This window comes from Triticum aestivum, chromosome 7A (assembly GCF_018294505.1).
Source record: "Triticum aestivum cultivar Chinese Spring chromosome 7A, IWGSC CS RefSeq v2.1, whole genome shotgun sequence".
NCBI lineage: Eukaryota > Viridiplantae > Streptophyta > Magnoliopsida > Poales > Poaceae > Triticum > Triticum aestivum.
In genome coordinates, this window is record NC_057812.1 from 684,855,889 (window position 1) to 684,927,977 (window position 72,089).

Below are 72,089 nucleotides of genomic sequence, written 5' to 3' on the forward strand. Positions count from 1 at the left end.
GCTACCTCTTGAGCACTGCGTTGGTTTTCCCCGAAGAGGAAGGGATGATGCAGCAAAGTAGCGTAAGTATTTCCCTCAGTTTTTGAGAACCAAGGTATCAATCCAGTAGGAGGCCATGCGCGAGTCCCTCGTACGTGCACAAAACAAATAAATCCTCGCAACCAACGCGAATAGGGGTTGTAAATCCCTACACGGCCACTTACGAGAGTGAGATCTGATAGATATGATAAGATAATATTTTTGGTATTTTGGTGATAAAGATGCAAAGTAAAATAAAGGCAAAGTAAAAAAGCAAAGGAAATAACTAAGTAGTAGGAGATCAATATGATAAAGATAGACCCGGGGGCCATAGGTTTCACTAGTGGCTTCTCTCGAGAGCATAAGTATTCTACAGTGGGTGAACGAATTACTGTTGAGCAATTGACAGAATTGAGCATAGTTATGAGAATATCTAGGTATGATCATGTATATAGGCATCACGTCCGAGACAAGTAGACTGACTCCTGCATGCATCTACTACTATTACTCCACTCATCGACCACTATCTAGCATGCATCTAGAATATTAAGTTAAAAATAGAGTAATGCCTTAAGCAAGATGACATGATGTAGAGGGATAGACTCAGGCAATATGAAGAAAAACCCATCTTGTTATCCTCGATGGCAACAATACAATACGTGCCTTGCTGCCCCTACTGTCACTGGGAAAGGACACCGCAAGATTGAACCCAAAGCTAAGCACTTCTCCCATTGCAAGAAAAATCAATCTAGTAGGCCAAACCAAACTGATAATTCGAAGAGACTTGCAAAGATAACAAATCATACATAAAAGAATTCAGAGAAGATTCAAATATTGTTCATAGATAGACTTGATCATAAACCCACAATTCATCGGTCTCAACAAACACACCGCAAAAAGAAGATTAGATCGAATGGTTCTCCACAAGAGAGGGGGAGAACATTGTATTGAGATCCAAAAAGAGAGAAGAAGCCATCTAGCTACTAACTATGGACCCGTAGGTCTGAGGTAAACTACTCACACTTCATCGGAGAGGCTATGGTGTTGATGTAGAAGCCCTCTGTGATCGATTCCCCCTCCGGTGGAGCTCCGGAACAGGCCCCAAGATGGGATCTTATGGATATAGAAAGTTGCGGCGGTGGAATTAGGTTTTTGGCTTCGTATCTGATCGTTTGGGGGTACGTAGGTATATATAGGAGGAAGGAGTACGTCGGTGGAGCAACAGGGGGCCCACGAGGGTGGAGGGTGCGCCTGGTGAGGGTGGGCGCGCCCCCTACCTCGTGGCCTCCTCTTTTGTGTCTTGACGTAGGGTCCAAGTCTCTTGGGTCTTGTTTGTTGAGAAAATCATGTTCCCGAAGGTTTCATTCCGTTTGGACTCTGTTTGATATTCCTTTTCTTCGAAACCCTAAAACAGGCCAAAAAACAGCAATTCTGGGCTGGGCCTCCGGTTAATAGGTTAGTCCCAAAAATAATATAAAAGTGGAAAATAAAGCCCAATAATGTCCAAAACAGTAGATAATATAGCATGGAGCAATCAAAAATTATAGATACGTTGGAGACGTATCAAGCATCCCCAAGCTTAATTCCTGCTCGTCCTCGAGTAGGTAAATGATAAAAACAGAATTTTTGATGCGGAGTGCTACTTGGCATAATTTTAATGTAATTCTTCTTAATTGTGGTATGAATATTCAGATCCGAAAGATTCAAGACAAAAGTTCATATTGACATAAAATAATAATACTTCAAGCATACTAACAAAGCAATCATGTCTTCTCAAAATAACATGGCGAAAGAAAGTTATCCCTACAAAATCATATAGTCTAGCTATGCTCCATCTTCACCACACAAAATATTTAAATCATGCACAACCCTGATGACAAGCCAAGCAATTGTTTCATACTTTTGACTTTCTCAAACTTTTTTAATTTTCACGCAATACATGAGCGCGAGCCATGGACATAGCACTATAGGTGGAATAGAATGGTGGTTGTGGAGAAGACAAAATGGGAGAAGATGGTCTCACATCAACTAGGCGTATCAACGGGCTATGGAGATGCCCATCAATAGATATCAATGTGAGTGAGTAGGGATTGCCATGCAACGGATGCACTAGAGCTATAAGTATATGAAAGCTCAAAAAGAAACTAAGTGGGTGTGCATCCAACTTGCTTGATCATGAAGACCTAGGGCATTTTGAGGAAGCCCATCACTGGAATATACAAGCCAAGTTCTATAATGGAATCCCACTAGTATATGAAAGTGATAACATGAGAGACTCTCTACTATGAATATCATGGTGCTATTTTGAAGCACAAGTGTGGTAAAAGGATAGTAACATTGTCCCTTCTCTCTTTTTCCCTTTTTTTTTATTTGAGCCTTTCTTTCTTTTATGGCCTCTTTTCTTTCTCCTTTTTTTATTTTTCGTCCGGAGTCTCATCCCGACTTGTGGGGGAATCATAATCTCCATAATCCTTTCCTCACTGGGACAATGCTCTAATAATGACGATCATCACACTTTTATTTTTCTTACAACTCAACCATTACAACTCGATACTTAGAACAAAATATGACTCTATATGAATGCCTCCGGCGGTGTACCGGGATATGCAATGATGCATGAGTGACATGTATGAAAAATTATGAATGGTGGCTTTGCCACAAATACGATATCTGTTGGAAATATGCCCTAGAGGCAATAATAAAATGGTTATTATTATATTTCTTTGTTCATGTAATTGTCTATTATTCATGCTATAATTGTGTTATCCGGAAATCGTAATACATGTGTCAATGCATAGACCACAATAAGTCCCTAGTGAGCCTCTAGTTGACTAGCTCGTTGATCAAAAGATAGTCATGGTTTCCTGACTATGGACATTGGATGTTATTGATAATGGGATCACATCATTAGGAGAATGATGTGATGGACAAGACCCAATCCTAAGCACAGCTCAACGATCGTGTAGTTCGTTTGCTGTAGCTTTTCCGAATGTCAAGTATCATTCCTTAAACCATGAGATTGTGCAACTCCCGGATACCGTAGGAGTGCTTTGGGTGTGCCAAATGTCACAACGTAACTGGGTGACTATAAAGGTACACTACAGGTATCTCCGAAAGTGTCTGTTGGGTTGGCACGAATCGAGATTGGGATTTGTCACTCCGCATGACGGAGAGGTATCTCTGGGCCCACTCGGTAATGCATCATCATAATGAGCTCAATGCGATCAAGTGGTTGATCACAGGATCATGCATTACGGTACGAGTAAAGTGACTTGCCGGTAACAAGATTGAACGAGGTATTGAGATACCGACGATCGAGTCTCGGGCAAGTAACATACAGATTGACAAAGGGAATTGTATATGGATTGATTGAATCCTCGACATCGTGGTTCATCCGATGAGATCATCGTGGAGCATGTGGGAGCCAACATGGGTATACAGATCCCGCTATTGGTTATTGACCGGAGAGGTGTCTCGGTCATGTCTGCATGTCTCCCGAACCCGTAGGGTCTACACACTTAACGTTCGGTGACGCTAGGGTTGTTGACATATTAGCATACAGTAACCCGAAAGTTGTTCGGAGTCCCAGATGAGATCCCGGACGTCACGAGGAGTTCCGGAATGGTCCGGAGGTAAAGATTTATATATAGTAAGTCAAGTTTCGGCCATCGGGAAAGTTTCGGGGGTAATCGGTATTGTATCGGGACCACCGGAAGGGTCCTGGGGGTCCACCGGGTGGGGCCACCTATCCCGGAGGGCCCTATGGGCTGAAGTGGGAGGGGAACCAGCCCCTAGTGGGCTGGTGCGCCCCCCCCCCCCTTGGGCCTCCTCCTGCGCCTAGGGTTGGAAACCCTAGGGGTGGGGGGCGCCACCCTTGCCTTGGGGGGCAAGGCACCCCTTGGCCGCCCCCCCCCCCTCCCTAGGAGATTGGATCTCCTAGGGCCGCCGCCCCCCTAGGGCCCCTATATATAGTGGGGGAGGGAGGGCAGCCGCACCCAAGCCCCTGTCCTCTCCCTCTCCCTCCCGTGACACTCCTCCGTCTCCCTGCGCTTGGCGAAGCCCTGCCGAGATCACCGTTGCTTCCACCACCACGCCGTCGTGCTGCTGGATCTTCATCAACCTCTCCTTCCCCCTTGCTAGATCAAGAAGGAGGAGACATCTTCCCAATCGTACGTGTGTTGAACGCGGAGGTGCTGTCCGTTCGGCACTTGGTCATCGGTGATTTGGATCACGACGAGTACGACTCCATCAACCCCGTTCTCTTAAACGCTTCCGCGCGCGGTCTACAAGGGTATGTAGATGCACTCCTCTCTCCCTCGTTGCTAGATGACTCCATAGATTGATCTTGGTGATGCGTACAAAATTTTAAAATTCTGCTACGTTCCCCAACAGTGGCATCATGAGCTAGGTCTATGCGTAGTTACTATGCACGAGTAGAACACAAAGCAGTTGTGGGCGTCGATATTGTCAATTATCTTGCCGTTACTAGTCTTATCTTGATTCGGCGACATTGTGGGATGAAGCGGCCCAGACCGACCTTACACGTACGCTTACATGAGACTGGTTCCACCGACTAACATGCACTAGTTGCATAAGGTGGTTGGCGGGTGTCTGTCTCTCCCACTTTAGTCGGATCGGATTCGATGAATAGGGTCCTTATGAAGGGTAAATAGAAATTGGCAATTCACGTTGTGGTTTTGGCGTAGGTAAGAAACGTTCTTGCTAGAAACCTATAGCAGCCACGTAAAAACTTGCAACAACAATTAGAGGACGTCTAACTTGTTTTTGCAGCAAGTGTTTTGTGATGTGATATGGCCAAAGGATGTGATGAATGATATATGTGATGTATGAGATGATCATGTTCTTGCAATAGGAATCATGACTTGCATGTCGATGAGTATGACAACCGGCAGGAGCCATAGGAGTTGTCTTTATTTATTTATGACATGCGTGTCAACATAAACGTCATGTAATTACTTTACTTTATTGCTAAAGCATTAGCCATAGTAGTAGAAGTAATAGATGACGAGACAACTTCAAGAAGACACGATGATGGAGATCATGGTGTCATGCCGGCGACAACGATGATCATGAAGCCCCGAAGATGGAGATCAAAAGGAGCAAATGATATTGGCCATATCATGTCACTATTTGATTGCATGTGATGTTTATCATGTTTTACATCTTATTTGCTTAGAACGACGGTAGCTTAAATAAGATGATCCCTCGTAATAATTTCAAGAAAGTGTTCCCCCTAACTGTGCACCGTTGCGAAGGTTCGTTGTTTCAAAGCACCACGTGATGATCGGGTGTGATAGATTCTAACGTTCGAATACAACGGGTGTAAGCCAGATTTACACACGCAATACACTTAGGTTGACTTGACGAGCCTAGCATGTACAGACATGGCCTCAACACAGAAGACCGAAAGGTCAAGCATGAGTCGTATAGAAGATACGATCAACATGAAGATGTTCACCGATGTTGGCTAGTCCGTCTCACGTGATGATCGGACACGGCCTAGTTAACTCGGATCATGTTTCACTTAGATGACTAGAGGGATGTCTATCTGAGTGGGAGTTCATTGAGTAATTTGATTAGATGAACTTAATTATCATGAACTTAGTCTAAAATCTTTACAATATGTTTGTAGATCAAATGGCCCATGTTGTCCTCAACTTCAACGCGTTCCTGGAGAAAACCAAGCTGAAAGATGATGGCAGCAACTATACGGACTGGGTCCGGAACCTGAGGATCATGCTCATAGCTGCCAAGAAAGATTATGTCCTAGAAGCACCGCTAGGTAATGCACCTGTCCTAGAGAACCAAGACATTATGAACGCTTGGCAATCACGTGTCGATGATTACTCCCTCATTCAGTGCGGCATGCTTTACAGCTTAGAACCAGGGCTCCAAAAGCGTTTTGAGAGACACGGAGCATATGAGATGTTTGAAGAGCTGAAAATGGTTTTCCAAGCTCATGCCCGGGTCGAGAGATATAAAGTCTCCGACAAGTTCTTCAGTTGTAAGATGAAGGAAAATAGTTCTGTCAGTGAGCACATACTCAAAATGTCTGGGTTGCATAACCGCTTGACTCATCTGGGAGTTAATCTCCCGGATGACGCGGTCATTGACAGAATCCTTCAGTCGCTTCCACCGAGCTACAAGAGCTTTGTGATGAACTTCAATATGCAGGGGATGGAAAAGACCATTCCTGAGGTATATTCAATGCTGAAATCAGCAGAGGTGGAAATCAAAAAGGAACATCAAGTGTTGATGGTGAATAAAACCACTAAGTTCAAGAAAGGCAAGGGTAAGAAAAACTTCAAGAAGGACGGCAAGGGAGTTGCCGCGCCCGGTAAGCAAGCTGCCGGGAAGAAGCCAAAGAATGGACCCAAGCCCGAGACTGAGTGTTTTTATTGCAAGGGAAGTGGTCACTGGAAGCGGAACTGCCCAAATACTTAGCGGACAAGAAGGCCGGCAACACTAAAGGTATATGCGATATACATGTAATTGATGTGTACCTTACCAGTACTCGTAGTAGCTCCTGGGTATTTGATACCGGTGCGGTTGCTCACATTTGTAACTCAAAGCAGGAGCTGCGGAATAAGTGGAGACTGGCGAAGGACGAGGTGACGATGCGCGTCGGGAATGGTTCCAAGGTCGATGTGATCACCGTCGGCACACTACCTCTACATTTACCTACGGGATTAGTTTTAAACCTCAATAATTGTTATTTAGTGCCAGCTTTGAGCATGAACATTGTATCAAGATCTCGTTTAATTTGAGATGGCTACTCATTTAAATCCGAGAATAATGGTTGTTCTATTTATATGAGAGATATGTTTTATGGTCATGCTCCGATTGTGAATGGTTTATTCTTAATGAATCTTGAGCATAATGCTACACATATTCATAGTGTGAACACCAAAAGATGTAAGGTTGATAATCATAGTCCCACATACTTGTGGCACTGCCGCCTTGGTCACATAGGTGTCAAACGCATGAAGAAGCTCCATGCAGATGGGCTTTTGGAGTCTCTTGATTACGAATCATTTGACACGTGTGAACCATGCCTCATGGGTAAAATGACCAAGACTCCTTTCTCAGGAACAATGGAGCGAGCAACCAACTTATTGGAAATCATACATACTGATGTGTGCGGTCCAATGAGTGTTGAGGCTCGCGGTGGCTATCGTTATGTTCTCACCCTCACTGATGACTTGAGTAGATATGGGTATGTCTACTTAATGAAACACAAGTCTAAGACCTTTGAAAAGTTCAAGGAATTTCAGAGTGAGGTTGAGAATCAACGTGACAGGAAAATCAAGTTCTTGCAATCAGATCATGGGGGAGAATACTTGAGTCACGAATTTGGCACACACTTAAGAAAATGTGGAATAGTTTCACAACTCACGCCGCCTGGAACACCTCAGCGTAATGGTGTGTCCGAACATCGTAATCGCACTCTATTGGATATGGTGCGATCTATGATGTCTCTTACCGATCTACCGCTATCATTTTGGGGCTATGCTTTAGAGACTGCCGCATTCACTTTAAATAGGGCTCCGTCGAAATCCGTTGAGACGACACCGTATGAATTATGGTTTGGGAAGAAACCTAAGTTGTCGTTTCTAAAAGTTTGGGGATGCGATGCTTATGTCAAGAAACTTCAACCTGAAAAGCTCGAACCCAAATCGGAAAAATGCGTCTTCATAGGATACCCTAAAGAAACTATTGGGTATACCTTCTACCTCAGATCCGAAGGCAAGATCTTTGTTGCCAAGAATGGGTCCTTTCTAGAGAAAGAGTTTCTCTCGAAAGAAATAAGTGGGAGGAAAGTAGAACTTGATGAAGTATTACCTCTTGAACCGGTAAGTGACATAGCTCAAGAAAATGTTCCTGAGGTGCCAGCACCGACTAGAGAGGAAGTTGATGATGATGATCATGAAACTTCAGATCAAGTTGCTACTGAACTTCGTAGGTCCACGAGGACACGTTCCGCACCAGAGTGGTACGGCAACCCTGTCTTGGAAATCATGTTGTTAGACAACGGTGAACCTTCGAACTATGAAGAAGCGATGGCGGGCCCGGATTCCGACAAATGGCTGGAAGCCATGAAATCCGAGATAGGATCCATGTATGAAAACGAAGTATGGACTTTGACTGACTTGCCCGTTGAACGGCGAGCCATAGAAAATAAATGGATCTTTAAGAAGAAGACAGACGCGGATGATAATGTGACCATCTATAAAGCTCGGCTTGTCGCTAAGGGTTATCGACAAGTTCAAGGGGTTGACTACGATGAGACTTTCTCACCCGTAGCGAAGCTGAAGTCCGTCTGAATCATGTTAGCAATTGCTGCATTCTATGATTATGAGATATGGCAAATGGACGTCAAAACGGCATTCCTTAATGGTTTTAAGGAAGAATTGTATATGATGCAGCCGGAAGGTTTTGTCGATCCTAAGAATGCTGACAAGGTGTGCAAGCTCCAACGCTCAATTTATGGGCTGGTGCAAGCATCTCGGAGTTGGAACATTCGTTTTGATGAGATGATCAAAGCGTTTGGGTTTATGCAGACTTATGGAGAAGCCTGCATTTACAAGAAAGTGAGTGGGAGCTCTGTAGCATTTCTCATATTGTATGTGAATGACATACTGTTGATGGGAAATGATATAGAATTCTTGGAAAGCGTAAAGGCCTACTTGAACAAGTGTTTTTCAATGAAGGACCTTGGAGAAGCTGCTTATATATTAGGCATCAAGATCTATAGAGATAGATCGAGACGCCTCATTGGTCTTTCACAGAGTACGTACCTTGACAAGATATTGAAGAAGTTCAAAATGGATCAGTCAAAGAAGGGGTTCTTGCCTGTATTGCAAGGTACGAGATTGAGCATGGCTCAATGCCCGACCACGGCAGAAGATAGAGAAAAGATGAGTGTCGTCCCCTATGCCTCGGCCATAGGGTCTATCATGTATGCTATGCTGTGTACCAGACCTGATGTAAACCTTGTCGTAAGTTTGGTATGAAGGTACCAAAGTAATCCCGGCATGGAACACTGGACAGCGGTCAAGAATATCCTGAAATACCTGAAAAGGACTAAGGATATGTTTCTCGTTTATGGAGGTGACGAAGAGCTCGTCATAAAGGGTTACGTCGATGCTAGCTTCGACACAGATCTGAATGACTCTAAGTCACAAACCGGATACGTGTATATTTTGAATGGTGGAGCAGTAAGCTGGTGTAGTTGCAAGCAAAGCGTTGTGGCGGGATCTACATGTGAAGCGGAGTACATGGCAGCCTCGGAGGCAGCGCAAGAAGCAGTCTGGGTGAAGGAGTTCATTACCGACCTAGGAGTCATACCCAATGGGTCGGACCCGATGACTCTCTTCTGTGACAACACTGGAGCTATTGCCCTTGCCAAGGAGCCCATGTTTCACAGGAAGACCAGGCATATCAAGCGTCGCTTCAACTCTATTCGTGAAAGTGTTCAAAATGGAGACATAGAGATTTGTAAAGTACATACGGACCTGAATGTGGCAGATCCGTTGACTAAACCTCTCCCTAGAACAAAACATGATCAACACCAGAACTGCCTGGGTGTTCGATTCATCACAATGTAACTAGACTATTGACTCTAGTGCAAGTGGGAGACTGTTGGAAATATGCCCTAGAGGCAATAATAAAATGGTTATTATTATATTTCTTTGTTCATGATAATTGTCTATTATTCATGCTATAATTGTGTTATCCGGAAATCGTAATACATGTGTGAATGCATAGACCACAACAAGTCCCTAGTGAGCCTCTAGTTGACTAGCTCGTTGATCAAAAGATAGTCATGGTTTCCTAACTATGGACATTGGATGTCATTGATAACGGGATCACATCATTAGGAGAATGATGTGATGGACAAGACCCAATCCTAAGCACAGCTCAAAGATCGTGTCGTTCGTTTGCTGTAGCTTTTCCGAATGTCAAGTATCATTCCTTAGACCATGAGATTGTGCAACTCCCGGATACCGTAGGAGTGCTTTGGGTGTGCCAAACGTCACAACGTAATTGGGTGACTATAAAGGTACACTACATGTATCTCCGAAAGTGTCTGTTGGGTTGGCACGAATCGAGACTGGGATTTGTCACTCCGCATGACGAAGAGGTGTCTCTGGGCCCACTCAGTAATGCATCATCATAATGAGCTCAATGTGATCAAGTGGTTGATCACGGGATCATGCATTACGGTACGAGTAAATTGACTTGCCGGTAACAAGATTGAACAAGGTATTGGGATACCGACGATCGAGTCTCGGGCAAGTAACATACCAATTGACAAAGAGAATTGTATACTGATTGATTGAATCCTCGACATCGTGGTTCATCCAATGAGATCATCGTGGAGCATGTGGGAGCCAACATGGGTATCCAGATCCCGCTGTTGGTTATTGACCGGAGAGGCGTCTCGGTCATGTCTGCATGTCTCCCGAACCCGTAGGGTCTACACACTTAAGGTTCGGTGACGCTAGGGTTGTTGGGATATTAGCATACGGTAACCCGAAAGTTGTTCGGAGTCCCGGATGAGATCGCGGACGTCACTAGGAGTTCCGGAATGGTCCGTAGGTAAAGATTTATATATAGGAAGTCAAGTTTCGGCCATCGGGAAAGTTTCAGGGGTAATCGGTATTGTACCGGGACCACCGGAAGGGTCCCGGGGGTCCACCGGGTGGGGCCACCTATCCCGGAGGGCCCCATGGGCTGAAGTGGGAGGGGAACCAGCCCCTAGTGGGCTGGTGTGCCCCCCCTTGGGCCTCCCCCTACGCCTAGGGTTGGAAACCCTAGGGGTGGGGGGCGCCACCCTTGCCTTGGGGGCAAGGCACCCCTTGGCCGCCGCCCCCCTAGGAGATTGGATCTCCTAGGGCCGGCGCCCCCCCTAGGGCCCCTATATATAGTGGGGGGAGGGAGGGAAGCCGCACCCAAGCCCCTGGCCTCTCCCTCTCCCTCCCGTGACACTCCTTCGTCTCCCTACGCTTGGCGAAGCCCTGCCGAGATCACCGTTGCTTCCACCACCACGCCGTCGTGCTGCTGGATCTTCATCAACCTCTCCTTCCCCCTTGCTGGATCAAGAAGGAGGAGACGTCTTCCCAACCATACGTGTGTTGAACGTGGAGGTGCTGTCCGTTCGACACTTGGTCATCGGTGATTTGGATCACGACGAGTACGACTCCATCAACCCCGTTCTCTTGAACGCTTTCGCGCGCGATCTACAAGGGTATGTAGATGCACTCCTCTCTCCCTATTTGCTAGATGACTCCATAGATTGATCTTGGTGATGCGTAGAAAATTTTAAAATTCTACTATGTTCCCCAACAATATCAACTACATGATCATGCTAAGCAATATGACAACGATGAAGCGGAACGATGGAAAGTTGCATGGCAATATATCTCGGAATGGCTATGGAAATGCCATAATAGGTAGGTATGGTGGCTGTTTTGAGGAAGGTATATGGTGGGTGTATGATACCGGCTAAAGGTGCGCGGTATTAGAGAGGCTAGCAATGGTGGAAGGGTGAGAGTGCGTATAATCCATGGACTCAACATTAGTCATAAAGAACTCATACTTACTGCAAAAATCTAAAAGTTATCAAAGCAAAGTATTACGCGCATGCTCCTAGGAGATAGATTGGTAGGAAAAGACCATCGCTCGTCCCCGATCGCCACTCATAAGGAAGACAATAAAAAATAAATCATGCTCCGACTTCATCACATAACGGTTCACCATACGTGCATGCTACGGGAATCACAAACTTTAACACAAGTATTTCTAAAATTCACAACTACTCAACTAGTACAACTTTAATATCACCATCTTTATATCTCAAAACAATTATCAAGCATCAAACTTCTCATAGTATTCAACACACTCATAAGAAAGTTTTATTATTAATCTTGTATAGCAAGCATATTAAGACTTTAAGAAAATTACCATGCTAGTTAAGACTCTCAAAATAATCTAAGTGAAGCATGAGAGATCAATAGTTTCTATAAAACAAATCCACCACCGTGCTCTAAAAGATATAAGTGAAGTACTAGAGCAAAACTACATAACTCAAAAGATATAAGCAAAGCACATAGAGTATTCTAACAAATTCCAAATCATGTATGGCTCTCTCAAAAGGTGTGTACAGCAAGGATGATTGTGGTAAAGTAAAGACTCAAATAATACAAGACGCTCCAAGCAAAACACATATCATGTGGTGAATAAAAATATAGCTCCAAGTAAAGTTACCGATAGAAGTAGACGAAAGAGGGGATGCCTTACGGGGCATCCCCAAGCTTTGGCTTTTAGGTGTCCTTAGATTATCTTGGGGGTGCCATTGGCATCCCCAAGCTTAGGCTCTTGCCACTCCTTGTTCCATAATCCATCAAATCTTTACCCCAAACTTGAAAACTTCACAACACAAAACTTAAAGTAGAAAATCTCGTGAGCTCCGTTAGCGAAAGAAAATAAAAGACCACTTCAAGGTACTGTAATGAACTCATTATTTATTTATATTGGTGTTATACCTACTGTATTACAACTTCTCTATGGTTTATAAACTATTTTACTAGCCATAGATTCATCAAAATAAGCAAACAACACACGAAAAACAGAATCTGTCAAAAACAGAACAGTCTATAGTAATCTGTAGCTAGCGCAAGATTTGGAACCCCAAAAATTCTAAAATATATTTATGGACGTGAGGAATTTATCTATTAATCATCTGCAAAAAGAATTAACTAAATATCACTTTCCAAATAAAAATGACAGCAGTTCTCGTGAGCGCTAAAGTTTCTATTTTTTACAGCAAGTGTAACAAGACTTTCCCCAAGTCTTCCCAACGGTTCTACGTGGCACAAACACTAATTAAACACAAAAAACACAACCAAAACAGAGGCTAGATAAATTATTTATTACTAAACAGGAGCAAAAATTAAGGAATAAAAATAAAATTGGGTTGCCTCCCAACAAGCGCTATCGTTTAACGCCCCTAGCTAGGCATAACAAGCAAGAATAAATCTAGGTATTGCCATCTTTGGTAGGCAATCCATAAGTGGATCTCATAATAGATTCATAAGGTAATTTAATTTTCTTTCTAGGAAAGTGTTCCATGCCTTTACTTAATGGAAATTGGAATCTAATATTTCCTTCCTTCATATCAATAATTGCACCAATCGTTCTAAGGAAAGGTCTACCAAGAATAATAGGACATGAAGGATTGCAATCTATGTCAAGAACAATAAAATCTACGGGCACATAATTCCTATTTGCAACAATAAGACATCATTAATTCTTCCCATAGGTTTCTTAGTAGTGGAATCCGCAAGGTGCAAGTTTAGAGAGCAATCATCAAAATCACGGAAACCTAACAAATCACACAAAGTTTTTGGAATCGTGGAAACACTAGCACCCAAGTCACATAAAGCATAGCATTTATGATCTTTAATTTTAATTTTAATAGTTGGTTCCCACTCATCATAAAGTTTTCTAGGGATAGAAACTTCCAATTCAAGTTTTTATTCATAAGATTGCATCAAGGCATCAACGATATGTTTAGTAAACGCTTTATTTTGACTGTAAGCATGAGGAGAATTTAGCACGGATTGCAACAAGGAAATACAATCAATCAAAGAGCAATTTTCATAGTTAAATTCCTTGAAATCCATAATAGTGGGTTTAGCAACATCTAGGGTTTTAATTTCTTCAGTCCCACTTTTATCAATTTTAGCATCAAGATCAACAAATTCCGAATTCTTGGAACGCCTTCTAGGTAAAGGTGGATCATATTCAGTCCCATCATTATCAAGATTCATATTGCAAAACAAAGATTTAATAGGGGACACATCAATAAATTCTAGATCTTAATCTTTATTTTCATAGCAATCCGGTTTAGCGGCCATCTTATTAACTAAGGTAGCCTGCCTATCCAAAATTTCAGCAGTTAATTTCTCAAGATGAGCAATTTGGGATCTTAAACCATCGAATTCGTTAGACATATCATCAAGCTCTTTATTCATAAAACTCATAAAACGTTTCTGTTCTTTAAGCTCGTTTCTGAAGAAATTATTATGTTCGAATTGCAAGACCATGAAACTCCTGACATTGCTTTCGATCTCTTCTAACCTTTTAAGGTGAAGGTCACCAAATTTAGGTAGAGCCATCATGACAAGCAAGCAAACTAACACACAAGCAAACAAAAAGCTAGCGGGCAAAAGGAGGCAAATAGAGAAAGAGAGGGAGGATAGAGAGAGAGAGGGCGAATAAAACGGCAAGGGTGAAGTGGGGGAGAGGAAAATGAGAGGAAATGGCAAATAATGTAATGCGGGAGATAAGGGTATGTTATGTGTACTTGGTATATTGACTTTTGCGTAGACCTCCCCGGCAACGGCGCCAGAAATCCTTCTTGCTACCTCTTGAGCATAGTGTTGGTTTTCCCCGAAGAGGAAGGGATGATGCAGCAAAGTAGCGTAAGTATTTCCCTCAGTTTTTTAGAACCAAGGTATCAATCTAGTAGGAGGCTAAGCACGAGTCCCTCGTACCTGCACAAAACAAATAAATCCTCGCAACCAACGCGAATATGGGTTGTCAATCCCTACACCGCCACTTACGAGAGTGATATCTGATAGATATGATAAGATAATATTTTTGGTATTTTTGTGATAAAGATGCAAAGTAAAATAAAGGCAAAGTAAAAATCAAAGGAAATAACTAAGTAGTAGGAGATCAATATGATAAAGATATATCCGGGGGTCATAAGTTTCACTAGCGGCTTCTCTCGAGAGCATAAGTATTCTACGGTGGGTGAACGAATTACTGTTGAGCAATTGACAGAATTGAGCATAGTTATGAGAATATCTAGGTATGATCATGTACATAGGCATCACGTCCGAGACAAGTAGACCGACTCCTGCCTGAATCTACTACTATTACTCCACTCATCAACCGCTATCCAGCATGCATCTAGAGTATTAAGTTAAAAACAGAGTAATGCCTTAAGCAAGATGGCATGATGTAGAGGGATAGACTCATGCAATATGAAGAAAACCCCATCTTGTTATCCTCGATGACAACAATACAATACATGCCTTGCTGCCCATACTGTCACTGGGAAAGGACACTGCAAGATTGAACCCAAAGCTAAGCACTTCTCCCATTGCAAGAAAGATCAATCTAGTAGGCCAAACCAAACTAATAATTCGAAGAGACTTGCAAAGATAACCAATCATAGATAAAAGAATTCAGAGAAGATTCAAATAGTGTTCATAGATAGACTTGATCATAAACCCACAGTTCATCGGTCTCAACAAACACACCGCAAAAAGAAGATTACATCGAATGGTTCTCCACAAGAGGGGGAGAACATTGTATTGAGATCCAAAAAGAGAGAAGAAGCCATCTAGCTACTAACTGTGGACCCGTAGGTCTGAGGTAAACTACTCACACTTCATCGAAGAGGCTATGGTGTTGATGTAGAAGCCCTCCGTGATCGATGCCCCCTCCGGCGGAGCTCCGGAACAGGCCCCAAGATGGGATCTCGTGGATACAGAAAGTTGCGGCGGTGGAATTAGGTTTTTGGCTCCGTATCTGATCGTTTGGGGGTACGTAGGTATATATAGGAGGAAGGAGTACGTCGCTGGAGCAACAGGGGCCCACGAGGGTGGAGGGCGCGCCTGGCGAGGGTGGGCGCGCCCCCCTACCTCGTGGCCTCCTTTTTTGTGCCTTGACGTAGGGTCCAAGTCTCTTGGGTCTTGTTTGTTGAGAAAATCACGTTCCCAAAGGTTTCATTCCGTTTGGACTCGTTTGATATTCCTTTTCTTCGAAACCCTAAAACAGGCAAAAAAACAGCAATTCTGGGCTGGGCCTCCAGTTAATAGGTTAGTCCCAAAAATAATATAAAAGTGGAAAATAAAGCCCAATAATGTCCAAAACAGTAGATAGTATAGCATGGAGCAATCAAAAATTATAGATACGTTGGAGACGTATCATATCTCTATTGGCAAGTTTAATTGTGACATCAATATCTTCTATCTCAGCAGGTGCAATATCATGCATAATTTCTTTGTATAAGGAATAAGGTATTGCGCTAGCACTAGCACCCATATCACATAATCCATGATAACAATGATCTCCTATTTTAACAGAAATAACAGGCATGCCTACCACAGATCTAGGTTTATCTTTAGCACAAGGTTTAGCAATTCTAGCAGTTTCATCACATAAATAAATAACATGCCCATCAATATTATCAGACAAGATCTTTAACAATAGCAACATTATGTTCAACTTTAACTTGCTCAGGAGGTGTATATGTTTTAATATTGCTTTTACGAACTACAATTGAAGCTTTAGCATGATCCTTTATCCTAATAGGGAAAGGTGGTTTCTCAACATAAGCAGTAGGAACAATAGGATCATTATAAGTGACAATCTTTTCTTCAACTTTAATAGGTGCGGCTACTTTTACTTCTATGGGAGGATGATATTTAAACCACTTCTCCTTGGGGAGATCAACATAAGTAGCAAAAGATTCATAGAAAGAAGCTACTATCTCAGAGTCAAGTCCATATTTAGTGCTAAATTTACGAAAAATATCGGTATCCATAAAATACTTAACACAATCAAAACTAGGTGGCATACCTGACTCCTTACCTTTGTCGAGGTCCCAATCTTCAGAGTTGCGTTTAATTCTTTCCAATAAATCCCATTTGAATTCAATAGTCTTCATCATAAAAGAGCCAGCACAAGAAATATCAAGCATGGTGCGATTGTTATCAGAAAGCCAAGCATACAAATTTTGAATAATCATTTCTCTTGAGAGCTCATGATTGGGGCATGAATATAACATTGATTTAAGCCTCCCCCAAGCTTGAGCGATGCTTTCTCCTTCGCGAGGCCAAAAATTATATATGTAATTGCGATCACGATGAACAAGATGCATATGATAAAACTTCTGATGAAATTCCAATTTCAATCGTTTGTAATTCCAAGACCCCATATCATCATATAGTCTATACCATGTCGATGCGTCTCCCTTCAAAGATAAAGGGAAGACCTTCTTAACAACATATCCGGGCACACCTGTAAAGCTTAAATAATCCACAAACTTCATCCACATATATTAGATGCTCATCAGGATGTTTTGTTCCATCTCCTAAAAAAGGATTAGCTAGCAGTTTTTCTATCATACCCAAAGGAATTTCAAAGCGGTCATTTTCATTTTCATTTTCAGTAGGTTCAGTAGGTTGAGGAGCAATTCTTTGCTCTACTGGTCGGGGTGAAGATACCCCGAACAAGCCCCTCAGAGGATTACTTTCCATAGTAACAAGAGACAGTAAATTTCAGCACACTATATAAATTTTTCCTTACCAAATTCCACCTACCAAAGGCGCTTCACTCCTCGGCAACGGCGCCAGAAAAGAGTCTTGATGACCCACAAGTATAGGGGATCTATCGTAGTCCTTTCGATGAGTAAGAGTGTCGAACCCAACGAGGAGCAGAAGGAAATGATAAGCGGTTTCCAACAAGGTATTCTCTGCAAGTACTGAAATAAGTGGTAACAGATAGTTTTGTGATAGGATAGTTTGTAACGAGCAACAAGTAATAAAAGTAAGTAAAGTGCAGCAAGATGGCCCAATCCTTTTTGTAGCAAAGGACAAGGCTGGACAAACTCTTATATAGAGAAAAGCACTCCCGAGGACACATAGGAATATCGTCAAGCTAGTTTTCATCACGCTCATATGATTCACGTTCGGTACTTTGATAATTTGGTATGTGGGTGGACCGGTGCTTGGGTACTGCCCTTACTTGGACAAGCATCCCACTTATGATTAACCTCTATTGCAAGCATCCGCAACTACAACAAAAGTATTAAGGTAAACCTAACCATATCATGAAACATATGGATCCAAATCAGCCCCTTATGAAGCAACGCATAAACTAGGGTTTAAGCTTTTGTCACTCTAGTAACCCATCATCTACTTATTACTTTCCAATGCCTTCCTCTATGCCCAAATAATGGTGAAGTGTCATGTAGTCGACGTTCACATAACACCACTAGAGGAGAGACAACATACATCTCATCAAAATATCGAACGAATACCAAATTCACATGACTACTAATAGCAAAACTTCTCCCATGTCCTCAGGAACAAACGTAACTACTCACAAAGCATAGACATGTTCATAATCAGAGGGGTATTAATATGCATATAGGATCTGAACATATGATCTTTGACCAATTAAACCAACTATATCAACTACAAGGAGTAATTAACAGTACTAGCAACCTTCTAGCACCAATCTCGGACTTGGAGACAAGAATTGAATACAAAAGATGAACTAGGGTTTTGAGAGGAGATGGTGCTGATGAAGATGTTGATGGAGATTGCCCTCTCCTGATGAGAGGAGCGTTGGTGATGACGATGGCGATGATTTCCCCCTCTGGGAGGGAAGTTTCCCCGGCAGAACAGCTCCGCCAGAGCCCTAGATTGGTTCCGCCAAGGTTCCGCCTCGTGGCAGCGGAGTTTCGTCTGATAAGATGTCTTTTTAATTTTTTTTCCATCGAAAGACTTCATATAGCAGAAGATGGTCACCGGAGGGCCACCAGGGGGCCCACGAGGTAGGGGGGCGCTCCCGGGGGGTAGGGCGCGCCCCCCACCCTCGTGGGCAGGGGGTGCCCCCCTGGTGAAGTTCTTGCTCTCAGTATTTTTTATATATTTGGAAAACATCTTCCGTGAAGTTTCAAGACTTTTGGAGCTGTGCAGAATAGGTCTCTAATATTTGCTCCTTTTCCAGCCCAGAATCCCAGCTGCCGGCATTCTCCCTTTTTATGTAAACCTTGTAAAATAAGAGAGAATATGCATAAGTATTGTGACATAATGTGTAATAACAGCCCATAATGCAATAAATATCGATATAAAAACATGATGCAAAATGGACGTATCATCCGCCGAGCTTTTCGATCTCCATTGTACCCTTATCATTGCTACGTAGGTATATTTGCGCCGCGAGACTCCTCCCCTAAGACCAAGATGATGACGCAATGGAAGACCAACGCGTCCCGAGGCTGCGGGAAGAGCTCTATCCAAGCAACCCATGACGCCGAGCGAAAGCGGATGAGGGGTGACACCACCAGGGAGCCGCCGCCTAAGAAGAAGGACATCAAGACTACCGGGAAGTGCTTCCCTTCAGTCACCTCGGAAGCGGAGGTCAGTAAGCTGAAGGGGAAGGGGTAATTTTTAGCGAACTTGGTATACCAAATGCCCGTGAAGGGAGAGGTCGCTACGGCGCCGACTGCCGACGAGCGTGTGCTCCACCAAGACTTTTTTGGTCGTGGGCTTGGTTTCCCGTGCACAACTTTGTGTGGGACTATTACTTTTCTTATGTTGTCAGCTTCATCACTTTACACCGACTAGAATCCTTCATATCGCCAATTTCATTACATTCTGCGTGTGCTACCTCGGGATGGCTCCCCACTTTGAGTTGTTCCGCCATTTCTTCTGCATCCGGGTGTAGACAATGGCGAGGCCATCAGCGACTTCGGAGGGGTCAACCTTCAGTTGCGCGCCTTCTTCTACATTCTTCCCCGTGTCATTCCGCAAGTCTATGTGGACATGGCACAAGAACTAGCATACGCCTCCAGCCTCAACAGTAGCTTGGCAACCTTCGTTTCAGGAGCTTTGAGGCGACTTTGCTCTGAGGATTCTCTCGACGCCCTTTCCAAGGACGCCCAACTGCTTGTTGATGTCACAACGCTCATGAGGAACACCGACTTTGAAGGGATCCATATCCTGAGGACCTTGGTACAACGCCGCTTCCTTGGATCTTCGTTCTAGCGCCGAATCACACAAGTTGTTTGTTCCTTCAAGCGGTCGACGTGGCGATGAAAGTGACTATTTTCGTTGTGGGGATTTTGTCCTTCATCGATGTACCATCATTTCCTCGTGCAACGGTATGAGACTCGTAAGGCGGTGTGTAAGAGGTGTTTGCCTGGAGGCTTGTGAGATGGCATTGGCGGTGTCCCTCGTGATGATGGCATAGGCGGATCATCATTCTTCGCGGAATCAGGCGCCAATCTCGGCAACGACTTATTCTCCTGGGAGTCCCTTCTAGCCAAGCACGACGACTTCCTGTCCGCGTGGATGGCTGGCTCGGAAGACAAAGCATATGAGCGATGGTGGCGCAGCGCACCAGCAAGTTTCGGATGTCGAGGTCATGAGGCTGTGTATATCTATGGTCGCAAAAAAATAAAGAGAATAAGCCGTGCGTTTTTTTAGCAATATACGAAGTCCTGAGCTGTTTAAAGCAAAGCAAAATGTCGATGGCGGCAATTGAACTCAAAATTCCCGCCATGGAGAAAGCCCAGTTGACAAAAACACATGCGCGCGTGGGGCGAAACCAGGCTCCTCCCCGCCCACCTTTCCACCACGTCATCGATCCGTGCCGAGACGCATCTGGGTCGTCCATCGCGCACAGCGGCGAACGGCTGAGATCAAACCCAATCACTTGACGCCCACCGATCCGTGGCACGCACCGCTCCACCAATCAGAGCCCACCTTCCTCCTCCTATACATCCTCCGCGCCCTCGCCGCCGATTCCTCACCAGCCCTCCCACCTTCCCAGCCAAAACATCACCGCACATCTCCCCGGCGAAGCAGCAGTAACCAGCGGCATCCATGGCCCCCAAGGCGGAGAAGAAGCCGGTGGCGGAGAAGGCCGAGAAGACGACGGCGGCGAAGAAGACCAAGGCCGAGAAGCGGCCGCCGGCGTCCAAGGAGGGCGGCGAGAAGAAGGGGAAGAAGAAGGCCAAGAAGAGCGTGGAGACGTACAAGATCTACATCTTCAAGGTGCTGAAGCAGGTGCACCCGGACATCGGCATCTCCTCCAAGGCCATGTCCATCATGAACTCCTTCATCAACGACATCTTCGAGAAGCTGGCCGGCGAGTCGGCCAAGCTCGCCCGCTACAACAAGAAGCCCACCATCACGTCCAGGGAAATCCAGACCTCTGTCCGCCTCGTCCTCCCCGGCGAGCTCGCCAAGCACGCCGTCTCCGAGGGAACCAAGGCCGTCACTAAGTTCACCTCCGCTTAGATAGTCTGCTCCTGTCTTCTTGGTCGATCGATGGTAACTGTTTCATTATCTTGTGAAATAGTGATGGTGCTTCTTTGATCTGTCTCGTGGCTCTGTACCATTTTCAGTTCTAGTCCCTGTTGCTTCATTTGACAGAGTTCTTGCTATGACCCTGTTTGTGTGAGTTTATCTTGGAGAGATGTTTCTGATTGCAAATTTTGCTCCGAATTGTAGTAAATATTTGCATACAATGACACTCAACTTGCAGAGACGTTTCTCTGTTTCGTTTATGAAATTCAGTTTTCAACTGTCTGTCTATGAGTCTTGTGGCCGCGAGGCGGGGAGGCTGACTAAATTAACACGTCCCCGAGGGCACCAAGGCCGTCACCAAGTTCACCTCCGCTTAGATGGCCTGTTCCCTATCGTCCTGGTGGATTGTTGTTGCTCTGTAGGTAGCTGTTGGTACCATGTCATCTTGTACCTTGTGTGGGAACACACAACACACTGTTTCATGGTCTGGAGAGACAGTAACAGTGTTGATTTATTCAGTCTCATGATTCAGCACCCTGTTTCAGTCAACTGACGAGTGTCGATTTCTTCAGACATAAATCTAGGTTCACCTCCTCCTAATTAGGCTATGCTGTGCCCTGTCTTCTCAGAATGTAGTTAGATGTTCAGAATGCAATCATGACATGAGTGATTCGGCAGATTTGGATTCCTTTCCTATATATCCACTTGTTGGTACTTCATCATCCTGTAATTTGTGGGGAGAAAATGTTTGAGGATCTGGAGGAAATAGTAACGGTGTTGCTTTGATCTGTTTCATGCCTTTCTTATCATGCTCAATCTTTACCTCTGATTATCTCTGTTGATTTCAGTAAATCATCAGGAGGGAACAAGCGATTCTTTAGTAAAAGTGCATACCACTGTAGCTACTGTGGTGACAATCTGTGCCATAGTTCATATGTTCAGGAAATCCACGACGAACAGTTCAATTGTCCACACGAATCAGGAGGGAAAAAGGTCGTTTCAATCGGGCCTTAGCTACATTCCCGGTATCATTTTGCTGTTGTTGCAGCACAAAGTGGATTTTTTTTCAAAACTATGATATATTTTATAGCATTTTTAGAAACTATAGCATGATGATTTTCATAAAAATCAAAAGTAGTAGCCCATCAGCCATCTCTTGGTCGAAATAGGACTTTTCGGCCACAGTTAGGTTGAAGTAGACTTTTCGGACATCTCTTGGCCGAAATAGGACTTTTCGGCCACACTTAGGCCGAAGTAGACTTTTCGGCCATCTCTTGGCCGAAGTGGTGGGGTCCTGGCCGAAAAGGCACTTTTCGGTCAAGTGTAGGCCGAAATAGACTTTTTAGTCAAGCCTAGGCCGAAAAGTACTTTTTGGTCTCATGTAGGCCGAAGTTGCATGGCTCATACATTAGGCTGAAATGTATTTTCTCGCCACCCGTTTCTCGCCAACCCCTTCCCGCCATATATTCCCACCACCCGTTTCCCGCCAACCCCTTCTCGCCATATGTTCCCGCCATATGTTCCCGCCACCCGTTTCCCGCCAACCCCTTCGCGCCTTATTTTCCCGCCAACCCTTTCCCGCCATTTTCTCCTCTGTATCTATAAACCCCCCTTCTGGTGGAGGTGAATAAGTATTCCAGTGTAGTGTAGTCGAGATGTCCCATTATCCATTCGATCGTAGTTTTCATCCTGAGATGAGCAGCACTTTGCTGAGTCTAGCTACCGATTTCAGGATGGACAATAGGATAGTTCCATGGGACGAACTCACCGTTAGTGACACCATAATGAATGAGTTGGCTCACGAATTACGTAAGTCTGGGTGGCCTGAAAGGACCTATGAGGAGGTACGTAAAGAACTTCTTAGATTGCATGAAAGGTGGAAGAAGGTGGTGGAGCCGAAGAGTGAAACTTTCAGAAGGACTACAGAAAAGCATCCATTTTTATGGACTGAGGAGAGCCAGGACGACGATGATATCTTCATGCCGCCGCTTTCGGGTTCTACAACGTCGAAGGGCAAGAGTTCTGCATCGTCCAAAGGCAAGAGTTCTGCATCCTCGAAGGGCAAGAGTTCTGCATCGACGGAGGGCAAGAGGACCGCATCGTCGAAGGGCAAGAGGGCTGCATCAACGGAGGATGACGATGATGACTTCATGTAGTATGTAAGATGTATTCCTGTTGTACCGTTTCATTCATATGTATTTGCATTATTAGTTTGTATTGTATTATTGTAGGGCATTATGTTCTATCTGAATTTCATTTTGTAGTATGTAAGATGTATTGCACAAGTTCAGTCGCACCGTTTAATTCAGATGTACTTGTATCTTAATTATCGGTTGTAGTCTATTTGGAAATGTAACTGGAATAAGAATGTGAATTAATAGTAATATGTCTCTCGCATACATAAAACAATATATGTCTCCTGATCAGATAGAAGCAAGTGCGATAGTAACACATACATCAAGCATGTCTCATACATAAATACTGACACACAACTGCGAATAGTCTAAAACTAATATAGATAATGAGTCATACATAGATAGATAAGCATATCACTGCGGGGGACGACGACGAGTCTGGGTCTTCCTCGGGCGAGGACCGGAAGGCGATAAGCGCTGAGGCGGTGGACGAGGCTCGCGATAACCACGACCATAGTTAACCTCGTCTGTCACGGTCTGTGTCTCCTGCGTCGGTGGTGGGGTGGGGTGTGAAACACTGTCTGCGAGAAGCCATAAATGTTTGTAGCTTGGTCATCATCCTTGCGGTCGCCCTCAAAGTACGAAGCACCACCACTAAGGATCGGTGACTGCTCTGAATGCATGAACGGTTGCGATTGGTTGCCGCCTGCGGTAAAGTAAAACATGTAAAATTGATACAAATGCATGAACGAAGCACCACCCGTAAGCATCAGTGACTGCTGAGAATGCAAGAACGATTACTACACTGTTCAAAAGAATGTAGTGAATAGTGTTACCTAGATTCATCTGCTGATGCCAGTAAGCGCTCCCTAGCTGTGAAGGAGGTGGCTCATGCCAGGAAGAGCTCCCTGGCTGTGAAGGAAGCGGCTCATGCCAGGAAGAGCTCCCTTGCTGTGAAGGATGAGGTTCTGCATGATGCACAGAGGATCGTGGTTCTGAACGGTGCACAGAGGGTCGTGGTTCTGAATGTTGTACAGAGGGACGTGGCGGACGATGTGCTGGAGGAGGAAGTGCAACATCCGAAGTCCGTCTACACGTAACAGCTGCGTAAATCCCGCGTAGCTTGTCATCAAGACGCCTCAACCATGAGACGCCCTCTCGTGGTGGGATAGTTTCTCCCCTCTGAAAGCGCCGCATTAAAGCGGAAACCTCCTCTCGCGCCTGTACTGTCAAATCACCCTGTACACAAAGAGTTAACCAATTATATCCTCGTTGTATGATAGACACCACAAATAGACAACCAAGCGAATATGTCCAGATTAACAAAAGACTTAACATATAAGAACCAAGGCATTTACCGCGTGGTGTCTGGTTCCCACAACAGAGGCAGTTGGGTACATATTGCTGGTGAGAGGGGCTTCGATCTGATCAGGAGCAGCTGATGGAACCAAGTAGATCCTCGTTGTATGCCGGTAATGCTGCAGATACAACCCGAACATTTTCCAGTTAAAGGGCCGAACCTCACCCCAGATATTTGTCGCAGCGGTAGTCCATTCGTTAACGTAAGGGGTAATGCTCTTAAGCCAATAAGCCATGGACTTGTTTCCTCCTAGGCGACTATCCCTGAGATTGACATGTGCGATACATGATTAGGTATATTATGAATGGAGAGCTGACAACTAAAATAGTATTAGTACTTACTTGTGCACGTGTTCTGGCAAGTGTGGAATATCTGGAATCTCAGGCTCTTGATATAGACCGAACTGTCTCATCACCCTATGAAGAGACATCTCCTCAACCGTCACGTCGAACACCAACTTGGCCTTGGTCATCCAAAAGTGCCGATCTCTAGTGCACAATCCAGAAATCCCAACTAGGGTACCTCGATGATATAGCCTGAGGCGAGTATGGCTCCCAAATAACTTGATCCTCGTGCAAACTATCAAACTGCGCCATGAAGGACGGGTAGCATCCCCTAACCTGAGTATGCGCAAACTTTCTCTGTGCATGATAACAAATAAGCATTAGTAATACTATTGAATGGCAAGAAATAATTGAATTAATTGTTACTTAATATAAAAGTGCCTCTCGCCATGTCCAAACAGATCCCATAGTAGGTAAGTCGCCGATAGCAGGCACATAAGTCCCAGCTAACTCCTCCAAACCAAAAGGTTTATCAACGTAGACATAGTGTCGTCCAATAGGGAATCTCTCGTATGACCAGAGCTGCAACAATAATGGACATCCAACAAGACTAGATTTTCTAGACTTCAACAAGCAAGCTTTGCACATGCCTCTGTACGTAGTCGCTAACACAGCAGAACCAAAACTCCTCTGTAGAATATCCGCAGGGCAACGTGCGTCAGCTATCTCTCGTGCAATACCGATGAGTCGTGCATCGACAGTGGTCACGTGGTTCTCCGTAAACATCGTCTTGCCGAACAGCGAAAGAATATATGCCTCTAGGGACTGGTCAATCTGTGCCTCCAACAACTGAACGTCGGGATATCCTAACGAGACAATCTACATAGAAACATAATAATTGTATGAACATCGGACAACTAAAAAACAACATTTGTTTAAGTGGCCGTGATGGTTATCTGAAACTGGCTCAACCATCAAAAAGAGGTCCATGAGGATCATTGTCTATGGCCCTAGTAGTCGGGACCGCAGCCAAAAAACGGGTCTGCATCGCTGCTTGCCACCCAGATTCTGCCTCTAAGGGACCTATGGCAGCACCGACCAGAGTAATCCCAACAAGTAAGACACATCCTGTAAAGTAGGCGCCATCTCTCCCCAGGGAAAGTGAAACGTATGTGTCTCTAGTCTCCATCTATCTACTAAGCAGGTAAGGAGTGACTTGTTGTAAGAGAAATGTTTCACTTGCCTCTTGTGTAACTGCAATGGTTCACCTGCCTCATCTAAGTCCGGACCATCAATCCACTCATCCAATGTACCCTCAACCAGCCATGCCAAGGGTAGAAATCCAGCCCAACTTAACCTACAAAATAAAGAGATTGTTAGCGGTTATGAAAAGTATGTCCAACATAGTAAGTCATTATATGGACTCCATTATATGCACACATACCTATCAACCCATGAATTGTGTATCAGCCAGTTAGTCTTTGGGGTACGAGTGACCAACACGTCTAAGTTGTTGCCCGCTTCCGTAAGGGCGCCCCGGTGCTTTCTATCGATGTTACCATTAAGCAACGGATACGAAGACATATCTGCAATTCAAACAACAAATCTCAGGTGCAAATAAAACATAGTACGACATATTACAAATTATAACATAGTCCTGACATATTACGAATTAAAACATAGTCCTGACATATTACATATTAAAACATAGTCCTGACATATTACAAATTAAAACATAGTCCTGACATATTACAAATTAAAACATAGTTCTGACATATTACATATTAAAACATAGTCCTGTCATATTACATATTAAAACCCACTACGACACATTATATAGCTTGTGAGTTATTTCTTTCTCGTCCGCCCCTTCGGCCTCGACTGCCACGACCACGTCCGCCTCTTGCTCCTGTTGTCGCAGCTGTCGATGTGGAAGCACTCGTCGATGCGTAAGCACCATCTTTGTTCAGGTCAGGACAATATTTCATCCTATGCCCATAAGCCGCGCATAACAAACATTGTCTGGTTGCTCCACCAGCTTCAGACTGGTCCATATCGTTCCGGATGCGACGGGCCTTTCGTCTGCCCCTACTTGTTCGCCGAAGGTCTGGATGCGGGATGTATAATCTCTCACCGTCGTTTACCTTGTTGAAATTGTCGACGACTCTAAACCCTGTCATCTCGCCTGTCCAGGTGTTGAGCACTGCCTCTTTTAAATAGTATGAGGACACGAAGGATATAGCATCCAACTCAATCTGGCCACAGGCAGCCAACACATGAGAGCAAGGTAGGTGCAACAACTTTGGTTTGTTGCATGTACACTCACACGTTGGATAAAATTCCGTTCCAATTTTTACCTCGTGTGCCTTAACCTCATTTCCAGAATCAAAACCATCGGTAGGAAGCTGAACCTCATACCTCCTTTCTTGATTCCCTATGAGTCTGACAGTGTGCTTCTTTGCTTTCTCTATCTTCTTTGCCATGTATTCCATGACACGGCTACAATAAGGTGTGTTCTGATTATCTTCAATATGCTTCTTTGCTAACTCGTGCCTTTCTCTGAAATATCTCAAAGTGCCATGGAATACAGCCTCCACAATAGCTGTGAGTGGCAATGCTCTATTCCCTCTCAGCACAAAGTTATACACCTCTGCAAGATTGGTTGTCATGTGGCCATACCTAGCTCCATGTGTGTCATGCAGCAAAGACCAATTCATTGGAGGCTCTTTCTCTATCCACTCAGAAAAATTCTTTATTGCCCTTCCCTTCTTTCTCTTAGTATTAGGAGGGTCAATTGCTGGCAAGTCACAAAGACCTACTGGCTCCTCTAGCTCCGCGATGAGTGCTGCTAATTTAACCTGATCTTCTTCCATTTTCTTCCTCGCACGGACCTGCTTCTTAGTAAACTCATCTAGTTTTGACCAAATAAATTCGTATTTGCGCTGCTGGCTCTGCTTGCATAATTTTTTGAACAAGTTCATCAACCGCTTGTTCTTGAACTGTGAGAAAAAATTAGCCCCAAGATGGCGCATGCACCACCGGCTCTGCAAGTCCCTCCAAGGTGTTGGTTCGTCATCTGTTGGATTACGAAGTGTCTTCACGGCCTTCAATATACCAGCATGTCTGTCATGAATGACACACACGTTTGGTCGGTCCTCCACGATAGCAATTTTCACTTGGCGGAAGAACCATACCCAGCTGAGAAAGTTCTCACCCTCCACAAATGCCATGGAAAGTGGGATGATTTGATTGTTCCCGTCCACACCAATAGCAGTCAGGATTTGCCCTCTATACTGACCGGTCAGGAATGTACCATCCACAAACATAACAGGAGGACAATGTCGGAAAGCTTCGATGCACATAGCAAAAGAAAAGAACACTCATTTCAACACCTTGAAATCTGGTATACTCATCAACCTCATGTGTTGTACGTTCACATAAGTGCCGGGATTCCTCTCCTTTAGTATGCCCAGGAGACGGACAACATTATCATATGAGTCGAAGAACGTCCCAAACCTTTCCTCCATAGCCTTCTGCTTAGCCCTCCAAGCCTTCCCATAAGGAATGACATAATTCCATCTGACCTTCACTGCTGTCTGGATGTGTTTTGCTTCCATATCTTTCTTCTCTACTATCTCAGTATACATGAGTTGCGCAATGAGACTTGAAGTCAGGTTCGGATGCTTCACCAGCAGGTTCTTCCTCACACAATTATGTGGGACGACAATGGTGACAACCCAGTGGATGTCATACTTCGGCACGTGCCCGTGCACCTTCCCAGAACAACCTGTTACAACACATTTCACGGTATAGTTTGTTGGACTTGATATGTGTGTCCGGAAAACCCTCTGCATAGACATAGCCCACTTTATCACCGCATACTTCAATTTTTTCTTTGTATCAAACATAGCCCCTATCTGTACTTGGTTCAGATTATACTGCCATGGAGTCTCATGGCCATCGTTGACCGTAAGGCCGGTGGATATGTCATGCTCCCATGCAGAAGGAATCGGTACCTCCACTTCATCCTCAGAATTTTCAGAATCCAGTTCCTCCATCAATCCATCCTCGTCCTCTTCCTCCATCACCCTCTGCATTTCATCCCCTTCCTCATCCCCATCAGCAATACCAGAACCAGCTAATATTATCGACTGGCTACTCTGCCCAGTATCAGGACCACAAACATTGTGTGGCACGTAGTCTGACTCTTTCTCGGGTTGGCTAGCATCCACATCTTGTGGCTGTGACCCGGATAAAACAATCTCGTTAGCCACTTCACTGCCTTGGCCGGGTTCATACCCCCTGTGGAGTTGTACGGTATTCTCCTCCTTCGGCACAGGTTGCACAAGTGCATATGGGTGGATTCTTCGGTCTCGGCACCGTCTTAACAAGGACAACCAATGCTGGCTCCTATCTACCTGCATCAACTCCCACTTGACATTTTTACAAGATTTGGTCCACAATGCATGAATACTGACGGAACATACTTCAGGATCCAGCCCGAAACTAGTTGTCAACCAGTACTTCAATTGTCTAGTGTCCAGTCTGTCCGGGTCTGCTAGTGCCATGACGCCATTTTTAAACTCGCTAAGATCAACCCCCAACTCATTATATCGAACATTACCAGCGCCGTAGTAAACATTCAGATTTACTGATTCGGACATTTTCACCTGTCAGACATTGCCATCTTCTCATTAATCACAACGAACACTAATATTATCCGCTACACTAACTAAAATCCGCTAAAATGCCACCACATACAAATTAACACTAACACAATTTTTATTATCCGCTAAACTAACACAATCATTATTATTCCGCTACACTAACACAACTATTACTCCGCTAAAATGCCACCACATACAAATTAACACTACAATTCGCAATATAATTTATCTACGCTAACTAAACTATGCAACTAAGAGAAAATTTGTGAGGAGATGATTATACCTTAGCGGAGGTGCTTGCACCACCGAACAACGACAGCACCACCGCCGCCCCCTCGACGACCGGAGGTTCAACTCCAGTCACCCCCAAGCCGCACCTCCTCCTCCACAGTTGCTGCATGCTCCCCCACAACTCCTGCTCCTCCTCATCAACACCTGCTGCCCAACCGCATCTCCTCCTCCCCACCATGGCTACTCCTCCCCAAACGCACAGGAAACTATCCCATAGCAAAAAAAACACCGTAGGCCGTTTGAGATTGATACGATCTACCGATTCAGTGGCTTAGATGTGAAAATGGGTGGAAAACGGAGGAGATCAGCTAGGGGTGGTGAGGTACAGAGAAGAAACGAGAGAGAGAAAGAAGAACAGAGGCGAGAGGAAGGAGATGCCGCGCGGTGCCTTATCCGGCACTTTTCGGTCGATGCGTGGCTGAAAAGGTACTTCGGCCGCTGCCTGGCCGAAAAGGCCCACTTCGGTCGGCCCCAGGCCGAAGCTACTATTTTCGGCCCTACTTCCACCGACACCCGGTTTTCGGCCCAGCTAGGCGTATCTTTGGTCAACCGCGGGCCGAAAAGCCCATTTCGGCCAAGCTGCGACCGAAAAGTGCCACTTCGGCCAACACCTGGCCGACGGACTACTAGTTTTGGTTTTTTTGCATTACGTGCTATAGTTCTCGAAAATGCTATATAATATATCACAGTTTTGAAAAAATCTATTTTTTCAGACTGAGCACGACATGGTTTGGAACTGTTAAGGCAAGGTTTTTACCTCCGCAAGCGGCCGTAATACAGGGCTAGACAGACACGATTTTTAGCAATTTTACACTGCAATATACTTCCTTCGTTCTAAATTACTCGTCGTGGTTTTAGTTCAAGGAGTAGCTCAGGACGCGGCCCGGTTTTCAGTACTTCTCCAGTGCAATATAGCTGCTCTTGTACAAGTCATCTGTACCCTATGCACTGTAACTTCACATGTTCAAGCTACAGCTCACTTCAAGCCGTCAAACACATGTTCCAAGATGCAGCAACTATCGGTGCTAACCAACACAGCAACTACGCTGCTTCAGACAGCAATGTATTTTTCCACGATCCCGAAAGGTTGTTTGGCTGCTTGCAGTTGACCGTCAGAATCCGCGAGCACTGCCGCTAGTTCAGGAATGTCTCGCGCTGTTGGATTTCTCTTTGTGTTCCAATCTGCCGAAGTAATTTATCAAATCGCTTGTATATGACCGCCCACATACAGATATCACGTCAGTTGAGTCAATATAGTGTATGTAGTTTTCCATATCATGTTTGACACGACTTCAAAACCTCAAATGTGTCTTTTAAATATGAATTATGCTTTCATCTGTGTTTTGCCCCTTTGCAGATCATTCGTAAAATATGATCGTCATCAGGCCAAGTACGAACATGATCACTTGCGGATAGTCCAGAAAATAACATGTCCCAAGTAGTTCACTTATCATCAGGGTTGTAGTTGGTCTCTACATTAATAACGTAACATGTTATCTAGTATATAGAGGGGCAAGGGGCGCTCCAGGGGGGCCACCAAGACCTTAACACCTCTCGGCAGCGCCATGTCACTCTATATTCCCCTCAACTTCGTTGTGTTGGTCCATGAGTTACTGAGGTGTTCTACTTTGGAATGTGTGGATACCTTGGAGGCATTATAATATTCAATGCCGGATCGGGCAGAACTTGGCGAGGAGAAGCCCTCGAGGCTGGGAGGTACAACCATACTGCGAGAATCAGATGACTTCATTAACATCGTCAACATCTTCGTTGCGTTGATGGATCGTCGAGGGTATGATCTTGTTGCCTTTACCTCGATAATGATCTTGGTTGGTTTATGAGTGGTAAAAAAATGTGTATCACGTTCGCATGCATGGGTAACCATCTCATGTTATCATTTCTCTCTTTCTACACCCAACCTAACTTTCATTTGTGTGAGCAAAAGAAAAGGGCTCAAGGTTTGTGATTTCAGTAAGCTAATCTTGAATCCCCCTTCAACAGTCATCAACATGGCATGATATAACCACATCATCCTATCCTAGGGTTTTGAGGTTCTTACCACCCGTGAGGAGGAAATTCTCAGCTTCTTCATTGTCGAGGAAGGAACTGCGCCACTTTCATCGGCACCGTGTATTAAGGAGCCATAGTGGTGGTCTTTGAGGGATGCAACCGAACAAGGGACGAGTGGGTGAAATAGAGAGACCAGACCAGACCAACCACCACTTGTGAAAATCTATTTTCTTTCCCTTTTTATACTTCCTCCAGTCGAGTTTTTTCTGGACCATTTTTTGTATTTATATTTCTATCTTTTTCTGTTTCTGTTGTTTGAAACTGCACAGGAATTTCCAAATTCGTCGAACTTTTTTTCAAATTTTTGATGCGCCTTTTTCAAATTTGATTAACTTTTTTCAAATTCATTGAATTTTGTTTTCCAAATTGATGAACTTCTGTCCAAATCCGGTTCAGTTTTTCTAATTTGATCAGCTTTTTCCCAGAAATCGGTGATTTTATTTCAAAATTGATGATTTTTTTTCCAAAATCGATGAACTTTCTTATTGCAAGATCGATGCAATTTTTTCATATTTGTGTTTTTTTTAAATTGAAGATTTTTCTAATTTCATATTTTTTCAAAAATCCGATAACTTTTTTCCGTTCGTGATTATTTTCAAATTTCATGAACTTTTTCTCAAATTAGTGAACTTTTTCAACTTTATGAACTTTTTAAAATTCATGAATTTTTCTGAATACGTGAACTGTTTTATAATTTGTGATTTTTTTAATAAGGCAGCGTGTTTTTTGCATCTTCACGAAGTTTTTTTGAAATATGTGAAATTTCTAAAATTGTTCATTTTTTTAGGAAAATCACGTATGAGCGGGCTATAAATATTCTTGAAGTATAAGCGTCACTTGTAACGTGATGCTCTAGTGGTTAGCCAGGCAGCTGCACGAGCGAGCGCCGGTTGGGTTCCGCGGCGCTGACGGCGCTGAATAGGAGAGAATATCATATATGACGCGCGCCGCAACAAACTGTCGCTGAAACGCACATGGGAGAGTTCAGGAAGCCACTAGTTAACGAGTGCTTCTTTGGGAGTTTTGCAACGATCAGCGTCAGTTGGCGCTTTCAGCCATTCGCCACGTGTCGTGTTCTGGGCGTTCCTCTGGATTTTATTTTTTATTTTTCAGCATGCGTTTTCGGCTATTTAAACGGGTTTTTTTCGTGGTTTTTCGACGTTTTGGTTTTTCACCGGTCTTCCTTAGCTTCTCGACAAAAAAAATTCAAAAAAAAATTAGCGCGAAAAAACGCGTTTTTTCCGCGAGAATCACGGTTTTCCTTCCGCGAGAGACATGGTTTTGCTTTCGCGATAGTCACGGCCATACCTCTGGGAAACGGAAAAAAACGCGTTTTCTGTTTTTTTTTTCGCGAGAGTCACGGTTTTGCTTCCGTGAGAGGCACGGTGGTGCTTTCGCGAGAGTCACGTCCGTGCCTCTGGAAAACGAAAAAAACGCGTTTTCTTTTTTTTCCCTTTCGCGAGAGTCACGGTTTTGCTTCCGCGAGAGACACGGTTGTGCTTTCGCGAGAGTCACGGCCGTGTCTCTCAGAAACGGGAAAAAAACGCATTTTTTCCTTTCGCGAGAGTCATGCTTTTGCTTCCGCGAGAGGCATGAGTGTGCTTTCGCGGGAGTCACGACCGTGCTTCCTCGGGAACAAAAAACGTGTTTTTTTTCTTCCGTGAGAGGCATGATTATGATTTCCTGAGAGGCAAGGGCGTGCCTCTTTCGAAGAGGGAAAAAACCCATGCTACCGATTCGGTTTTTTCGTCCGTTTTTTTCGTGAAAAAAGTTCGTCAAAACCTATTAATATGGGATTTAATTTTGAAAATCTCGACGCTAGGAATCCAACGGTGAAAGCGGTTTGACATTTGCATGCACGGTTTGCGAGATAAAATATTTTGAATAAATGAATCTATGAAGAAATGGAAAACTCCCGGGCTGCGACAAATGGCGCGCTGCATGTACGTCACTTATCGTAACCTGGGAAATTGGAGTGATCTTTGCAACGACTCCTCAACTAGTGATTTCGGGGAGTTCGAGCGAACGATATGGGCCCGCCCATTTTCAGTAGCATTAACGTGTTACAGAATTCTGGTTTTGGGAACCTACTAGCAAGTTCCTGAACCTGGTTTTCAGGGTTTTTTTCCGGTTTTTTCTTATTTCTTTCCTTCTTCCTTTTTCTTTATCAAGTTTTTTTGAGTGAAATGCGCTGCTAGTCCACGAACTCAAACTGATCGCACACTTTAGGCCATCAACTTAGAAAGTGATCAAATTTAGTCCACAAACTCGTTTATTTGATCAAATAAGGCCAAAACTGATTAGAGAGGAGAAAAACCAGCCACTTGGCTGCCACATCAGCGGCTCTTAGACTGTTGGACTAACTATTTTTAGAGGGGCGTATTTGCAAACTTGTCGGGTTTTTTAACTTATCTTAGTTAAATGGCGTATAGAGTAAAAAAAACCTGCATTGCTGGGGACTCGAACCTACAACCAATCAGAGTTAGCAAGCAGCAGCTAACCATTGGGACACAATCAGACTTCTTTAATTTTTGACAGCCGACTCATTATATATTCATGTAGAACCAGGAGATTTCATGCAATCACCTTTTTGTTTCTTTTTCTGCGGGTGGATCCCATGCAATCACATGATTTCCTTCTAGTGTTGGTCGGTAGATTTCCTTATATTTACAATCCTATTAAGTACTACCCGTTAGCTTGTTTCCTGCCTTTGACATTACTGATTTGGAAAGAACAGTTTTCTTAAAAACAATATAACGCCATGGTGCATGGAAAGTTTAATGTCAACATACTTATTGTAACATATATAATCCGATGCAACTTATTACAAAGTTAGGTTGTGTTCCAATGGTAATCAGCTAGTTGCCAAATCCTACAGGTTGTAGGTTCAAATCACATGCAAGGTGGTTTTTATTTATTATTTTCTTTATACACCATTAGTTAAGATAGGTTGCTAAAAAACCGATCAGCTTGCAAAAAGGGCCCTGTAAAAATAGTTGGTCACAGAACGGTCTAAGGAACACGGACGTGGTGGCCACGTGGTCGGTTTTTCTTCTCTTCTCTTTAGACGGTTTTGGCCTTGTTTGATCAAATAAACGAGTTTGTGGACTAAATCTGATCACTTTCTGAACTGATGGCCTAAAGTGTGCAATCAGTTTGAGTTCGTGGACTAGTGGCGCATTTCAAATCACATGCAAGGTGGTTTTTATTTATTATTTTCTTTATACACCATTAGTTAAGATAGGTTGCTAAAAAACCGATCAGCTTGCAAAAAGGGCCCTGTAAAAATAGTTGGTCACAGAACGGTCTAAGGAACACGGACGTGGTGGCCACGTGGTCGGTTTTTCTTCTCTTCTCCTCTTTAGACGGTTTTGGCCTTGTTTGATCAAATAAACGAGTTTGTGGACTAAATCTGATCACTTTCTGAACTGATGGCCTAAAGTGTGCAATCAGTTTGAGTTCGTGGACTAGTGGCGCATTTCACTCAGTTTTTTTCTTTTTTTCGGTTTTTGTTTCTTTTCATTTTCCAAGTTTTTTTCCTTTTCAAAATTATTTTATTTTTAGCAAATTTGTTCATAAATTGAGAAAAAAGTTCTGTGTTTCAGAAAATTATCAAATTTTCAAAAAATGCTCATGTTTTCAAATATTGTTCAGAAGTTTAAAAAATGTTCCTCCTTTTCCAAAAAAAATCACAACTTCAAAAAATGTTCAGGATTTTCAAAATTTCTTCATGTCTTAAAATTTTGGTCAGCGTAAAAAAACCATTCCTGTTTCTTCCAATTTAGTTCACAAATGGGAAAATTAATCAAGAATTGAAAAAACGATTGTTTTTTGATTTTTTTTCGAATTTTAAGTACTGTTCCTGTTTTCAAATGTTTTTCACAAACTTGAAAAATGTTCGAGTATTTCAAAAAATGGTCCGAGGTTTCCAAATTTGTTCAGAATTTTTTAGACTTTTCATTATTTGAACAGAAAGTTCAGAATTTTCAAGAAATTCACAGTTTCAAAAAATGGTCACTTTCTACAAAAATTGTTCGCCATTTTGGGAAGAAGTTTGAAATTTCAATATTTGTTCGTGTTGTTAAGTTCACACTTTTAAAAAAAAATCAGAACTCCAAAAGATGTTAACATTTTTGACAAATCGCATTTCAGAAAAGTTTAAAATTTCGGAATTTGTTCACATCTAGCACAAAATGTTCAGACTTTCAAAAAATACTTGCCTTTTAATTATTTATTTACACTTTGCAAGAAAAGTGTTCATTTTTTTTGAAAAGGTATTCATATCTGGCGTTGTGGTTAGTACTTAAAAATTAGCGCTGCTTTTACCAATGTATTATCGTCTAATGCATAGGTTTGTCGACAGGGCTTTGTAACCCGGTGGTCTGCGATTCGACTCCTGTTCAGGGCACTTGATATTTTTTTCTGTTGTGCCACAGTACAAGCGGTGCGAATGCGCGAGCACACTAATGGGCCTGCCCATTCGGGGCTTGCTACATGAGTCGCGACCCCAATTTGACGCAGAATGCATCAAATAGGAGCTCCCTTCCTCATGGGGCATAGCTGAGGCATGGATGCTTTAAGCAAGAGCGGGCCTGGCCCAATCTCTCATACATGAAGTTAATCATCCTGATCACATGTATTGTCTTCGCCATAGGGCCCACTAGCAAAGCGTGAGCATGCATCAAGGAAGGTGGCAGTGCATAGGAGCAACAAGCAAATGAATGGACGAAGCTCTGGAAGATAGAGGTTCCATCCAAAATCAAGATGTTCTTATGGCGGTTTGCGAGATGCTCCACACCCACGGCGGATCTCCTTCAGCGTCGAAATATGGCCACATCTGGGGCATGCAAATTATGTGGGGCTGCCGACTCTTGGAGACATGCACTCTTAAACTGTTCTATGGCCAGAAGTGTTTGGGCCTTGGCGGAGGAGGATATGGTGGAAAAAATGATCCAGTGTGATAGTGACAACGCCAAAGACTGGTTTTTCAAGATGATAGACACGCTGTCATATGAACAGCTAATTCAAATGGCAATCACTCTCTGGGCCGTGTGGGGAGCAAGGAGGAAAGCAATTTATGAAGACATCTTCCAAAGTCCCATGTCGACTCACCTTTTTATCCAGTCTTATTGGAATGACCTTCAAATCACAAAGAAACCGAACTTGCATCACATTCCATCGAGACAGCCCCGGCCGAGACAGTGGATTCAGCCACCAGAGAACACAATGAAGCTCGACGTGGATGCGGCGGTGGCATCACGGAGGGGAATAGGAGCAGTGGGTGCAGTTTGCAGAGACAGGGGAGGCAGTTTCCAGGGTACCTCGGTGATCGTTTTCAGAGGTATAATCGACCCCACTACGCTGGAGGCGTTAGCGGTGAGGGAAGCAATGGCACTCGCGGAAGATTTGAACGTCTCTGCCATACAGGTGGCCTCAGACTGTTCGGTGGTAATAGATGACATCAAGAGAAATAGTGGAGCAGAATATGGAGCAATCGTGCAAGAGATTAGAGAGTATGCTAAGTCTTTTGTTTTATGTAATTTTGTTCATGAGTTTAGGAGCTCGAATTTCGAAGCTCATAATCTAGTGAGACATGCACTGCGACGGGGCCTGGCCGCCATGTTTGGTTAGGCCACCCTGGGGACCTCCATTTCGTCCCTGTAACCATGGTGACGTCTTAATAAAGTTTCACGGATTGTCTAAAAAAGTCAAGGAAGGTGGCGGCTGTGCACTTCATTTCGGTGGAGGTCGACTTGGATGGTTCACAGAGGCATGGGGCAGCGGCATTGCTTCGCACACCTAGGTGTGGCGGGGAAGGTAGAGTTGGGAGGTGTGACATCGTCCTCTATTGGAGGTCTTGTTGTGCAGTGCGCATGAATGCTCGGAGCTTGGGCGGTGACGTGTGTGGGTTAGTTGTGGCTTGTGAGGGGCATATCTGTCGTGCAATGGAGGTTGAGGTGTGCGTGACCACTGGGTGTGTACACTCCGGATTGGAGGTGGCATGACGTTGTTTGTTTTGTCTACTTCGGTTGTGTGGGACAACAAGTGCGGCCAAGGTGATGGGGTGTTCATGCTCGGATCTTCGAGCCTGGGTGGCGACGAGCGATGGTCGGGGTGGCGGCTATTGTCAAGGTGAATCTCAGATCCGGTCGGATCTGGACTATGCAGGCTTGTGGTTGCTGCTCTGTGGCGGTACGACTGGTGTTTTGTTGGCCGTGGCGCGGCACGGTTGTGCGGTGTGGTGTTGCTTGTGTTGTGGTCTCGATCGGGTCCAGGTGGTGCCGACATCGACTCGGGGATTCCTCCTTGATGTTGCATGACTGTGATGTCCTGCTTAGTTCGGTGTGGTCTACCACCAATGAATACAAGCGGAGCCACAACTTAGTCTTCCAGGTTTGTAGCAGCTGGCCCCATACACAAGGTATGTTAAAGTGGCGAGGAATAAGATTTTGGGGGAAAGATTTGATCGACAAGGGCCGTTACTGACGATGATTGAAGGCATTGTCGAAGGGTACTTTTTCAACATTGGTATGTGCCCGTCGAAGTGGTGGCAGCGTTGGAGGTTGTTGACATGGCTGAACCATTATCAAAGGTTCGGTGGGGTTGGTCAAGCACGGTTCGTGCGAAAACTTTGTGGTTGATGATGGTCGATGCGAACGATGACATCGTCCATGGGCGTCGTTTTTCTTTTTGAAGCCACTCCAAAGATCTTGCTCTCAGTGCATGTACAATGGTGGCATATCCATATGCCTCATGATAAAAAGTAATTTGAGACATCTATATTAATTTTTTTCTCTTCAATCCAAGCTCTCACTAGTAGGCCTCATTATTAAATAGAAAATAAAGACTCTAGTACACATGCATCTTTACTTTTCATTCCAACCTTTTTAGCTTTTGTCATCGGACCATACTTTTTTCTTCAAATATCCGCCTCCTGGAGAGGATCCAGCTTACCTATCCAAACCTACTTTACGTCATATCCGATCCTACATGGCATGCGAGGCATCACCTTGAGGCTATGCATTGTACATGCCCTCAAGTCGTCTTAGATGGTGCTGGTGGTCGGTTTAGGTCGTCATCGGTGTTGTGCGTTTTTCTTCTTTCTTTTTTCTTACACATGATGTGGTCTTGCCTTAGTTTTCCTTGGAAAACTAGACCATTTTCGAAAAGGAAAAAAGAATTGCAGGAGCACCCAGCCCCATAAGAAAATTCTCTACCTGCAGAAAGAATTGCAAATTTGCAGCGGAACACGAGGTGAAATCCAACAGCGTAAGGACACCCGTGAACTGGCGGCAGTGCTCGTGGGTTGACACTAAAATAGAAGCAACCCTCGATACAGAGATGGTTGCTGCAGCTTGGAACATGTCACTGACGGCTTAAAGTGAGCTGTAGCCTAAACGTGTGATGGTAATACAAACGGTACAAGAAGAGAACGTCAAGTTTCCTGAACAACTTGACAATAGATTTGCTCGAGCCCCCGGCGCCATCACCATGTACAAAGTATACAAAGTACTCGAACCACCACAGCCTCCCCTCCTCACGCCGAAGGCAACACCAGCCTCGTAAACCAATAGCTGAAAACTGAAATTAAGAAATGGAACAGTGAAACTGAAACATCTTTGCAAATTCAGAATCGTTGTCAGCAGAGTTCTACAGAAGCCATACTCACAAATCAGAATAGAAGTTGCAGATTCAGAACTCACACAAACAGGATCATAGCAAGAACTCTGTCAAGTGAAGCGACGGGGATAATAGCTGAACCTGAACATGATAGAGAGCAATGACCAAAGAAACACCATTAATATTTCATGAGGTAATGAAACAGGGTGTTCCCACAGAACCAACACAAGTTACAGGAAGACATGGTCTGAACAGCTGACTATTACAGAAAAGCATCCTAGCCTAGGAGGAGGTGAACTTGGTGACAGCCTTGGTGCCCTCGGAGACGGCGTGCTTGGCGAGCTCGCCGGGGAGGACGAGGCGGACGGAGGTCTGGATCTCCCGGGACGTGATGGTGGGCTTCTTATTGTACCTCGCAAGCTTGGCCGACTCGCCGGCGAGCTTCTCGAAGATGTCGTTGATGAAGGAGTTCATGATGGACATGGCCTTGGAGGAGATGCCGATGTCCGGGTGCACCTGCTTCAGCACCTTGAAGATGTAGATCTTGTACGTCTCCACGCTCTTCTTGGACTTCTTCTTCCCCTTCTTCTCGCCGCCCTCCTTGGACGCCGGCGGCCGCTTCTCGGCCTTGGTCTTCTTGGCTGCCGTCGTCTTCTCGGCCTTCTCCGCCACCGGCTTCTTCTCCGCCTTGGGGGCCATGGATGCCGCTGCTACTTCGCCGGGGAGACCCGTGGGATTGTGGGGTGCGGTGGTGTTTCGCTGGGAGGTGGGAGGACTGGTGAGGAATCGGCGGCGAGGGCGCGGAGGATTTATAGGACGGGAGAGGGTGTCTCTGATTGGTGGAGGGGTGCGTGCCACGGATCGGTGGCCTCGAATGATCTGATACGATCTCAGCCGTTCGCCGATGTGCGCGATGGACGGCCCGGATGCGCCACGGCGCGGATCGCTGACGTGGCGGAAAGGTTGGCGGGGGGGAACAGACGGGTTTCGGCCCACGCGCGCGTATGTACCGGTTGGAGTTTCTCCGTGGCGGCAATTTTGAGTTAGATCTTTTTCCATCGACATTTTGCTCTTTTTTGCGGGGAAATACTCTCTACGGTCCTTTTTACTTTGCATATTAGGTTTGTCCAAAGTCAATCTCATTCAATTTTTACTAAGTTTATATAAAAAATTATAGACATTCACATAACAACACCAATATCATTAGATTCATCTTGAAATATATTTTCATATTATATTTATTAGATATTATAGGTGCTAATAATTTTTAATATAAATTTGGTCAAACTTAGCAAAGTTTGACTTTCGCCAAATCCAATGTTTAGAGTAAAAAGGACCGGAGGGAGTACTTTGTACATGCATACGTGCGTCTTTCTGCGCCGTTTATCAATGTTGGTCATTAATTGTTTGAAGAATTTATTCAATGGAGTAAGTCAAATAGTTAGGTGGTGTTTGGTTCTCTAGTTCTAGGACTTTTTCTAGTCCCAACTAAAAAGTCTCTAGTCCCTAAAAAGTCCCTCCCTGTTTGTTTCCACAGACTAAAAAGTCCCTAGTACCTTCCTAGAGGTTATTAAATGATCATGTTGCCCTTAGTATATAGAAAAATAACAATCAAACAACACCATGGGATGGCGGGCCAATGGGTGCATGAAGGGGCATTGTTGAAAAAGTCCCAAAAAGTCCCCAAAAGACTCTCCTTGGAGAGTCTTCTTTATTTAGTCCCAAATGCCTAGTTTAGTCTTAAAAGTCCCTCATGTTTGGTAAAAAAGTCTTTAAGAGGGACTTTTTCTAGTCCTTACACAAAAAAGTTCCTGAAAACAAACACCCCCTTAGATCATTTAGAACTGTGGTTGTTCGTACCATGGAGCGTAGGGGCTGAAGAAGTGCACGGATGTCCTTCACGGCGCCTCCTCAAATTTGCACTGCCCTCGGATGGAAGAGGAGTGGTGCGTAGAAGAGTTTTTGAGCTAGAGGGGGGATGTGGTTGGAAAGGTAGGGGCGCGCGGAGGAGTTCGACCGGGTGGTGTTTTAATCGACCTTGAAGAATATTTTTCAAGAGTTTGGTTACTGATTCAAGTGATTTTAATCAATTGTTTGAAAGATTTGAACCCTTACATAACAAAATTTCAGCAGAGTTTCCTTTTTTTAATGACATCTACAACATGCAATTTACATAGTGTTATTAATTTTCTAGTTTAAAGTAATGCAAGCATAAGAAAAACACACCTTTGCTCAATAATACAAAAACAACACGAACATATATCTGCTGCGGCGAGAGTGAGAGAAAAATGTGTTTTTTTAATAGTCCCGGTGAGAACTAACCCAAATAAGCACTTCTTGGCTAGGTTAGATTTTTTAGGTGGGTTAGATGCATCTAACCCAAACAACCCTCATATTTGGATATTTTTGGGTTAGTTGAGTCCAAACTAACCCAAACTAATTCTAACCTATAGATCCAAACAGGTCCATTATAGTACACACGATAACTGCACAGTCACGAAGTGATGTAAAAATAATAAAGACTTCCAATGTTGTAATCAGCATCTCTTGTGCCACTAATCCCTACTCCAACGATAGCCTCTTGAATTATTCTTGTATCATTACTATCATCACCTATTGGTAGAGTTAAAGAACCAAAGGACTTAACGATACCAAACATGTATCTAACTCACTGAGTCATTTATGGACCTAAAGCCTAGTTGATGGCCCTATTCTGTTCGACTGCTTTGGAAAATCTGAGCACTTCTCCACCTGCTTATTTCTTGATTAATTTGCACATGTACATATATTTTTGTTGCACGGCATATAAGGTGAAGTGTGGGAGGGGAACCATTAGTCAATCGGATTTCTAACAGCTTAATTTTATTCATGAAGAACAACAAAATAGACGTCTTGTGAACTATTGTTTTTAGCAGCTTAAACATAAGCATGACATATTATAGTTCAGCAACCACAACACTACATCTAGTGACATCCCAATATTATTATTTTCAGGAAAAAGGGACATTCGACACTCAGTGCCAAAAGACAAATATGCACGTCATGTTAACTTTTCTCAGGCATCAATTTACATGTCAAAATGTAAGAAAGTTGTTGGTAGAAATAGCCAAAGAGAAACCTGTGCTTTCTTCAAAGGTGTCATTTGACAACATGGCCAGCCGATTTAAAAGTTCCAACAAATGCTTTAGAATTATTTCGAGTGCCCAACCATCCAAAACGAATGAAAGATCCTGCTTAAAAGAAATTTGTCATTAGGTACTCAACTAAATCAAACTAAGAACTCATTTAGAAGGAACACGGTTTAATTTCATTAAATGCACATAGATGAACACACTAAAGAGTATGATAGCAAATATGAATTGATAGTTTAAACTAAATATACAAAATGGAACAAATTCTTTAGTTTAAACCAACATGACATAAAGGCATTACACCTAATGTAAGGTATTGTTTGAACATCTAATGGATTGACATAAAGTTTAATGTCATTTTCATGTGTGTATTTTTACTATCAAAATGGGATACAAAAGACATTTTCCACATATAACATTTGATACCATTCATGTACGGGACAATATGGAATCTACAAAAAATTCCTTTTATTTCCAACATGTCATCATATTACCAATGTCGTCCCTAAGCTATGTAATATGTCGTCTTCAGCTTTTCCATTGATGGACGACAATTACATACCCTGCCATTGGACTCTAAGAGAGACATATAACACTCGTGTAAGGTATAATATGGAATCTTGAAAAAGTGACTTTTATTTACAACATGTCATTATATTACCAATGCCCTCCCTAAGCTATGTAATACGTCGTATTTGGTTTTTCCATTGATGGACGACAATTGGCCATTCGACACACACACACACACACAGAGAGAGAGGGGGAGAGAGAGAGAGAGACGAGAGTTGCAGTGATTTCGGTATCAGGTTGATAATACAAAATAGTGGTCTTATGACCAATTATCTGATGTACTAACCACATGGAAAGTATAAATTCATATTATAAAACTAGGAGATTACCAAAGGGTGCGGAAGAAAGGAAATTGCTTAATGGCAGTGTTTGTTTGTGAGATGCATTTTTGTTTACACCACAACTTCATTCCTAGCTATACATTGTTTGTGCGCTATATTGCAACATTACTGATTTGGGGGAGGTGAAGTATAAAGACTACTATGGTTGCTATATGCCATTGAGGAACCGAATTCAACGATGCATATCTGCTACGGATAGCAGACCCTCGACCAGAGGTACGAAGCCACCCACCCATGTCTTTGAGCCCCATGCCACCTCATGCCACCGTCCATGCTGCTCCACAATATTGCATGGTCACCGCCGAGTACGGCATGTCTGAGGGGCGGATTAGCGCCAACATCAAGCCAGGAGTGCCAGCGGAGTTCACTGCGATCCACAAAGCCCCTTGACCAGCCGTCGTAGCACCCCATTCCAATGAGAGGACTAGGAATAGAAGGGAATGCGCGCTTTGCTGCGCCGTTTACTCCCTTATAGAAAATATAGAAAAACAGACCCTTATGATAAAATCATCCAATATAGGTTATCTATTGAAGTAAAATCATCAACGGGAGATTATCTATATCTAAATCAACCAAGGGAAATTTGATGTATGCTCGTTGAGGAGCCTTGCACTAATATGTTGTAAGTCACCACTTAGTCCAAAACACATATAACAGAAGGAAGAGAATGACGATTAATTGACACCTGGTAACTAAATGACGGCATGTACACTGGGCTACTATGGGTAAGAATAGATTCCATAAACATAAGAGAAAGGTAAGAAGTGCGCCTACACCCGTGAGTTTTCCCACGTGACAATTCCAGTGCAAGAAGAAATTTTGCAAGAACAATAGCTTTGTGCCTAACTATCAACTTTATAATGTTTAGAATCCTAGAAAACATATTATTTTTTGTGAAATACATGTACATATATGAGGAACTTGTGATACCACTTTATCATAAAACTTACCATACTGCTCCACCTGGGCACACAAACCAAAAACCCAATCAGTGTGGGATAATCTGCTTCTTTTGCGCATATCAAACATGTTAAGACTTCATTGACCCAGCATATTACAAACAAACTTCATTTTCACTATAATGAGAGTGAACTTGGTATTTTCTAGACAATTCATGACTATCACTCAACTGAAGTTTTATAGGACTTGGAGAAAACAGTTCACACCAAAAAAAATAAAAAACAGTAATTGAACAAATGTTCAACAAGAAACTGTTTTGAATTCTAGTGCTAATTTATTAACAAGAGTATGATGTAACATTACATGCTACTAATTGATTTCTTTATTCATTTCTTCTGGACTGTAGTATATATTTATAGATAAGATGAAGGCAGTGTAGAAAAACTAAGGGAAAGCAAGCGCATATATAATAGTGGAACCAAAGAAGAACACCTACATGGTTTCCAAAATTAGATGTAGGACACTATATCTGACACTCACCCAATCAATTATATGTCATCCCTGTGCCTTCATCTAGGCCACGACAAATTAATTTTGAATTTGCTAGCACTAATTCTTCTATGTAAAAGCACAAGAAGTAAAGTTATTTAGTTTGTACTTATGCATTCGCAATCTACCGTAAATCCATAATCAACTACATAAAAAGGAGAATCTAACCTTGAGCTGTTATGGCACTTTTTTCTCATATAATATCATACAATGCGCTTCCTCTAAGCATCATTTACTCAGAAAAAAGGTCAAAACTAAAAGAAATACAAACAGAGTACAAAATAAATTGTAAGTTCCTGATTCATTTAGTGTCACTTTCTTGGGTGTTTCATGTTCATTTGTTGCACAAGTGATTCCTAAAATTTTGAATCAAAACTAAGGGTGTGTTTGGTTGCAGTCATCGACTGGAATGTCACGGGTCCAACCCGTTCCTGGGCCACGTTCTCGTGTTTAGTTCAGCGTTGGAACCGAAACCCACTGATTCTCTGGAAGCGGCATATTCCCTCAATATGCGGCACGGGGTCTGATACGTCCATTTTGCATCATGCTTTTATATCGATATTTATCGCATTATGGACTGCTATTTCACTTTATGTCACAATACTTATGGCTATTCTCTATTATTTACAAGGTTTACATAAGGAGGGAGAATGCCGGCAGCTGGAATTCTGGTCTGGAAAGGAGCAAATATTAGAGACCTATTCTGCGCAACTCCAAAAGTCCTGAAACTCCACGGAACATCTTAAAAGAAATAAAGAAAAATCCACACCAAAGATGAAGGCCAGGGGGCCCACACCCTGCTCACGAGGGTGGGGGACGCCCCCCTAGGCGTGCCCCCCTACCTCGTGGGCCCCCTGGTGGCTCTCCGACGTCCATCTTCTCCTATATGAGGTCTTTCGATGAGAAAAAAACACGAGGGAACTTTTAGGGACAAAACTCCGCCGCCACGAGGCGGAACCTTGGTGGATCCAATCTAGAGCTCCGACAGAGCTGTTCTGCCGGGGAAACTTCCCTCCGGGAGGGGGAAATCATCATCATTGTCATCACCAATGCTCCTCTCATCGGGAGAGGGCAATCTCCATCAACATCTTCACCAGCACCATCTCATCTCCAAACCCGAGTTCATCTTTTGTATCCAATTCTTGTCTCAAAGTCCGGGATTGGTGCTAGTAGGTTGCTAGTAGTGTTGATTACTCCGTGTAGTTGATGCTAGTTGGTTTAATTGGTGGAAGATCATATGTTCAGATCCTATATGCATATTATTACCCCTCTGATTATGAACATGAATATGCTTTGTGAGTAATTACGTTCGTTCTTGAGGACAAGGGAGAAGTCTTGCTATGAGTAGTCATGTGAATTTGGTATTCGTTTGATATTTTGATAAGATGTATGTTGTCTAGCCTCTAGTGGTGTTATGTGAACGTCGACTACATAACACTTCACCATTATTTGGGCCTAGAGGAAGGCATTGGGAAGTAATAAGTAGATGATGGGTTGCTAGAGTGACAGAAGCTTAAACCCTAGTTTATGCGATGCTTCGTAAGGGGCTGATTTGGATCCATATGTTTCATGCTATGGTTATGTTTACCTTAATACTTTTGTTGTAGTTGTGGATGCTTGCAATAGAGGTTAATCATAAGTGGGATGTTTGTTCAAGTAAGAACATCACCCAAGCACCGGTCCACCCACATATCAAATTATCAAAGTATCTAACGTGAATCATATGAACGTGATGAAAACTAGCTTGATGATATTCCCATGTGTCCTCGGGAGAGCTTTTCCTATTATAAGAGTTTGTTCCGGCTTGTCCTTTGCTACAAAAGGATTGGGCCACCTTGCTGCACTTTATTTACTTTTGTTACTTGTTGCTCGTTACAACCTATCTTATCACAAAACTATCTCTTACCACTTATTTCAGTACTTGCAGAGAATACATTGCTGAAAACCGCTTATCATTTCCTTCTGCTCCTCATTGGGTTCGGCACTCTTACTTATCAAAAGGACTACGATAGATCCCCTATACTTGTGGGTCATCAAGACTCTTTTCTAGCGCCGTTGCCGGGGAGTGTAGCGCCTTTGGTAGGTGGAATTTGGTAAGGAAAAATTTATATAGTGTGCTGAAATTTACTGTCACTTGTTACTATGGAAAGTAATTCTCTAAGGGGCTTGTTCGGGGTATCTTCACCCCGTCCAGTAGAGCAAAGAGTTGCTCCTCAACCTACTGAACCGATTGAAAATTAAACTCCTTTTAAATTTCCTTCGGGTATGATGGAAAAACTGCTAGATGAACCTTTTACAGGAGATGGAACAAAGCATCCTGATGAGCACTTGATATATGTGGATGAAGTTTGTGGATTATTTAAGCTTGCAGGTATACCCGATGATGTTGCTAAGAAGAAGGTCTTCCCTTTATCTTTGAAGGGAGATGCATTGATATGGTATAGGCTATGTGATGATATGAGATCATGGGACTATAAAAGATTGAAGTTGGAATTTCATCAAAAGTATTACCCTATGCATCTTGTTCATCGTGATCGCAATTATATATATAATTTCTGGCCTCGCGAAGGAGAAAGCATCGCTCAAGCTTGGGGGAGGCTTAAATCAATGTTATATTCATGCCCCAATCATGAGCTCCCGAGAAAATAATTATGCAAAGTTTTTATGCTCGGCTTTATGATAACAATCGCACCATGCTCGATACTTCTTGTGCTGGCTCTTTTATGATGAAGACTATTGAATTCAGATGGAATTTATTGGATAGAATTAAACGCAACTCTGAAGATTGGGACCTCGACGAAGGTAAGGAGTCAGGTATGACACCTAAGTTTGATTGTGTTAAATCTTTTATGGATACCGATATTTTCCGTAAGTTTAGCACTAAATATGGACTTGACTCTGAGATAGTAGCTTCTTTCTGTGAATCTTTTGCTACTTATGTTGATCTCCCTAAGGAGAAGTGGTTTAAATATCATCCTCCCATAGAAGTAAAAGTAGCTGCACCTATTAAAGTTGAAGAAAAGACTGTCACTTATAATGATCCTATTGTTACTACTTCTTATGTTGAGAAACCACCTTTCCCTGTTAGAATAAAGGATCATGCCAAAGCTTCAACTATTGTTCGTAAAAGCAATATTAGAACTTATACACCTCTTGAGCAAGTTAAAGTAGAACCTAATATTGCTATTGTTAAAGATCTCTTGTCTGCTAATATTGATGGGCATGTTATTCAGTTCGAAGGTGAAACTTCTAGAATTGCTAAACCTTGTGCTAAAGATAAACATAGACCTGTGGTAGGCGTGCCTGTTATTTCTGTTAAAATAGGAGATCATTGTTATCATGGCTTATGTGATACGGGTGCAAGTGCTAGTGTTATACCACATACTTTATACGAAGAAATTAAGAATGAAATTGCACCTGTTGAGTTAGAAGATATTGATGTTACTATTAAACTTGCTAATAGAGATACTATTGCACCAATTGGAATTGGTGGAGATGTTGAAGTCTTGTGTGGGAAAACTAAATATCCTGCTGATTTTCTTGTTCTTACTTCTCCACAAGATAGCTTTTGTCCCATGATATTTGGTAGACCCTTCTTAAATATTGTCAATGCTACCATAGATTGCACAAAGAATGTTGTTACTGTTGGCTTGGATGATATGGCTCATGAGTTTAATTTCTCTAAATTTAGTAAACAACATCGTGAGGAAGAATTACCTAGTAAGGATGAAATTATTGGTCTTGCTTCTATTGCTGTACCTCCTAGTGATCCTTTAGAACACTATTTGCTAGACCATGAAAATGATATGTTCGTGAATGAAAGAAGGGAAATAGATGAAGTATTCTTTAAATAGGAACCTATTCTGCATCACAATTTGCCTGTTGAAATTTTAGGGGATCCTCCTCCACCCAAGGGTGATCCCGTGTTCGAGCTTAAACCTTTGCCTGATAATCTTAAATATGCTTATCTTGATGAAAAGAAGATATATCCTATTATTATTAGTGCTAACCTTTTAGAGCATGAAGAAGAAAGATTATTGAAAACTCTGAAGAAGCATCGTGCTGCTATTGGATATACTCTTGATGATATTAAGGGCATTAGTCCCACTCTATGTCAACATAAAATAAATTTGGAAGCAGATGCCAAACCAGTTTGTGATCCTCAACAACGTCTGAATCCTAAAATGAAAGAAGTGGTAAGAAAAGAAATACTCAAGCTTCTGGAGGCAGGTATAATTTATCCCGTTGCTGATAGTGAGTGGGTAAGTCCTGTCCATTGTGTCCCTAAGAAGGGAGGTATTACTGTTGTTCCTAATGATAAAGATGAATTGATTCCACAAAGAATTATCACAGGTTATAGGATGGTAATTGATTTCCGCAAATTAAATAAAGCTACTAAGAAAGATCATTACCCCTTACCTTTTATTGATCAAATGCTAGAAATATTATGCAAACATACACACTATTGCTTCCTAGATGGTTATTCTGGTTTCTCTCAAATACCTGTGCCGGCTAGAGATCAATCAAAGACTACTTTTACATGCCCTTTTGGTACTTTTGCTTATAGACGTATGCCTTTTGGTTTATGTAATGCACCTGCTACCTTTCAAAGATGCATGATGGCTATATTCTCTAACTTTTGTGAAAATATTTGTGAGGTTTTCATGGACGACTTTTCCGTCTATGGTTCCTCTTTTGATGATTGCTTGAGCAATCTTGATCGCGTTTTGTAGAGATGTGAAGAAACTAATCTTGTCTTGAATTGGGAAAAGTGCCACTTTATGGTTAATGAAGGTATTGTCTTGGGTCACAAAGTTTCTGAAAGAGGTATTAAAGTTGATAAATCCAAGGTTGATACTATTGAAAAGATGCCATGTCCCAAGGACATCAAAGGCATAAGAAGTTTTCTTGGTCACGCCGGATTTTACAGGAGGTTCATTAAGGACTTCTCAAAAATTTCTCGGCCTCTGACTATTTTATTGCAAAAAGATATACCATTTGTCTTTGATGATGATTGTGTAGAAGCATTTGAAATACTTAAGAAAGCTTTAGTCACTGCACCTATTGTTCAGCCACCTGATTGGAATTTACCCTTTGAAATTATGTGTGATGCTAGTGATTATGTTGTAGGTGCTGTTCTAGGTCAAAGAGTTGATAAGAAATTAAATGTTATTCATTATGCTAGTAAGACTCTAGACAATGCTCAAAGAAATTATTCTACTACTGAAAAAGAGCTTTTAGCAGTTGTATTTTCTTGTGATAAATTCAGATCTTATATTGTTGATTCTAAAGTAACTATTCAAACAGATCATGCTGCTATTAAATATCTTATGGAAAAGAAAGATGCTAAACCTAGACTTATTAGATGGGTTCTCTTGCTACAAGAATTTGATTTGCATATTGTTGATAGAAAGGGGGCTGAGAACCCCATTGCAGACAACTTGTCTAGGTTAGAAAATATTCTTGATGACCCACTACCTATTAATGATAGCTTTCCTGATGAACAATTAAATGTTATAAGTACTTCTCGTAGTACTCCATGGTATGCTGATTATGCTAATTACATTGTTGCTAAATTTATACTACCTAGCTTCACATACCAACAAAAGAAAAAGTTCTTCTATCATTTAAGACATTACTTTTGGGATGACCCACATCTTTATAAAGAAGGAGTAGATGGTGTTATTAGACGTTGTGTACCTGAGCATGAACAGGAAAAGATCCTACGCAAGTGTCACTCCGGGTCTTATGGAGGACACCACGCTGGAGATAGGACTGCACATAAGGTATTGCAATCTGGTTTTTATTGGCCTACTCTCTTCAAGGATGCCCGTAAGTTTGTCTTGTCTTGTGATGAATGTCAAAGAATTGGTAATATTAGTAGACGTCAAGAAATGCCTATGAATTATTCTCTTATTATTGAACCGTTTGATGTTTGGGGCTTTGATTATATGGGACCTTTTCCTGCCTCTAATCGATACACACATATTCTAGTTGATGTTGATTACGTTACTAAGTGGGTAGAAGCTATTCCAACTAGTAGTGCTGATCATAACACTTCTATTAAAATGCTTAAGGAAGTTATTTTCCCGAGGTTTGGAGTCCCTAGATATTTAATGACTGATGGTGGTTCACACTTTATTGATGGTGCTTTCCGTAAAATGCTTGCTAAATATGATGTTAATCATAGAATTGCATCCCCTTATCACCCACAGTCTAGTGGTCAAGTAGAGTTGAGCAATAGAGAGCTCAAATTAATTTTGTAAAAGACTGTTAATAGGTCTAGAAAGAATTGGTCCAAGAAACTTGATGATGCATTATGGGCTTATAGAACTGCATATAAAAATCCCATGGGTATGTCTCCATATAAAATGATTTATGGAAAAGCATGTCACTTACCTCTCGAACTAGAACATAAGGCATATTGGGCTATTAAAGAGCTTAACTATGATTTTAAACTTGCCGGTGAGAAGAGGTTATTTGATATTAGCTCACTTGATGAATGGAGAACCCAAGCTTATGAAAATGCCAAGTTGTTTAAAGAAAAAGTTAAAAGATGGCATGACAAAAGGATACAAAAGCGTGAGTTTAATGTAGGTGATTATGTATTGCTATACAACTCTCGTTTAAGATTTTTTGCAGGAAAACTTCTCTCTAAATGGGAAGGCCCTATGTTATCGAAGAGGTCTATCATTCCGGTGCCATAAAAATCAACAACTTCGAGGGCACAAATCTGAAGGTGGTAAACAGTCAAAGAATCAAACATTATATCTCAGGTAATCCCATAAATGTTGAAACCAATATTATTGAAACCGTAACCCCGGAGGAGTACATAAGGGACACTTTCCGGAACGTTTCAGACTCCGAAAAGGAATAGGTATGTGGTACGGTAAGTAAACCGACTCCAAAACAGTTTTAAGGCAATATTTCTCTGTTTTGGAATATTTAGAAAAATAGAAAAATAAGTAGCAGTCCGGGAAGGACACGAGGGCCCCACGAGGGTGGTGGGCGCGCCCTACCCCCCTGGGTGCGCCCCCCTACCTCGTGAGCACCTCGTGTGCCTTCCGGACTCCGTTTTCTTGCACGATACGTATTTTGGACGGTAAAAATTCATTATATATTCTCCCGGGGGTTTTGACTCCCGTATCACGCAAAAATCTCCTGTCTTTGTTTCGAGCTGTTTTTCTGACAGATCTAGATTATCATGATGTCCCCAAGTGCTTCCAAGGACAAGTTCTTCGAGAAGGTCATCAACCCTTACCTCGCGGAGGTGTTGCGACACCCTCAAACCATTGAGATACGTGATGGGTTGTTGCACATCCGCGATGTTGAGGGACCAAATGGAATCGGAAGCGTGGAGACGAGGCTCGAAGCAATGGATGTCAGAGTAATGGGCCACGGGTAGGCCAACCCGAGGCCCAGAACCTTTCAAGACATCGGGGTAGGTTGTGCCCCTCAAGGCCCTAGGACGAAGAGCCGCCTTCAAGAAGTCAATGGCAAGACGGCCGACTGACCACTCGCGGCCGAGTCCCAGGGAGGACCGCAGGGTAAGCCGACTCCTGACTGGAGACTTCCGGAGAAGCCGGCTTTGGGGAGTCGGCCTGCGACTCCAACAAACCCGTGACCTCATCAAGGGGGACGGGGCGGGAGAGTGGCTATAGTGAAGCCCACTCCCGCCCCTTACCAAGGGCGGGCATGGCCACAGCACGCCGTACCCCGGAAGATCTCCGTGCGGCGTGGCACTGTTGCCATGCCGGCCCTGACATCAGCACCGCAGGACCGAATCCTGCACCCACGACGGCTTCTTTGTACGGCTCAGAGGCAGCGGGTCCCACCAGTCGGTGAGACCCCAGGAGACGGCAAGAGGACCACCAGTCGAACCCGTCGGGAGTTGGCCCGGGGGAGTCGGCCGAGCCCTCCCCCGGGGCCCACGCACCATTAATCAAGATGTGATGGAGAGTGGCAATAGTGATCGCCCGCCAGGCGGCGGGGCTGTTGCCACGACCCCATGATCAAGCCCGCGTCATCAGAAGCACGACACAGTAATCGGCAGCCGGCAAGACCCGCCCACGGCGGATGCGGCCTGTTGGCTCCGTACTAGGCTAGTCGGCGGGCCCCAGCGGTCGGCGGGGAAGACGGAGGCCAGAGGCGCTGACGGTTGGGCCCGTGTCCCGCCGGATTACCATTGTACCCCTGGGGGGTAGGCCTATATAAACCCCCTAGGGCACCCATGCAAAGGGTTGGAACCCATTAGCTCTAGGCCAGATCATATAGAAGGGATAGAGCTAGCCTTTCCCTCTCCTACCTCCAAGAAACACCTCAAGGAGCAACCGTGTAAACACTTCGCCATAGTGGTCATGCGGAGACCTCGCAGAGCAGCAGTAGGGGTATTATCTCCCCGGAGAGCCCTGAAGCTGGGTAAGTTTCGCCGGCGTGCATGCCTTCGCCTCATCCCGTTTCCAGGCACCGGCGACGTTCTACTCGCCCCCACCATGATAAGCCATCCTTTGGCATATGTCGCACCAAACCCCCGACAATGGAGCAACAAAATTTCAAGTGCCAGGGGATGGTGGAGCGTGGAATCAACGCTAGCCACACGATGCTCGCGGAGTTCACTAACAACTACAATCCGGATGCCAAGAACACCGAGGAGGCCATCTTCAAGCTATATGAGAAGATCGAGCACCTCCAAGCCCAAATCTATGACCTGCAAAACCAAAATTGTGAGTATGAATATAGATTCAAAAGAATGAGTTTGGCTGCAGATTCGAGGATTCTGGAGACTCGATCATCCTTCTATGATGGTGAACCTATGCCTTGGAAGATGGATGACAAGCCCGCATCATCAACAACACCTCGACCTTCTTCACCAACCAAGGAGACATAATCACATGGGTATGGGCACTCCCCTTGGCAACTGCCAAGCTTGGGGGAGGTGCCCCGGTATCGTATCACAATCACAACTCCTATCTTTACCGTTTTTCTTAGTTCGATCCTATCAGTAGTATCTTGATCTAGTAGAATAAAGTTTATGGCATGATCTAGTTTTGAGTTTGCTTTATGATCTCTCTATGTAATCGAGTCCGTGAGCTATATATAATAAAGATTAGTGTTGAGTCAAGGGCTAGATTATTTTGCCGTGATCTTGGGTGAATAAAAGAAAGATAAAAAGAGTAAAAAGAAACAAAAAGTTCATACTGATCTTATTGAGAGTAATGACTTCACATAGAAAGAGTATGATATGTTTCAGACTCCGAAAAGGAATAGGTATGTGGTACGGTAAGTAAACCGACTCCGAAACAATTTTTAAGGCAATATTTCTCCGTTTTGGAATATTTAGAAAAATAGAAAAATAAGCAGCAGTCCGAGAAGGACACGAGGGCCCCACGAGGGTGGTGGGCCCGCCCCCTACCTCGCGAGCACCTCGTGTGACTTCCGGACTCCGTTTTCTTGCACGATACGTATTTTGGTCGGTAAAAATTATTATATATTCTCCCGAAGGTTTTGACTCCCGTATCACGCAAACCTCCTCTGTTCTTGTTTCGAGCTGTTTTCTATCAGGGTTTTCCAGGCTAGGCATCATGTCGTCTCCCTCCTCCAACAATGGTGACAACGATGCTTGGCTAATGAAGATAGATCTAAAGAGGAAAGAACCCACGAGGGTCAACAAGGATGAAAGGATCAAGAAGGCCATGGAGGATCAAGCTCCAGCAGCAAAAGACACCCTTCAAATTGATCAACCTTCTTACCCCAACTGAGATCAAAGCTTTCAAGATGACTGAGTTAGCTCGTGTTCAAAACAAGTATCTCACACAAGAAAATATTTTGTTGAAGGAGTATATTGTTGCACTCAAGGGCATTATTCGCAAGCTGGAGGACCTCTTACGCTCGATGTGCGATTATCCATCACCGCCACCTTCTTCACCAACCAAGGAGACATAATCGCATGGGTATGGGCACTCCCCTTGGCAACTGCCAAGCTTGGGGGAGGTGCCCCGGTATCATATCACAATCACAACTCCTATCTTTACCGTTTTTCTTAGTTCGATCCTATTAGTAGTATCTTGATCTAGTAGAATAAAGTTTATGGCATGATCTAGTTTTGAGTTTTGCTTTATGATCTCTCTATGTAATCGAATCCGTGAGCTATATATAATAAAGGTGTTGAGTCAAGGGCTTGATTATTTTGCCATGATCTTGGGTGAATAAAAGAAAAGAGAAAAAGAGTAAAAAGAAACAAAAAGTTCATATTGATCTTATTGAGAGTAATGACTTCACATAGAAAGAGTATCATGATTAAAAGTTGTTGGGAGTTGGCAGACATAGCTTTGGTCATTGTTGTAATTAATAGGAAGTAATAAGGAAAGAGAGGTTTTCACATATAGATATATTATCATTGACATCTTTTATGATTGGGAGCACTCATTAAAATATGACATGCTAAAGAGTTGATGTTGGACAAGGAAGACAATGTAATGAGTTATGTATTTCTTATATCTGAGATAAAGTATGTTGTAATGGATCCTCTAACTTGTTGAGCTTGCCTTTCCCCCTCATGCTAGCCAAATTCTCAGCACTAAGTAGAAATACTACTTATGCTTCCAAATATCCTTAAACCAGTTTTGCCATGAGAGTCCACCATATCTACCTATGGATTGGTGTGGGAGAAATAAGCTTTATACGATCTTGTGATGTGGAAGTAATAAAAGCGATGGACTGCATAATAAAGTTCCATATCATAAGGGGCAATATAAAGTGACGTTCTTTCGCATTGAGATTTTACGCATCAAACCATAAAAGCGCATGGCAACCTCTGCTTCCCTCTGCGAAGGGCCTATCCTTTATCATTATCTTCTACCTTATGCACGAGTCATGGTGATCTTCACCTTTTCTTTTTCGTTTTATCCTTTGGCAAGCTCAACATGTTGGAAAGAACATGATATATATATATATATATATATATATATATAAAATTGGATGTAGGGGAGCATGAACCATTATTGTTGACATTACCCTTGAGGTAAAAGGTTGTGGGGAAAATCTATAAGCTCCTATCTTTCTCTATGTCCGACTAAAACTCCGTAACCACAAGTATTGCGTGAGTGTTAGCAATTATGGAGGACTAAATGATAGTTGAGTATGTGGACTTGCTTTTTAGCTCTGACGTAGAATCTTTCCGATGTTATGATAAATTGCAATTGCTTCAATGACTCAGATTATAGTTTGTCGAAGCCCAATAAGGTTTATGATTTATGCTTTTGCATTGTGAATAGATCATCATTTGAACATAAGTAATCATATGACAATATATATATATGTTGCTGTTATGAGAATAATCATGATGCCTTCATGTTCGTATTTTATTTTTATCGACGCCTCTACCTCTAAACATGAGGACATATTTATTGTTATCGGCTTTTCGCTTGAGGACAAGCGAGGTCTAAGCTTGGGGGAGTTGATACGTCCATTTTGCATCATGCTTTTATATCGATATTTATCGCATTATGGATTGTTATTTCACTTTATGTCACAATACTTATGGCTATTCTCTCTTATTTTACAAGGTTTACATAAGGAGGGAGAATGCCGGAAGCTGGAATTCTGGTCTGGAAAAGGAGCAAATATTAGAGACCTATTCTGCGCAACTCCAAAAGTCCTGAAACTCCACGAAACGTCTTAAAAGAAATAAAGAAAAATCCATGCCAAAGATGAAGGCCAGGGGGCCCACACCCTGCTCACGAGGGTGGGGGGCACCCCCCCTAGGGCGCGCCCCCTACCTCGTGGCCCCCTGGTGGCTCTCCGACGTCCATCTTCTCCTATATGAGGTCTTTCGATGAGAAAAAAATAGGAGGGAACTTTTCGGGACGAAACTCCGCCGCCACGAGGCAGAACCTTGGCGGATCCAATCTAGAGCTCCGGCAGAGCTGTTCTGCCGGGGAAACTTCCCTCCGGAAGGGGGAAATCATCACCATCGTCATCACCAACGCTCCTCTCATCGGGAGAGGGCAATCTCCATCAACATCTTCACCAGCACCATCTCATATCCACACCCTAGTTCATCTCTTGTATCCTATTCTTGTCTCAAAGTCCGGGATTGGTGCTAGTAGGTTGCTAGTAGTGTTGATTACTCCTTGTAGTTGATGCTAGTTGGTTTAATTGGTGGAAGATCATATGTTCAGATCCTATATGCATATTATTACCCCACTGATTATGAACATGAATATGCTTTTTGAGTAATTACGTTCGTTCCTGAGGACAAGGGAGAAGTCTTGCTATGAGTAGTCATGTGAATTTGGTATTCGTTTGATATTTTGATAAGATGTATGTTGTCTAGCCTCTAGTGGTGTTATGTGAACATCGACTACATAACACTTCACCATTATTTGGGCCTAGAGGAAGGCATTGGGAAGTAATAAGTAGATGATGGGTTGCTAGAGTGACAGAAGCTTAAACCCTAGTTTATGCGTTGCTTCGTAAGGCAGCCTATGTCAAAGGAAAGAGCTCCAACTGAGCAAGAAAATAGTTTATTGAAGGGAATTATAGAGAAAGGAGTGTACAAAAGCCTTGCCGGGAGTAAGCAATTCGAGGAAACTGTGCGCAAGCAAGGAATGCACCAGAAGAATCAAGGTGTTGGTTTTGAACGAAAGTTCAATGCCAATGGAGTTGAGTGGGAAGAAGATCAATAGCCCAAGACAAAGTTTGTTCCTCAACAAGAGAAGTATGATACTTCTTTCAAGGGGACACAAGCTCAAGATGATCTTCCACCACAAGACTACAAGCAAAAAGGCAAGGACAAGCTTCAAGAGGAAATTGATGCATTTGAAGAAGCTCCTAAGACCTTAGTCAAGTGGATTCCCAAGACTACTTCAAGTTCCACTTCATCAAGTACGACTACAACTCCAAGGATTCCCATCAAGATGGTGTGGATCCAAAAGAAGAAGAACTAGAGAGTTCTTGAGGGTGACTCCGCCAACATACTTCACTCTTATTATTTTGGCAAGAACAAGTGCAATCAACTTCCACATCTTGCACTAGTTCAAGGAGTCACAAACCCTCTTGTTGGTAAGACAAGGGACAAGGTAACCTAAAAGTTTTCATGGACATCATCTTGTGTGTGCATTACTCTATGTCTATGGACATCCTTGTTTGTTCCTTGTGGGACTAACCCATGTAGGTATTGAAAGTGCAATTCACTCAAATGGATAGCTCCAAGTGATCTACATCAACATTGAGCGTCCACATCTTCAACATCTACATGAAGTCATCATCGACAAAACCCAAGGTTAGTTCATCCCTCTTAGGGGGGATATCACATCTAGGGGGAGCTTTACTCTAAGACTTGAGCTAAAGCAACTCTAAAGATGTGAACACAACAATGCTTTATGTAAAAGTGGTAACCCCACTTGAGCTTAAACGATGAGTATGACCTATGATCAAGTGTTCTCACTTGACTCCTAAGTCAATATACTCATATATAGATGACCTAGTCATCGCAAATTGCTTGATAGATGCTAGAATTGGTTGTGCATGCCTTGTCACATATTTCATTTGACATCTTATTGTGTGAGCATGCTGGTTGCATATTTTACTCATTCGAGGACATCCACTTGTTGTTTTGATTGTTCGGTTTTATTTCTTTTTGCCAAGTGGATGGACAAGAATGCCTAAGAACCTCCTCTAGCTATCTATGCTTTTCTCGTCTCAAACTCTTTTCATGCTACATCACAAAATTTGATCAAGTCAGATTCGAACCACTCTGTGTGAGGAGCGCTCGGAGTCCCCGATTTGTCATAGACTTAAACTTCCAAAACCTCTTTATGATTCTCGGTCTGACCGATACCCCACTTTCGGTCCTACCGAGATCATTAAGTTGATCTAGGTTTTCTCCGAACCCCTTCGCCCGCGCGATAGCCTGCTCTGCCAACGTGGTCTCCAGATCGTCTTCTCGCCGCCAGCCGCCTCCAGTCACTGGTCTCCATCGCCGTCAACGGGAATTCTGCCCCGCTGTTGCCGCCGTAGCGAGTCTCCGCCGAACTAGGCTATGGACTCGATCTTTGTGTTATTCTCCAATCCGATTCTTAGCACATTGTGATCATCATGATTCTTTCCACGATTGAAACACTCCTATCCAGTCAATACGCTCATAGATTAGGTTTGATTCGAAAATTTTAGGGTTAGGTTTCCACCGAAACCATCTCGGACCCACCGAGTTGAAAAACTCGGTCCCACCGATTTGGCTTATGCCATTGCACAAGTGAGACTCGGTCTGACCGAGAATTACTTATCGGTGTGACCGATTTTGGAACTCTGTGAAACCCTAGCAGTCTCGGTGCCACCAAACTGTGACTCGGTCTGACCGAGTTCACTAGTTTAGGTGCCAAAACTGCTTCGGTATCACCGAGTTTAAAAATCGGTAGATCCGAGATGATTTCAGTGGGAAACTAAAACTAAGTTTTTGGATCATTCTTTTGCAAAAATCTCTGCATTTTGTGATGCTCATCTATTCTACCTCATCTATAATCTGTTCACAGGGTCAACAGTCAGCTTGTTCATCATGTCAGACCAGAGTGACAGCCAGAACATGTCAGAAGAGCAGGTGCAGATGAGTGAGGGCACTAGTCCCTCAAGTTCTTCAGATGATGGCAGCAGGAGTACCCCTAGCAATTTGCCAAAAGCTGCCACCAGACAGAGGAAGAAGAGAACTTCTGATTCTGAAGATGAAGATTATGTGGCAGAGGAAGAGGCCACATCAAAGAGAGTTGAGCCAGCTCAAGGCACAAAGCCAGGTTTGAAAATCAAAAGGCCAGCAGGCAGGCAGCCCATGTCAAAGGCAAGAGCTTCAACTGAAAAGCCTGCACCCAAAGAGCCAGTTGCTGCTGAAGGCAAGAAGAGGAAGGAAAGGGTCAAGAAGACCGTGGCCAGAGTGCTTGGAAAGGCTTCCATCATGGAAGAGGAAGAGGAAGAAGAGGTAGCTGCACCAGCACCTAAGGCACCCAAGCTGATGGGTGATGCTATCAAATCAGGGGCTGCTGCATCTAAGCCCAAAGAAGCACCCAAAGCTGCCTCCAAGCCAAAACCAAAGAGGAATACAAGGAACATACCTGCAGCTGAGAAGAACAAGGCCCCAGTGCCTGAGACTGTTGCTGAAGAAGAGGATGAAGAGCAAGTTCTTAGAAAGCTCAAGCCCAAGATCCCAGACCACAACGATGCTCATCCTGTGGCTGAGGATATGAAGCTCAGGAGAGACTCAGGGCTGAGGAAGTGGAGAGAAGCAGACCCGTATGCTTCAAGGAGGAGGACTGCTGTGGACTACAGATTTCACACCAAGGAGCAGCAAGATTTCTATGAGACAGTGCTGCTTGATAAGAAGCCAATAGTCTGTGATATGAGATGGGTTGACTGGCAATACATCAAGGACAATGAGGAACACTACCCTGGAGTGTATGACAGCTTTAGTGCTTGTGGAGTTGCAGACTTTGTTGGGCAGAAGCTCACAAAGTGGAACGAGGAGCTCATTATGCAATTCTACTCCACGGCACATTTTTATCCAGATGGAAGGATCACTTGGATGTCTGAAGGTACGAGGTACCAATCTACTGTTGAGGAATGGGCAAAGTTGATCAATGCCCCAGAGGAGCAAGCAGATGACTTGGACATTTATGCCAAGAAAAAGATGGATCATAACTCAATGTCCAACATGTACAAGGAAATTCCCAATGAAGCTCTTGACACCTTCAAATTTGGGTCTGTGCATTACCTTCTGTCAGGGCTGCCAACTATAAATTGGATATTGAGGCACACTCTCTTGCCCAAGTCTGGAGATCACAAGATGATCAGAGGCCATGCAATCAACTTGCTTCATGTCTTTGATGTGCCACAGAAGTTCAAGGTCATGAGCCTCATAGTAGAAACTATCAAGAGGACTGCAGCAGATCAGAAGAGGAGCTGTGGATATGCCCCTCAGATTCAGGAGCTCATCAACTCTAAGATGGGCACGGGCATATATTTATTGGACAAGGAACACCTGCCCATCCGTCCAGATTTTGAGGACAATCAAGTTGTCATGACTGAGAATGAGCCATCGTCTGCCCAAGCACAAGCAAAGAAGGAGAAGGCAAGGAAGGAGAAAGCTGCCAAGATGCCAACTCAAGAGGAGGCATCTGAGTACTTCTTGAAAACCAAACAAGAGCAGCTTGGTTACCTGATTGCATCCACCCTGCGGATTGAGAAAGGACTAGCCACCCTAACTCAGAACCAGGCAAGCCTAGAGAGAATCATGGAACAAAAGTTCTATGACTTGGATGTCAAGGTAACAGAGATTCAGACTGCAGTGGAGCAGCTCCAAGATGACATGCAGGAGAGGAGAGGCAGGACTACAACTGATGCCTTTGCCAGAGTGCCAAGAGGTCCGAGGTCGTCTGCAGTGCCAGTTCCTGACACAAGAGCAACTGCCTCAGCTCCAGCCACAGCCTCAGTTCCACCAGCTCCAGCATCTACTTCAGCTCCAACTCCAGCGTCTACTTCAGCGTCTACAGAAGCCTTCGTCCTTGGAGTGATCCGGACTCCACCACCACCTGAAGATCAAGCCTGAGCGTCGATCTAGTACTATGCATTTTCTAGGAACTTTTTGGTAACTTGTTGCCAAAGGGGGAGAAAAATGTATAGATCATAGGCTTCGAGAGAGAGAGTGTTGCCTTTTTCTCTCTTGCTTTATTTGGTGGTTTTTCGAACTTTGTTTGCTTTTGAGTGCTTGAGATACTACGTCATTATTTGTGAGACATTGATGATCATGTGTTTGATCATAAGCTACACTTAATGCTTGATGAATGCTATTATCTTATCTATCTTATGTGATCATTCACTATTCTTGGTGATGAGTGCATGTATTTCATTCTTATCATTTTAAGCGCTCCACCAAGATGTATGTGACATGGAAGAGTAACCCATGACTCTAACTCTTTGTGCATTTGCAGTCCAAAGCAAATTTTAAATATGCACAAATTTAGGGGGAGCTCTTACTTGTCACATACTTCTCAAAGCGACGATATATTTCATGCTTATTATCATTTGTCGAAGCTTTGATCTATATGTTGTCATCAATTACCAAAAAGGGGGAGATTGAAAGTGCAACTATCCCTAGGTGGTTTTGGTAATTCATAACAACATATAGCTCATTGAGCTAATGCTATTCCAAGATGATTATTTCAGGAAAGCTCAATGATTGGCATGGCATGGATGTGAAAGTGGAACCCTCAAAATGCTAAGGACAAAGGATTGGCTCAAGCTCAAAAGCTCAAGACTCTTCATTTTACATTTTAGTGATCCAAGATCACATTGAGTCTTTAGGAAAAGCCAATACTATCAAGGAGGGATGAGGTGTTGCTTAATGAGCCTCTTGCTTCATGTGCTTAGTGATATGCTCCAAAACCCTCAACTACTTTCCCATATCCACATATGACCAAAACCCTAAGCCAAACTCGGTCCTACCGATTCTTCCTATCCGGCGCCACCGAGTTTCATTTGTCATAAGCCACTGCCAAACCCTAGCAAATCGGTTCTACCGATAGGGATCTCGGTCTCACCGAGATGGGGTTGCAAACTCTCTGTTTCCCTTTCGTAACTTTTCGGTCTCACCGAAAGAGCGAATCGGTCCCACCGAGATTGCAATGTAAATTCAGTGTTTCCTTTTTGTAACTTTTCGGTCTCACCGAAAGAGCAAATCGGTCCCACCGAGTTTGCCTGACCAACTCTCTGGTTAGCTAATTACCAAATTCGGTCCCACCGAGTTTGTGTAATCGGTCTCACCGAGATTACGTTATGCCCAAACCCTAACCATATCGGTCCTACCGAGTTGCATGTCAGTCCCACCGAAAATCTCTAACGGTCACTAGGTTTACCTTTCCGGTCCGACCGAGTTTGTTGATTCGGTCCCACCGAGATTGGAAAACTGTGTGTAACGGTTGGATTTTGTGTGGAGGCTATATATACCCCTCCACCTCCTCTTCATTCGTGGAGAGAGCAATCAGAACACATACACAATTCCAACTCATATGTTCTGAGAGAGAACCACCTACTCATGTGTTGAGACCAAGATATTCCATTCCTATCATATGAATCTTGATCTCTAGCCTTCCCAAGTTGCTTTCCACTCAAATCTTCTTTCCACCAAATCCAAATCCTACGAGAGAGAGTTGAGTGTTGGGGAGACTATCATTTGAAGCACAAGAGCAAGGAGTTCATTACCTACACACCATTTGTTACTTCTTGGAGAGTGGTGTCTCCTAGATTGGCTAGGTGTCACTTGGGAGCCTCCGACAAGATTGTGGAGTTGAACCAAGGAGTTTGTAAGGGCAAGGAGATCGCCTACTTCGTGAAGATCTACCGCTAGTGAGGCAAGTCCTGTGTGGGCGATGGCCATGGTGGGATAGACAAGGTTGCTTCTTCGTGGACCCTTTGTGGGTGGTTGCTTCTTCGTGGACCCTTCGTGGGTGGAGCCCTTTGTGGACTCGCGCAACCGTTACCCTTTGTGGGTGGAGCCCTGTGTGGACTCGCGCAACCGTTACCCTTTGTGGGTTGAAGTCTCCATCAACGTGGATGTAGGATAGCACCACCTATCCGAACCACGGGAAAAACATCCGTGTCTCCAATTGCGTTTGAATTCTCCAAACCCTTCCCCTTACATTCTTGCAAGTTGCATGCTTTACATTCCGCTGCCAATATACTCTTTGCATGCTTGCTTGAATTGTGTGATGATTGCTTGACTTGTCCTACAATAGCTAAAATCTGCCAAGAACTAAAATTGGGAAAAGGTTAAGTTTTTATTTGGTCAAGTAGTCTAATCACCCCCCTCTAGACATACTTTCGATCCTACAAGTGGTATCAGAGCTTTGGTCTCCATTTGCTTTGATCTCCATAGCTTTTGGTAGTCATAGCCTTGGTTTCACAACCTAGGAGAGTATGGCGTCTAGCGAGGGAAATTATCACCGTAGAGGTCCTTACTTTGATGGTACTAATTTTGCTAGTTGGAAGCATAAAATGAAAATGCATATTCTTGGACATAACCCCGCCGTTTGGGCTATTGTGTGTGTTGGTTTGCAAGGTGACTTCTTTGATGGGAAAGAACCAAACCGTGAAGCTACCGCGGATGAGTTGAAGATGTTGCAATACAATGCTCAAGCTTGTGATATTCTCTTCAACGGATTGTGCCCCGAAGAATTCAACAAAATCAGCCGTCTTGAGAATGCAAAGGAAATTTGGGACACTTTGATTGATATGCACGAAGGTACCGACTCCGTCAAGGAATCCAAGTTGGATGTGCTTCAAAGTCAACTTGACAAGTTCAAGATGAAGGATGGTGAAGGTGTCGCTGAAATGTACTCTAGGCTTGCTCTCATCACAAATGAGATTGCCGGCTTAGGAAGTGAAGAGATGACCGATAGATTCATCATCAAGAAGATCTAAGAGCCTTGGATGGAAAATATGATACCGTGTGCACATTGATCCAAATGATGCCCAATTACAAAGATCTCAAGCCAACGGAGGTGATTGGAAGAATTGTTGCTCACGAGATGTCACTTAAGGATAAAGAGGAACTTCACAACAAGTCAAGTGGTGCCTATAAAGCCTCATGTGAAGCCCCCACATCATCAAGTGAGAAACAAGACTTTAATGAAGAATTGAGCTTAATGGTGAAGAACTTCAACAACTTCTATAAGAGTAGAAGCAAAGATAGAAGCTTCAAGTCAAGGTCCTACAATGACAAAAGATCTTCTAGTCGAGAGCGAAACTGCTACAGTTGTGGAAGACCCGGACACTATTCCAATGAGTGTACGGCTCCCTACAAGAGAAGAGAAGATTCTCCAAAAAGAAGAAGCAAAGGATCACCACCAAGAGAGAGAAGGAGTAGAGATGATCGTTATGAACGAAGATACTCACGGAGAAGCAAGGATTCGGAAAGGAAGGAAAAATCATCAAGGAGCTACACAAGACGAAGACATCAAGCTCATGTTGGTGAATGGGTATCCGGCTCCGACTCCGACAGCCACTCTGAGAGAAGTTATCACTCCGACTCCGAAGATACTCAAGATGAAGGTGTTGCCGGTCTAGCACTTGTGTCAACCAACTCCTACGACATATTTGACTCACCAAATGAAGGAGTTGGAAGATGCTTCATGGCCAAAGGTCCTAAGGTAACACATCCCGAGTATGTTGATTTCAATAGTGATGAAGATGACTTGTTAGGTGATGATTTGCTTGTTGACAACTCTAGTGATGAATACTATGATGAAAGACCAATTAATCATGCTAATCAAGATAAAACGAATGACAATGATAAGGAGAAGATTGAGGCTCTAACTAAAGAATTAAACACTCTTAATTTAGCTCATGAAACTATCTTCAAAGATCATCGAGAACTTTTAAGATCTCATGAGAAATTACGCTTTGAAAAGCTCAATCTTGAGCAAGAGCATGAGTTCTTCAAAAGCAATCAATGATGATCTCCGCAAGAAAAGTTCTTCGCATATTGCCAAGCGTTTACTCTTATCCACTTACATGCCTCAAGTCAAGTCTAGTAACAAGAACAAGAAAGATTCTTCCTCTAGCAGTAACAATGATCATGCTAAATCCAATATTATTGCTTCTAGTAGTTCTCTTGATTCCACTAATGATTCTCTTAGCCAAGTTACACTTGAGCAAGAAAATAGTTTATTGAAGGGAATTATAGAGAAAGGAGTGTACAAAAGCCTTGTCGGGAGTAAGCAATTCGAGGAAATTGTGCGCAAGCAAGGAATGCACCAAAAGAATCAAGGTGTTGGTTTTGAACGAAAGTTCAATGCCAATGGAGTTGAGTGGGAAGAATATCAATAGCCCAAGACAAAGTTTGTTCCTCAACAAGAGAAGTATGATACTTCTTTCAAGGGGACACAAGCTCAAGATGATCTTCCACCACAAGACTACAAGCAAAAAGGCAAGGACAAGCTTCAACAGGAAATTGATGCATTTGAAGAAGCTCCTAAGACCTTAGTCAAGTGGATTCCCAAGACTACTTCAAGTTCCACTTCATCAAGTATGACTACAACTCCAAGGATTCCCATCAAGATGGTGTGGATCCAAAAGAAGAAGAACTAGAGAGTTCTTGAGGGTGACTCCACCAACATACTTCACTCTTATTATTTTGGCAAGAACAAGTGCAATCAACTTCCACATCTTGCACTAGTTCAAGGAGTCACAAACCCTCTTGTTGGTAAGACAAGGGACAAGGTAACCTAAAAGTTTTCATGGACATCATCTTGTGTGTGCATTACTCTATGTCTATGGATATCCTTGTTTGTTCCTTGTGGGACTAACCCATGTAGGTATTGAAAGTGCAATTCACTCAAATGGATAGCTCCAAGTGATCTACATCAACATTGAGCGTCCACATCTTCAACATCTACATGAAGTCATCATCGACAAAACCCAAGGTTAGTTCATCCCTCTTAGGGGGGATATCACATCTAGGGGGAGCTTTACTCTAAGACTTGAGCTAAAGCAACTCTAAATATGTGAACACAACAATGCTTTATGTAAAAGTGGTAACCCCACTTGAGCTTAAACGATGAGTATGACCTATGATCAAGTGTTCTCACTTGACTCCTAAGTCAATATACTCATATATAGATGACCTAGTCATCGCAAATTGCTTGATAGATGCTAGAATTGGTTGTGCATGCCTTGTCACATATTTCATTTGCCATCTTATTGTGTGAGCATGCTGGTTGCATATTTTACTCATTCGAGGACATCCACTTGTTGTTTTGATTGTTTGGTTTTATTTCTTTTTGCCAAGTGGATGGACAAGAATGCCTAAGAACCTCCTCTAGCTATCTATGCTTTTCTCGTCTCAAACTCTTTTCATGCTACATCACAAAATTTGATCAAGTCAGATTCGAACCACTTTGTGTGAGGAGCGCTCGGAGTCCCCGATTTGTCATAGACTTAAACTTCCAAAACCTCTTTATGATTCTCGGTCTGACCGATACCCCACTTTCGGTCCTACCGAGATCATTAAGTTGATCTAGGTTTTCGATCTCGGTGCAACCGATTTGAACTTTTCGGTCACACCGAGTTTCAGTAACTGCTTATAGTTATGAATCTCGGTGCCACCGAGTTGTTCCACTCGGTCACACCGACAGGGTCGGGCTATATATAGTCACGGGCAAAATTTGGAAATTTCTCCGAACCCCTTCGCCCGCGCGATAGCCTGCTCTGCCAACGTGGTCTCCGGATCATCTTCTCGCCGCCAGCCGCCTCCAGTCGCTGGTCTCCATCGCCGTCAATGGGAATTCTGCCCCGCCGTTGCCGCCGTAGCGAGTCTCCGCCGAACTAGGGTATGGACTCGATCTTTGTGCTATTCTCCAATCCGATTCTTAGCACATTGTGATCATCATGATTCTTGCCACGATTGAAACACTCCTATCCAGTCAATACGCTCGTAGATTAGGTTTGATTCAAAAATTTTAGGGTTAGGTTTCCACCGAAACCATCTCGGACCCACCGAGTTGAAAAACTCGGTCCCACCGATTTGGCTTATGCCATTGCACAAGTGAGACTCGGTCTGACCGAGAATTACTTATCGGTGTGACCGATTTTGGAACTCTGTGAAACCCTAGCAGTCTCGGTGCCACCAAACTGTGACTCGGTCTGACCGAGTTCACTAGTTTAGGTGCCAAAACTACTTCGGTATCACCGAGTTTAAAAATCGGTAGATCCGAAATGATTTCAGTGGGAAACTAAAACTAAGTTTTTGGATCATTCTTTTGCAAAAATCTCTGCATTTTGTGATGCTCATCTATTCTACCTCATCTATAATCTGTTCACAGGGTCAGCAGTCAGCTTGTTCATCATGTCAGACCAGAGTGACAGCCAGAACATGTCAGAAGAGCAGGTGCAGATGAGTGAGGGCACTAGTCCCTCAAGTTCTTCAGATGATGGCAGCAGGAGTACTCCTAGCAATTTGCCAAAAGCTGCCACCAGACAGAGGAAGAAGAGAACTTCTGATTCTGAAGATGAAGATTATGTGGCAGAGGAAGAGGCCACATCAAAGAGAATTGAGCCAGCTCAAGGCACAAAGCCAGGTTTGAAAATCAAAAGGCCAGCAGGCAGGCAGCCCATGTCAAAGGCAAGAGCTTCAACTGAAAAGCCTGCACCCAAAGAGCCAGTTGCTGCTGAAGGCAAGAAGAGGAAGGAAAGGGTCAAGAAGACCGTGGCGAGAGTGCTTGGAAAGGCTTCCATCATGGAATAGGAAGAGGAAGAAGAGGTAGCTGCACCAGCACCAAGGCACCCAAGCTGATGGGTGATGCTATCAAATCAGGGGCTGCTGCATCTAAGCCCAAAGAAGCACCCAAAGCTGCCTCCAAGCCAAAACCAAAGAGGAATACAAGGAACATACCTGCAGCCGAGATCATATGTTCAGATCCTATATGCATATTATTACCCCACTTATTATGAACATGAATATGCTTTTTGAGTAATTACGTTCGTTCCTGAGGACAAGGGAGAAGTCTTGCTATGAGTAGTCATGTGAATTTGGTATTCGTTTGATATTTTGATAAGATGTATGTTGTCTAGCCTCTAGTGGTGTTATGTGAACGTTGACTACATAACACTTCACCATTAGTTGGGCATAGAGGAAGGCATTGGGAAGTAATAAGTAGATGATGGGTTGCTAGAGTGACAGAAGCTTAAACCCTAGTTTATGCGTTGCTTCGTAAGGGGCTGATTTGGATCCATATGTTTCATGCTATGGTTAGGTTTACCTTAATACTTTTGTTGTAGTTGCAGATGCTTGCAATAGAGGTTAATCATAAGTGGGATGCTTGTTCAAGTAAGAACAGCACCCAAGCACCGGTCCACCCACATATCAAATTATCAAAGTATCAAACGCGAATCATATGAACGTGATGAAAACTAGCTTGACGATATTCCCATGTGTCCTCGGGAGCGCTTTTCCTATTATAAGAGTTTGTTCTGGCTTGTCCTTTGCTACAAAAGGATTGGGCCACCTTGCTGCACTTTAATTACTTTTGTTACTTGTTGCTCGTTACAACCTATCTTATCACAAAACTATCTGTTACCACTTATTTCAGTACTTGCAGAGAATACCTTGCTGAAAACCGCTTATCATTTCCTTCTGCTCCTCGTTGGGTTCGACACTCTTACTTATCGAAAGGACTACCATAGATCCCCTATACTTGTGGGTCATCAGGGTCATACCTCCGATTCGGTGGAACCACGCGGAACGGCTCGGCCCACAACTCCCTCGTCTCTCTCCCAGTCTCCATATGTGCCCCCGGAGGCCACTCCCACCTCTCCCCCTCTCCGGCGAGGCCTCTCCCTCGCCTCCCAATGGGGCGACGGCGAGCTACCAGCGGGGCGGGTGAGCAGCGAGCTGCCATGTGAGGAAGATACTCTCCACACCCGCTCTCCCCTTTCTCGATCTGCGCCTGCATTGCTGCCATGGGAGCGGAGCAGTTGCGACGGTCTAGGAGCATGGGAGCAGTGGGGCGAGCTAGCAGCGGCAGAGGACGCAAATGGCAGGAGGAGGTGAGCGACGAAGTGGGGAGGCAAGCAACGCATCAGCCATCCTGGCGTGGATCTGGTGTCAAGCCTTGTGCAGATCCTCGGGGTCGTCAGGCTCGAAGGCTAGCAAGCCAGCGACGGAACTGTTGACCTTCCTCCCGACGCCCATGATTGACGTCATCCCGTCTCATACCTGGCGCCGCCGGTGGGAGTCCCTCGCCTGTTGGTAAAGGCACTGGATCGATTCATCCAGAGGAGATAGATGTATGTTGAAAGCTAGCTCAAACCACCTTGATCGATTGATCCAGCAGCTTGTTGTGAAGCCAACATGGGCTAGCTTGCTCACATCGATCCGATTACATCCAATTCGATTGATCCAGCAGCTTGCTGTGAAGCCGGCATAGGCATGCCACTTGATGTTTTTTATCTTTGTATGCGTTGTTTGTTTGATGTCAAAATTCAATTCAGTGTAAATATTCAGTCAAAAATGTCGCTGAGAATATAGCTACAACTGTTCATATTAGATCAGCTGAACTAAATCCATACGATTCCATCTCTTCAATCGAACACTCAAATGTAATCATTCCATTCCACTCAATTGTCCCTACCAAACACAGGAACGGAACCAACCCATTCCTATGGAATGGAACCATGACATTCCATTCTACTACGTTCTCGAACCAAACACACCCTAAGAAATCAAACTCATAGGCGGGGGGGGGGGGAGGAAACACTATGGAGCAAGTAGAGAGACTAGGAAGGGAGAGAGAAAACGATGGAAAGAACTCTACCTAGTCATCTGATTCTTTGGGCACACGATTCTGTGGGCAGTTTCCCAAAATCAGATTCTGGAGAATCATGAGGCGAAAAGAACTGCCCCTTACTTCTTCATATCATGTTCATCTCCTTCATCATGTCTCTGCATTCTTAATATGGACGAACTCTTCTTCCTTATGTACATTGCCACAATTCTTTCATCTAGTCTGATCCAGTGCTTTCTATTCCGTTCAGATTCACCTAATTTCTTTGCTTCGCTTATTCAACTACTATTCGTATTATGTGCATTACTAATACGGTATCTTTCCGAGCGGAGTTTGATGGATTAAAGCTGCAATTTGATAGGCAAATTATTTCTTTACTCCTTCTTTTATGCCACTATTCTTGCTTACTCACATAGGCCATTCATATGTTTCTATATGCCATTTTATCGAGTGAGTGGATTTATCGATGCAGATTTGTGGAACTCATATCATCTGATGCAAATTCTTGTTTACCTACTCATATTTTTTTAGAAAAGGAGGAAATACCCCCGGCCTCTGCATCTGGACGGTGCATGCAGCCACAAAGACCTTACAAACTAATACATCAGTAAACCTGAAGCCACCATATTGGCAACACCTACCACTACTATCCCCTTAATGAAGGGGTGCTGAATGTCCAAGCTGAATACCAAACAGACAACACATCAAAGCCTAACATCTAAAGTCGGGTACACCATCCAAGCCACAATGCGTGGACAGGATCACACACCGGTCCGGCGCACTCTCAGTGGGCACCACATGCGCACGCTGCAAGGGCCGTCACCATCGTCTTCCATCGATCCATCTTTCAGAGCAGATACTGACGCATCGACCTTGCCAGGCTCTCTGCCATTGATGCCACCATGATGCCTGATGACCCACAAGTATAGGGGATCTATCGTAGTCCTTTCAATAAGTAAGAGTGTCGAACCCAACGAGGAGCAGAAGGAAATGATAAGCGGTTTTCAGCAAGGTATTCTCTGCAAATACTGAAATAAGTGGTAACAGATAGTTTTGTGATAAGATAGGTTGTAACGAGCAACAAGTAACAAAAGTAAATAAAGTGCAGCAAGGTGGCCCAGTCCTTTTGTAGCAAAGGACAAGCCGGAACAAACTCTTATAATAGGAAAAGAGCTCCCGAGGACACATGGGAATATCGTCAAGCTAGTTTTCATCATGTTCATATGATTCGCGTTCGATACTTTGATAATTTGATATGTGGGTGTACCGGTGCTTGGGTGTTGTTCTTACTTGAACAAACATCCCACTTATGATTAACCTCTATTGCAAGCATCCGCAACTACAACAAAAGTATTAAGGTAAACCTAACCATAGCATGAAACATATGGATCCTAATCAGCCCCTTACGAAGCAACGCATAAACTAGGGTTTAAGCTTCTGTCACTCTAGCAAGCCATCATCTACTTATTACTTCCCAATGCCTTCCTCTAGGCCCAAATAATGGCGAAGTGTTATGTAGTCGACGTTCACATAACACCACTAGAGGCTAGACAACATACATCTTATCAAAATATCAAACGAATACCAAATTCACATGACTACTCATAGCAAGACTTCTCCCTTGTCCTCAGGAACGAATGTAATTACTCACAAAGCATATTCATGTTCATAATCAGAGGGGTAATAAT

At 43.5% G+C, this 72,089-nt stretch overlaps 2 protein-coding genes across 2 annotated transcripts; one reads left to right on the forward strand and one right to left on the reverse strand.

The window, feature by feature from the left end:
- Positions 1 to 20,647: 20,647 nt before the first annotated feature.
- Positions 20,648 to 21,279, forward strand: LOC123149325 (histone H2B.3-like). Its single transcript, XM_044568965.1, has one exon. The coding sequence runs from the start codon at positions 20,736 to 20,738 to the stop codon at positions 21,150 to 21,152; it is 417 nt and encodes a 138-aa protein (XP_044424900.1). The 5' UTR covers positions 20,648 to 20,735; the 3' UTR covers positions 21,153 to 21,279.
- Positions 21,280 to 39,749: 18,470 nt separating this feature from the next.
- LOC123149323 (histone H2B.3-like) lies at positions 39,750 to 40,383 on the reverse strand. The gene has a single exon (XM_044568964.1). It carries the CDS (start codon positions 40,285 to 40,287, stop codon positions 39,871 to 39,873), a length of 417 nt encoding a protein of 138 aa, XP_044424899.1. The 5' UTR covers positions 40,288 to 40,383; the 3' UTR covers positions 39,750 to 39,870.
- Between the last annotated feature and the right edge of the window lie 31,706 nt (positions 40,384 to 72,089).

What these genes read in the sequence shown, in the direction of transcription:
- LOC123149325 (XM_044568965.1), top strand. Translation starts at nt 20,736, where the DNA reads ATGGCCCCCAAGGCGGAGAAGAAGCCGGTGGCGGAGAAGGCCGAGAAG.
- LOC123149323 (XM_044568964.1), bottom strand. Translation starts at nt 40,287, where the DNA reads ATGGCCCCCAAGGCGGAGAAGAAGCCGGTGGCGGAGAAGGCCGAGAAG.